Consider the following 66,719-nt stretch of genomic DNA (forward strand, 5'->3'; position numbering starts at 1 on the left):
ACTGTATGCACATGGAAGTTTAGTTTACATTTTGTTTCGATTTGAGATTCAACAAAGCTGGATGTTGTTGTGCCAATTTCGTGTGTACGGATGTAATGATGCCTCTGTATAATTTTATCCGAGAATTGCATTTGGAATAAATAATTGTACGGACTGTGTATATAAAATAATATGTAAATTTTTAATTTCCTAAATACCCATTAGTGTCGGGGCAGCCTCACCGCCACTGTTGGCATATGGGCATCAGTGTCGTGCTTCTGTACCCGCCACTGATGGGTCACCCATCAGTGGCCACTAATCAGTGGCGTGTCAGCCACACGCCACCGATGGCATTTTTTTTGCCCGACACTGATGGCTCTTTTTGTAGCAGTGACTCGTAATATGTAACACTTTATTATGTTCAATTTTTATTTTAATTTTCATTTATGTTCTAAAATATTCATATTGACAACCAAACAAGTCACAGTTCAGTTTCAGGGGCAACATAGTCCTTTCATACATTAGACAACAATCTGCATTTTCAGAAGTTGAAAAAAAAAAGAACATAATAGCTTCTCAGGGCTTTCTGTGGCAACAGCTTCTCTCAAAAATTAAGCTTAACCTAGTTTCTGGAGAAGCTGCAGCCGAAAAGTACATGCGTACACTGCGGCTCTGTGCACGCACGCACAAACCCTTTTTTTGGATAAGTTATGATAGGTTACTCCAGCCTATTGGAGGATAATATCCTAATCAAATCCTTAATGCATCTTGATGCGGCAAAGTGATGACGGCAATTTCGGTGCCGAATTCAATTGATGTACCGCAGTCTCTTCACCGGGCAATTCTGTTTTGTTGGCTTTGCCTAATCAATGATGTAGTACTACCAATTTTCTTTTCGCGATTAAACTAGGAAGAACCGCGCACACGCTATACACATCCACACAAACACCTTTACCATTCGGTGAAGTATTTTAAGCCTATACTGATGAAGTGAAGGGACCCGTACGTAAGTAAGTTTATGATCGGTTCATTTTGTGGCCAAGTGGATGCACAATGTCACATCGTCAAGTTCAGATTATTACTCCGTAGTTGATTGGAGAGTATGAATCCTGTTTTGTTATACAGTATTTCTTCCGTTCCATAATTCTTATCTCAAATTTATTTAAAAATGAATATATCTATTCTTAAAAAATGTCTAGATACGTGTAATATTTGAACAAGAATTATGGAACGAAGGGAGTACTCCGTATCCCCTGTCCCACGTGCAGCGGTGTGATACCTATAAAAGGTCCGATCCCTTATCCTTGGCTCTAAAATATATCCACTGGTGTCTAGCTTGCACGCTTGCGAGTTCGGGTTGGTAGGACGGAGATACGCAGTCCAGGTGCATCTTGTTTGGCAGACGCATGAATCCACCGGTGGTACCACTGGGGATTTACTTTACGTGATGCCCAGCCCGCAAAAGAAGAGGTAATTAGCCAACGGATGGGCCGGCTGCTGCTATCCGTGTGAGCATGCACGTACGGCAGCGGCAATTGCCTGGTACCAGCACAGCACCAGCATTGATTTTGTGGCTGCTAGTGCTGTTCATCGGATTGGGTTGGATTGATTTGAAGTTTTGAACAGCTTGGGCATGCAGGGACAGTGATCCTGTGGCTGCTACTGTGCACCGGAACAGATTAAACAGTCTGATACATGCATGGGTCGCTGGATGGATCATGGAGTACTTTTGTGCAGCACGTGAGCTCGCTGCATGCTTTTGTCAGTTCGGACTTATTCGAAAAAAGAAAAGAAAAGTTGGGGGCATGGGAGCGAGCAGGGATTGTGTTTCAGTTGTGCTTGTGCAGCTTGATGAGCCTGGCCGACGTGTCCGTTAATTACCTATAGTTTGATTAACGTGCTTCCTCCGATTCATATTAATTATCGAAATCAAAATATTACATGTATATAAACATTTTTTTAATATACATACATCCATATTTGAGCAAATTTGAGACAACAATTATGGTTTGGAGAGAATACGGCATTTCCGTCAAAGATGCACGGATTCAACAATTCTATAGCCTACACACCACTGTATATAGGACAAACCGTTTACCATTTGAGGCCACAACGTCCAATGTATCTTCCTGTCATTCATCAATGTCATCAAGAAAAGCTAGCGCTACTAATTAACTCCGGTAGATGCTTCTACTCCTTCGTGAACTCTGATTACGCATGCATGCCTTGCTTCGAAGAGGAAAAGGAGGTGATTTAGTGACTTGGTGAGGAAAAAGAGACCGGCATGAGGATGATTACATGGTAATATTGACGTTTCACCTGTACTCTTAATTCTCACGCCTAAATCTAAAATTATATCCATTTTGATCGAGGATGGAGTACGCTAGAGGATACTACTAGTCTTGTAGCAGATTGGAGTATTTCTTTCTGCAACAAACAATGCTATTAGGGAGTGTCTAATTCTATAGGGATTATAACTATTTGAATAAAAAAAATTCATCTTTTGTACTTGCATGATTCTTGCACGAATCTCAATAGTTAGATCAGATTGTCGTTAAAGTCGACTTAGAAATAACAAACCAATTTCTAAATAGCCACATTGGCCAGTGAGTATAAATCAATAGCGGAAGCTAAAATTAATATTTCCATAAATTGCCATGTGAAAAATGAGAGAATTGAGAATCAAAAACTAGGTGTCTCTAGAATAATCTTTAATTTACTATCCTAGCAAAAGTAGAAAGTTTACCACGGTACGTGCTAAATCTTTACTTGCCAAATTGTGTTTCGTTAACTCCATTCCTGAACAAAAATGGAGTATATCTATCACCCATTAATTTCTTTACAGATGGATTTCCAAACACAATACTCCCCAATAGTAGGTGCTTAGATTTACCGCGTACGAAGAAATCACAGCTCATTAGAGTAGAGCAATGCATAGTACCGATGAAACAGGGGCTGTCCATTCATAATTCGTTCGAGCTATCATTTCCTCCTTCAGCTCTCATGGACGCACCAGCCGCTAAATAATCAATCCATTGCCACGTTCGCAAGACAATTCCAAGACTCTTCTTGTGCATTAAGGAACGCCAATTAGCCTTCCCTCCGGGACCATTAATTTAGAGATTATACGGAGATTACAACACCAGCTGAGGTACTTACGTAGGTGCGTACGTATACACCCGAAAACAGAGTGTCAGCTTCACGTGATGCACATGCGCGGGCACCTCCGCTGACCGTCGGCCTCAAATCAGACCATATATATCCTTCCTAATATAATACTTATACTCCTACCCTGCAACTAATTGCTCTGCTAGCTGCTAGCTAATGGAGAGTACTACTCTCCCTTGAATTAAACTAGGAGTACTGTAGAAGAAGAAGGCATCCCCAAGGCTAGGTTTGATTCATCATTAGCCTTAGCCACGGCAAGCAGAGAACAGAAGAAAGAGAATAATCAAGGAACTCGAACTTGGCTTATGGATCCGGCCATTGACTGGGGCCTGGGGCTAGGTGAAGAGGGTGACGAGGCGGCGGAGGCAGCGGGAGCAGGAGTACTTGCGCTTGTTCTTGAGGCAGAGCGGGAGGCAGAAGAGGATGCGGCGCTCGCTCTCCACGTCCGTGGCCACCACGGGGCCCCCGCAGCACGGGCACGCCCCCGGCGCCTTCCCCGTCCCCACCACCCGCGACTCCTCCGCGCCGCAAATCACCTTCACCGCCATTGCCGCCGCCGGCATCTCCCTCCCTCCTTCCGGACTCCGGGCTCAATCGAACGAAACGAAGCGAAGAGCAGAGGAGGCAGACGGTGGAAATTTGGTTTTGATGGGAACCCCTTTGGGGAGTTGTTAATTTTGGGGCGGCGGCCGGTGGATGGAAAGGGGGATTATATATAGAGAGAGACGGGAGGGAGGGCGCACGGAGATCGTTGTGCGCGAGCCAGCGCGTCTGCGAGTGCGACAGCTGGAGGTAGTCAATTGGGTGTTTAACTTTTTGAGCTGGATTTGGGTAGTATTTAATTAGCGGAGCTGGTTCCTGCGTGCGTACAGATACTTTATATTAAATTGGATTTGACGGTCATTGTCACGGGCGTCATACGTCAATTTCATTAAATTTACATGAGTATGCCACCGCGTCCCCTCCTGTACGTCCCGATGCGAACCCTCCTCTCTTCGTGTAAAAAAACCTCTCTCTTGTCTTCCTAACTAGCGCTCGCCGTTGCTGCTTCTCCTCCCTCCGCCGCAAGCCTCGCGTCTCATTCTGCACGCCGCAGCCGCCTTCCCCCTCTGCGAGCGCCGTCTCTGCCGGCAAAGATCTATGGACGGCCCGTCGCCGCCGCGCTCCTCCCCTGCACACGCCGTCATGGAGACTGGATCCGCCGCCGCCGCCATGGATAATAAACAGTCTGAGAGAAAGTCGATGAGCCGGTCCATCGGGGAAGATGAGGTGGACGAGCCGTGGAGATGAGAGAGAGAGAGGCGACGAGGCGACGTGTCTCTGAAGTCACTCACGCACGCGAAAGTCAACCATGGCCGCCGTGGCAGCAACAGCAGAACAGGCGCCGCATGAAGCGGCGGTGGCCCTCGTGAGCTCGCTGCAGCCGCACATGGCCTTGGCCTTCTTTGCGTTGGCTGCGTGCACTGTGGCGAGATCGGCAGAATCGGAGCGTCGTCCCTCTTCCATGACCTTGCCCCATTCCCTCTTCCCCAACCACGGCGTGCCCCAGTTGTCCCGTCTCTAGAAGCGAAGCACCGCAGCTAACGAGGCGCAGTCCGGCGAGATCCAGGCAGAGACAAGGAGATGTGGGGTCAGTGAGGACAGAACGATTCACTGCCTTGTGGTTCACCTCTCGTGAGCTCCTCATTCAGATTCATTCATTGATTCAACAAATCAATGAACTCGGCCTCTATTAGGACATAGGGCGATGGGGATTTTTTTTCCTTTTTTCTGAGATTCTGTTTTGGTTGTTTGTTCTTTCCAGATATTTGTTCTTGCATTTTTCTATGACAAATCTTGTTACTTTCCGTTCATGGTTCAGATCTTTCTTCCAAATGTTCATGTTTCTGATCTTGTTTCATTTAGTTCTTGCAATTAGTTCATGGTCAGGGAAGACAAAGAGGGGAGATTACAATTAGAATATAATAAAACCATAAGAGGAGGAATAGCAGGAAGAAATTTGGCCAATCTGAGTCAGCCCAACCTGATTCGATTTCCCAATCAATAAGTATCTTTTGCATCTGTTGTATGAGGCCACCTTGTGTATTTATATACATGTACTCATATCCTTCAGATTTTTTAGTGTGTTAGATTTATATGCTTTGGGCCAGGAAGATTAGAATCCTTAGATAGTGTATACAAGTGACGACCATATTGTGTTTGGGCCGTGGCAGCGCACGGGCATTTCCACTAGTCACAATATATTGAAACGTATGCAAAAAAGTTTTTTTTTACAATACGTATGCACCTTTTTTGTCTCGAACACGCCGAGCGGCGAATACGTATGCACCTCACTCGTGAGTTTTAGAAGCCATGGCCGTCTCTTTCCCCCAAAAGCACCTCCAACACCATTGGTCTTCGTTGGCACCGTCATGGGTCCGCTGCTCCGGCGACAGGAGGTGGCAGGGACACCGGACCTGCATAGTTAGGTTTTCTAGAGTTAGAGTTTGGTTCCTCGGCTGCGCTATGGTGTAAATAACGACAGCGTGCGGATTAAGAATAAGGTTTTCCCGACTCAAGACTGACCTCGTATGCGGCCTAGAGGAAGGCGGTGGATCGTCTGGTCGTTGCTAGAGCACATGATTTGGTTTCAGTCTTATGTTCTGCGAGTTTAGGTCTTCTCACATTGTCTGGCCAAATCTATGATGGTTCATTCAGGCTTCTCGGTCGGTTCTTCTCTTGGACAACGATCTGTTTCTCAGATAACCGTCCGTCGGCATCTTCTAAATTTCCACTGTCAACTATCCAATTGCTAAGTCGACAACGTTTTCTTGGCTCCGACACGGTGCGGGTCTAAAGGCAACATTGAGTTTCGCTCATGACGCACCACCGACGAGTGCAAAGTATTTTTTTTTTCACTAAGTATATTGAGAGCGACCCTATTGTGGATAGAACAGACCACTAGAGTTGACCGAAAGCATTAAAGGAAATCACACATATGTATAAATACCACCATGTGATTTAATTTATTTATGGACTAAGGGTAGTTTTTCTTAATCCCAATGCGCTAAATGGTTACAATATTTTTTTCATATATCCACTAGTCCATAAGATGAATTTTTGGACTAGACATTTAATACAACCCGCCCTTCATATTTTATAATCCAAGAATAAACACTATAGTTCTCTCGATGTCATACACAGAGCACGTGCCTGGTATTAGCAGCTCGAAAAATATCCTAAGATTATAGCTTCAAAAACTACACCCACCGGCCGTCTCAGGATCCAGCAGGATCATGTACGCCGTATCTAATTCTCCTTTTAGTTTAGTACACTCCACTTCACTACATATATAAATACGAGTACTAGTTAAGACTTAGATAATACCCGGAGGAAAAAAAAAGCGTTTCGGTATAATCATGATCGCTTCGATAACGTTTGTATCATCATTCAACACGACAAGCTAGTCCGTCTGATGCCCGAAATCACGATCGAGTCCATATGTAGTACTTGCATCTGAAAGAACTTTCTTGGAGCCTGAAATGCACGCTCCCAATTTTGACAAGGCGCGCACATCTCTGTTCTCCATTCTCAGACGAGGATAGGCATCGTGAGATTTCACGGAATTTCGTACTTGCCACTGAAAGTTTGCTCATATGACTAAATGTCCCTGAGAATTTACCTGTTCCAAATATGTCACTCCCGTTAGTTGATCGCTAGTTGACCATTAAGTCAATTTTATATTGATCGAAATACCCCTGGTCCACGGGTCGGAAAAAAACAAAAAGAAACAAGAAAACTAAAAACCCTCTCGGTCTTTCTCTCCCTCTCTCTGTTCACAAATTATGATGAGTTTTAGTCTATTAATTTGCTGAAACTATTATGACTTTTGTGATGTTAATTAAAATCAAGAGAAGTGTTGTTGAAAATTTTCAATTTTTCATGCTAAAATCATTATTGCTGAAACTTACTCAGAAATGGTATTACGGGTATCTTAAGAACCTTGAAAAGCTAAGTTTTCTAAAATGAGTAATTTGTTGTTAACGGAACATCAACATACTACATAGGGACAAAATTGTTTTTTCATCTTCTACTTAACGGTCAACTAGCGGTCAACTAACAGTAGTGTCATATTTGTACCCGTGCAAAATTTAAGTGGCATATTAGAATAAGAAATTTTCAGTGTCATTTGAACAGGCAAATTTTCAATGGCAAAGATGAAATTCTCTCTTAAATCTACTCCTTTGCTCCACATCTCAAAGTGTCGCTCTCCGACTGGATTCGCATCTCCTGCGTCGTTCGTAGAGAGGTCCGCGTCGCGGTTTTGCACGTACGTACGGTCGTTGCAGTTGCAGGGCCCGCGAGAATGGAACCCGTACGACGAGATGGTCCGGGAGAAACCGTCGTCCGGTCGCCGTTGGCGTCAGCCGCGCGGGGACCCGGATTGCGGTGTGTGGGCAGACAGATCTAAGCCCGTTGGGGCACCATGTTGGACGGAGGCTTTATCGTCCTTCGTTCCCCATCCTCGGATCGATACGCGCCTCAGCCTGGTCCCTCTCGATCGGCACCCGCACACGGCACGTACGTGATACGGCCGGGCGTACGTACGTACGTATCGCATATGTACTCCGTACTATACTGCACTATATGGTAATATAGTGCAGTATTCATGATATCTATCTCTACCATTCTCCTTTTCACTTGTACATTAATATGCGGCACTTATACGGAGTATACCTTCAAATTTGACGGTGTATTCGGCATTTTCGTGGGAGAATGGTTGAACTTTGAAGCGAGAGACATTTCTTGCGTGCCACACGCGACTTCCTGCCGTTCCTTTCAGCAGCAAAGCAGCCGGAGAGACAGAAGAAGTTTCATGCTCATAGCTGCCTGTGATGTTGAGGTATGCTCTTACATAATCACAACCGACGACTTATACTCGGAAACGGCGTTTTCCTTGTAATTTTTTCCCATACATAGTTCTTAGCAGACCGGAGACGGCATGCATTTCCTATCATGTATGGGCTGGACAGTTCAATGCTAGCTGCAAGTGACAAAAAGTAGGTTGTAGTCTAAGCGAGTAAGCGTGTGACTTGGTTCTCACCACTCGTGTGGGTATATTCTTCCCCCCGGCACGGTATATTCACTGGGAATATGCAATGTGAGCAGGCACGATTCTTACGGAAGCAGCTGGTAAAAGAGACGACACGCGCGCAGACGAGTGGCTCAAGTCCTATGTACTAGGGCTACCGTGCTTAGTTTCTTCCTTTAGTACGGCACAACACAACGCCTGTGAGATTTGCCCGGGCAATAATTAACGTAGCAGCAGAGTATCCCAAACAAATATCCCAACGATAGCTGCTGTCACCTAGAAACTGTAGCATTCGATGATTCGATCCATACATGAGAACTCTGATAAAACTTCCGGGACCGCAAAGACCCTGCTAGTAGCAATTTTCCATTTTCAGGCGAAAGGAACGCCGAAAAAGACGCGTGTCCCTTTCGTTCGTCACACGGCGCCTGCCAAATCATTCCAGGCTCGGGGCCTCTCTGTTCGTCAGCCGTAGACAGACCTGTACGTAGCTCCAACATACCAGATTGAAATGGCCGGGACAGAAGCTCCTCCCATGCACGAATAAGCCGCGATGCGTGCGGCACTGTTTCGACCTGCGGCCCTGCGCCCAGGTTTAATAATTAATTTCTGACCTGTCCCTGGAAGCAGCTCAGCGAAGGCAGGGTCAGACAAAAAAAAAAGGCATCGGAATCGATGCGAAGGCTCTTGGAATTCTCGTGGTGTTCTTCGCATGAGCCATGGCGTGTACCGTTCGTCTCCTCACTCAGCCGCCTCGGCTCTTTTACCTCTCCATGACGGCTAAAGTTAACACGCTATCACAGCAATATATTTAGTACAGTACTCCATGGTTGGGAACTTGCAATGCTTGTAACTTCGCATAAGTAGGGTTATGGCAAAGCTGGCATTAAGGCACGGATAAGCTCAAGAATGATGGCGCTAAACGCTAAACGGAAAACACAACAAATGTTTTATAGACCATATACTATTCCAAATGGTAACAACTCGGAGGGAAATCATGAGAATACAACAGCTCCAGAGAGCCCCAGGCAAGCAACAAAATATGGACACTAAGTTACATGTATGCTGCAAATCAATAGCGCAGGGAGCGCAAGCAAGTCCAAAAGATGAAAATTTTCATGGGGGACTGCCCCAGATTATCTCATCATCCTCTACCTATATAATGTTGTTTCCTACATAGCCTAATGCCGCGATTTGCAACCCTTGCCGCTCTGGGGATGAATATTTCCCTGTAATGTAAATTTTTCCGTCCCGCAGGTCAAAATCAGACGGCAGATGCAAAAATCCTGCACCCTATAGTTCAGGCCTACCCCTGTTTGCCCTGCTTCCTTCCGAGACTTACCACTGGTGTTTTAGTGTCAGTTGAGTCACCTTTGCTACCATGTACTGGAACAATTCTCAATGGGTGAGCTTCGGTGTTGAAGACCCACTCGTCCAAGGATATGACTGATGGAGGGGAGAACAGCAGGTAGAGGTACTTGAGCGTCTCTGCTAGGAAGAAGCTCTGCATTTTGTCGTCCTTTTCGCCACTGTTCACCTGGAGACGGAAAAGTTGTAGCAAGATTTGTGTAAGACACGTGCTTCCAGTAGAAATTCAAGAATGAATGATTGTTGAAAACTTACATCTTTCAGTCCCACATATCCAGATTCAATGCGGGAGTTCTTCTCAAATGCCTGAAATATGTCCCACCCCCAATCTTGGTATGTTTTGTTCCCCGTGAGGCGCCACAGGTACATTAGTGATTCAACAGTCTCTGGTCTCAGGATATTCCATGATGTGCCCACATTCATATCCTATAAATTTGGAAAGCACCACTTAGAATTGTTGTCATGGTACAGGATTACTAGAACATAGAAAAATGAGGGCTGGCACACTACCTGTCCTTCATGGAAATAGTAATTCTCGCCCGCCAACTTCGTGGGTGTTGTTTGGTAGAAGTTATAACAGGTCCGAGCAAGCTATGGAGAGAATGAAAAAGGAAATCAAATGGAGAAATACAACAAACCATATGTGGTAAGCAAGAAATTAAAAATATTTATTACAAAAATGAAACTCCATAGAGGACTTACCTCTTCTGCAAGATTCATAATCTGTTTAGCCTTTTCAGGCCCATAACCAGAGGCTCCCAGTGCCAGCATACCAGGGGCAAAGCATGCAAGTTCGTCCATCTGTGTCAAGTCACAAGTTGATCCAGTCAGGACTTTATACAGACCATGTAAGATAAACTTCATAAAGCATCCTAATAGCTGCTGACAATCAACAGAATGGGGATTCTTTACCTTGTCAGACAACGAGCCACCGTTCTTCTCACAGATGTAGGAGTAATTAGACGGTGTAGTTCTCCTAGTCAAGCTTATTAAACCTTCCATTGATGTCTCCCACATTTCTCTGAGTTAAGCACCACAAATGGAATCATTAATCCGTTACAACACAGGACATGTGGACTTTTCACTAAACAATGATCGAAGGGATTATGACACATTGTTAAGCCGGGCCCGAACCTGTAATGTTTTACGCTCTCGGTTTTATTCCCCTGAATCCAGACCTTGAGCAAGTACTCGTAAAAGCTGAAACACATATACAATAGTTGGTTCTCTTTTATCGTTTGGTTATGATATCAACTAGGGTATGCGATACAATCTTAGCCATGACCCAATAAGATAGAGCAAACTTGCTTACATAATTTGCAAAAGAATTGCATGGTTGAATGATAAAACAGAGAACCACTATTTCAGGAAGAGAACAACTTGGTTGAAATACAGGAGAACAAAGAGCATTACCTATCTCCCATAGCACCGAATGTAATTGTTGAGTATGAGGCTGTTCCTGACTGAGGATTTATGTAGATAGGAAGTAAGCCATCACTTGGATATATCTTCTGAAGCTGTCGGATGACATTTTCCGCCTAAATCATACAATGACAACTTTGATGAGAGACCATGGTAAGAAAGAGGGAGCTAAAAGAAGACATCACGTAAGGATTTGAATGTGTAAACAAGCTACACACATGGTCATTTTAGAAGCAAAAAATAGCAGTCTGCAGTTAGTTGGGACAAATAGGTTAGAAGCATCCAAAAAGAAAACCTTCCACTCTTGGGAGCTAGGCTGGTAGCTATTTTTTGCCCAAAAGTGGTTACAAAGAATTTACCCAGCTATTTTTTTTCAAAAAAATGTACCCAGCTAATTGCATAACATTGGTATCATGCATGAAATACAAGAAGTCAACCTTCAGCTGATATTTGGGATCACCAGTTCTCTGGGACAATGCTATAAATTCAAGTTGCTCCGTTCCAGAATCCGCAAGGATACTATCACCCTGCAGAAACAAAAATCATTTTATTCATCATTCAACAGAGAAAACAAAACAGTCCCAGGTGAAACTTGTTAAGAAAATACTCAATCCAGTGATCTCAATGGTAAGGGATATTGTAAAGATCAATGCTCAGTAGCATGTTCATGACTTTGGGCGCTTGTATTAAAGCCTTGGTAAACAAATAGCTTAATCAGATGCTGTTAAAAAACATCTGATTGCAAGTTATTACATGTTTTAGAAGGAACTTGAAATGGAAGCAGATACTTGATGGAAAATAGAGCATCAATTACTCACGTTGGTCCATCCAAAATTATGGGCTCGGCCATGAACTAGGTTGATTGAATTATAAGGGATGCCGGATGTTGAATCCCAAGCAGGTAGCAATCGATCAGCAATATCCTTAGCCTTATCGAGAAAAACTTTATCACCAGACATATCATATGCACTGAGGAGACCTCCAACAACCCTGAATTTCAATAGACAAATAGAAGCTTAGACAATTTAGCTATACTATGGTTCTTTATTATCATAACGTGATATTGTTACATGGCATTGACCTATAGCCAAATATCTGGAAGGAAATACTATAATAAAGATAAACCTTGTAATGCAACCTTATGGTCGTTTCAAAAACACTGGCGTCATAATCCTTGTCAAACCTTAATGACTCTGCTACCCAGCTGTTATCACGAAATAGAGAGTAGTCAGATCACGAGTATGAAATAAATCACAACAAGGTATTCAAATGGCTGCGAAGAGTACTATGATGTGAAATAATACAAAAATAAATTTAAATACTAAGGATCTGATACACTACAGAGTGCAGAAGTTCTTCATCACATGAATGGAACAGATGGCCAGTTATAGAAGCACATCATTGTCATCTCTTTCCCTGCCGAATGGTGCGCCTTCCGTCAAAGGCTCAAAGGGCCAACAAGATGCTTGAGACTAGGGTGATCCAATCCTACTACATAACAAGCTTATATTTTCTAAAGGAAGTTCAGGTTTATACATCATCTAGGTGCAGTTTAGCCACAGAATTAAATGTTCATACAAGCAAATTAAGATCAAATTCTGATTTCAGTAAAGGAAAAAATGAAAGCACCAGATAAAGCATCGTGAAAGTTCTACATGGTCTGATGGTCAAAAGAAAGTGAAACTCACTCTCTGGCCTTCCGAAACTCATCTTTTAGGCCCATTATATACAATGTATCGAGCGAGTCCACAAGGGTTGCCCCAAGACCACCAAAGCTATTGACACCATTCTTTGAACGTGGCTGGAAATAGGGGTGAAGAAGGCAAAAGGTAAAAAAACATTTCAGAGTTTGTCGAGACAAATGGAAAAATGCAAAACAAGTTATAGGACATAATTACTAAAGCAGACCTGAAGCTCATCCATTCCCCATGCATACTTTACATAGGAATTCCAAGCATGGAGCATAGCATCCTTAACCTTTTCCCTCCTATCGATATTAATAGGATCAATCTCTACAAGATCTTTTCTGGACATTTCGTCACTTGTTGGATTTTCATCCAGATGAACCCCAGCCTTTCTTAACTACATAGAAGGCACAAAAATTGAAGATCGGAATTTTCAGAAGAACAAGAAAAATGTGGAGTAAAAGAAATAGGCAGACTAGAATGGGGCTTATTGGTTGCAATAGTAGTTACCTGACCATGCAACTGATTTATTTCATTCTCTAACCGGGAAATCTCAGACTGCAATGAAGGAAAAGAAAACTGAATTAATATAGTAAACACGGTAGAAAAACAAGCCTTGAATAATGAAGAAATAAAATGATCATAGCAAGGTCTTTCTTCAACAACAAAAAACAAAGACGCTGCACTGCATGCATATGGAGTACACGTGGTATCAAATGAACACAAGTGATGAGAAGCATTTATCAAGTTCACCCCAACCTCATCTCTGCTCTCATTCAAATTTAGCAGCATGCCAACAAGTAAAATTCAAAGAATAGTTCGTGAAAAGATATTGTGCTGTTCATCTGTAGTAGTTCAGAATGCAAAATTAAATTTTATGGCCTGCTTCTTTTAATAGCATTTATGATAACTTATGCTCTCAGGTTCTTAAGTTCTACATTTTACAAGGAACTCTAGTGATGTAGAATCGTCAATAGTATATACATACATATTTCAAGAAAGATATATTAGCCAACTTAAACCAAATAAATGTCAGTGTTCACGTGCAGGTCCTAACCAAACCCACTGATCACATTAACACTGAACATGGCTAGACAAATCTAAACCCACACTAAAAGCAAAGGTATATGATACATCATCCACAATGACGTCAAAGATATGAGCCTTTACAAAAATTATTGCCTCACCACCATACCCTCGTTCACTCTCGCACAAGAATGGCACTAACAAAATTAGAGAAACAAATAAAATCACGTTTCTCTTAACTAGAAGATGAGCTACCACCTTACTTCCTATTCGTATTTCGCTCACCAATGACTGGGGAATTGAATGGACTTGACACCACACAAAAAATTCAATAGATGGTAAGTCGTGGAACTTACAGTACAACACACGTGTCACAGCTATGAAAGTATTTAATTATTTAAGTACCAATTACATCTGGCAAAGTTGAACAATATGTTACCCTATAAATAACATAATAGACGGTTCACAATGACTACGGTCCTCACTCCTTAAAACACAACAGTTATTCATAAAAAAGTTACAGAAGAATGCGTGTGTTTGCTTTACAGCCAAAACTGACCCTACCAAATAATTGGCCAGCCCATAGCATTTGGTGGTTGTTTAGATACCCACCAAAATTTGGGCTCACGCAGCCCATCACGGGCGCGCTCGTGTATTTCTCGCCAAAGCACGGGCGAGTTGATGACGTGGAAAACCATCGCCAAAAGATTGGCAGCGCTGCTGCTGCTCACCAACTCTTTCTCGGTGGGCCCCAGTCCTTTTCCCTCCGTGGAATAAAATGAGAGCACAAATCTGTATTTTTTCCTCTCTCGAGAGTCGGTGCGCCACAGGACAAAAGTCCAGCAACTTTACCCCTAAATCTACTACCTCAAAAGTGTTGTATTCTTTGCATGGGTGACATCTGATCGAGGTTGGTGCTTTTACATGTCCATTTAGCATTTTGTAATTAATTAAGTCCACTTGTGTCTGCCTCCGTTTTTAATGCGCTCGTTATGAACAGGATGAAAACAAAAGTGGCTGCAAATCAAACGGAGGCCTAACAATTTTGCCAAATTTTTGGTCGTACACTGTCTATAATCCAAACAACAGTGGCTTGCCAAAAGCTTGGCACTGTGTGAGGCTAAAAACCAAACACATCCTATAACATTCAGTCATTTTGCCATAAACTGAAAACCACAAAGATGCATGAGGATAAAAATCTTTACTCCTACAAAAATGTCAATCGATGGCGATGGTCCAACATCTCCACCATTTTCTTATATGTGGAACCATCTCAAAGTTTTGGCAAAACATTCAAACACATGTCACGAAGCACAACAAAAATGGCTAGACATGTTAGGATAATCCTAATTTATTTATCCATAGCATGTGATAGAACTCAGTTCTCCAAATCTACACTGTGTCTCACAACAGGTCAAGGTCCGAATTATTCCCTCAATAAAGAAAAAAACGGTTAAGAACTTCCCACCTGAGACAAGTCTAAGCTGATGAAGTACCTTACTATCCCCATGCGGCCATACTCCTCCCACTGAATAGTGCTGGCCCAGAGACTGGGCAGATGGGGCAACCAGCCTGGACCCCCGAGCGGCAAGGGCCCCAGCCCTTCCAGTGCATGCATGCTGATGCTAGTACTACACGCTAACTGCATGGAGTTTAAGCATTGAATAATTAATCAATCACACTAGCAGCAAAGGAAACTAGCTAAATTGACGGAATGCCAAGTCGAAGCTCTCCGCGTACGTCGTGCGTGCTCCACTCGCTTGCAGAACGGCAGAAGTCAGCAGAAGCGACCCACAGTCCTATTGCTGGCTCACAATCCCTTCGTACCATTTTTTAAAAGAACTTTCAATTTGTTTGTTCAATTCTCCTCTTTACTTAAACAAATTTATCTCATTTGCTTGAAACCGTACCACTACTGAGTTTGCTTTGGTTGTTTCACAGATTGCCTCCGTTAACAGGGAAAGTGCTCATTTTTGTTTATTCCTAAATTTGGCTCACAATCCCTTTGCACTACCCTGCATCGCAAAATTCACTTAATATATGCAATGAAGTTTTTTAACTGACAAGGTGTCACACTTCTTTACAAACACCTTCATTAGGTTTTGAAATATAAATCAAAATCTTTTTGCTTGAATGAAAGCCACTAGTTAACATTTGACCTGGGGCCATCAATTTGCTATGACCGGCGTTGCCACTGATTCTAGAACTGAAAATCCAAAGTTCTTCCCCGAATTGTAGTCAAAGCTGGAGAGAAATCTAAGCTAAAATAATAGTTACACAGGTAGAGTTGTAGTCTTGTGGACCGTGATAAGATCCACTAATCCACAGCTCAAGAGATCCAATCTCGAACAAAACCGTCACGGTTCTCACGGAAATGCGAAATCCCCGACACAATCTCTCAGAGATGAATACCAGACAAGCAGATGCAGCATACGATAGCCTACACGGCTACACCCATTATTCCCGGGGGGCTAATACCATCGCAGTGAGTTGCAGTTCTATCCACAAATTGTCACTATAACCAGATCCAGCGACCAACCAGCGTGGCAACAAATTCGAAGCTACCGAGGCAGCAACCAACCGATCAGATCCCCGCCGCTTGAACCCGGATCAGGGGAGAATTCCCCCCACGCAGGCGAGAAAGGGTGCGCACCTCGTACTCGCTGACGAGCGACTGGCGGTCCCAGAAGGCGAAGGTGGCGGCGACGAAGACGAAGAAGAGGAGGGCGAGGCGCTTGGGGCGCTTGAGGTAATACGCGGGGTTCAGGTACCGCCACGCCCCCGACGAGGAGGACGACGACGACCGACGAGCCATGGGTGGCCCACGCCTACGGCGCTGACCCCTCCGCGAGGAGGTCGCCGGAATCAGGAGGGGGGCTCGTCGCCTGCCGCGTCTCCGGTGACGTCCTCGGCGATTCGCGCGTGCGCTCGCGTGGATGTGTGTTCGTTTCAGAGTTTCAGTGTTGTGTGTGTATGTATGGGGTTTGGGTCTTGGTCATCGTTAAATGGGACCTACGGTACAGGTAAATAACCACTTCGGTACATTTTCCCCCTTCTGAGCCGTAATACGACAATTATTATCATCTCTCATGTCAAAGAAAATAAACTGCTTTCATCTCCCTTTCCATGGAATTTTTTTAGCACCCTTGTATTGAGAGCACAAATTTCTTGGAAATTACTTTTTCTGTAGATAAGATAACCAAGCAGTAGCAGTACGGAGTAAACAATTGACAGTGAAATTGTGACCAAAAGTAAGCATTTAAGGTTTGATAGGGATCAGCCTGCATGCGGCCAATATTTGCCCCAAAAAATAGCCTTAAATCACTTGATTAACCAAAAAAATAGCCTTAAATCACTTGATTAACAACACTAAGGATCCTAAATTGTTGTCGAAATATTACATGTATCTAGACTATACCTGGGCAAACCCCGGGCCGGGCCACCCATGTCCAAGTATAATCTATACGCTTTTTAAGAATATGACAAATTCGAGTAAAGAATTTAGAATAATTTAGGGGGTAGTGCAATGTCATGACTTGTACCCCGGGCAATTGCCCTAGCTGGTCGGGCAGTGGCTCCGTCACTGATAGGGATGCAAGTAGCGTTTGAAGGTTTGCCTAGAAACGGTACACACGAGGGATCCTGTTTGCATTTCTAAAATTTTGATGGGACCGCTGTAGTCGGGGGAATTTCGTTGGAAAATGTCGTTTTACTGTTCTGGGACATCGTTGCTATGCCAAAGCTGAGATCTGAGAACGTGACCGGAAAGTATAGCCTAGTTCAATGGTAAACTATTTTACCGTCCGTCCATGTGGTAGGAGAATCTCGTGAAACGAGTTGGTCGGATGGAGCATATCGGCGTTGGAGTCTGCGTTTGGTCTTTTTCTTGGTGTCGGCCCATCGGACACGCCCACGGTGATGTCATGCGTCTTCTGCTGCACGAGGTAAGGCTCCAAGTCAAGCGGCTGGGGGGGCCTGTACGTGATCAGATCTGAAGTCTGAACCGGTCATCCGGCGTGCTGCTCACGGCAGTCTCCGAGTTGCAGCATTTGAGCCGACCATCGATTTCATCGGGCAAGACTCATATGTATGTGCCGAAACAAGACAGCTAAAGCGATGACACGGACAAGGTTAACTGCTACAAGCATCTGTCATATTTTTTACAAGGCGATGATCACAGGGAGAAGACGTATCGGTAGCTACGGCGTAGAGGTTACCTCCGCCAAGTGGCAAAACACTCTCTTCACCAATCTTTCAGGAGATCGTTGGCCATATCTTTGTAGCTCACTTTTTTCTTCTTTGGAGGAGCAGCAGCGTTTGGATCTGAAGCTGGAACCCCCGCACTGTATGTTGAACTCCCTGTCTGCGATGCCGAGATCCCGGAATTAGACGCAGAGCCTACCGTCTCTGGCACCGGAACCCTGTAACTCGATGTGGAACTTCCTGCCCGTGCTGGAGGATTGTTCTCAAGTTTGGTTGCTGGGGGATCCGTGATTGCGTCTTGTCTCCTTTCCTGGCGCAGGGACGGCATCATGTTGAGAAGCATCGCGTGCACTGGATCAAACATTTGTTCTATCTTTTCTCCCGTTGTGCTGGTTGTTTCAGCAACATTTGTTCTTCCAGAAGTTTCTTTGCTTTTGTACCTAGGACTGCTTGTTGTATCCTCCCCGGTACTCAATTTGACACCGTTGGGCTCTTGCTCCTCCAATGTGATAAACTGGGCACCTGGAGGTGGTCCCTGGTCTTTGTCCAGGTTATCTTCTTCCATCTTGGTGGTGTAATCTGCTTTGCCTGTTTCACCATGGTCGTTTTCTTCAGATTCAAGGTAGTCTATTTTTGCAAGCTGATTTCCTCTTCTAGCACTTGTTCTCCGAGCTGGTCTAGGAGCAGCTTGAGGTGGTCTTTGATCTTTGTCACTGTTATCTTCTTCCATCTTAGAGGTGTAATCTGCTTTCAATTTTTGATCATCTTGACCTGTTTCACCAGGGCCACTTTCTTCAGACTCAACATCACCTATTTTTGCACGCTGGTTTCCTCTTCTAGCCCTTGTTCTTCGGACTGGCCTAGGAGCAGCCCTTACAGTTCGTGAACTACTACTGGATGGCCTGCCCCTTTTCCTTGCATTTGTAACATGAGATATTTCGACCTCCTCATCTTCCTCGTGTTTGTCATTAGAGGGCTGGACATCTACTTCGCTGAAACAAAATAACAGGATCACAAATAGAACAGGTAAGTAGTTTTTTTTTCTGGAAGGAATAAATCTTAAATATGATCAACCTTAAATTGTGAACATTCAATATATACCTCCTTTCAATATGTATTTCTTCTAATGTATCCGGTTTAAGGTTGTAGAGGGCTTCAGGCAGCTTCATTTGTTTATCCACTGAATCTTCTAACCACTTATTACTGACAACATGCAATCTTTTGTCATGTAGATAACGCCTCTCAGCAGGAGAAAAGCTGCATAAACAGCCGGTAGTCTCATTATTGTTCATATTGCTTTCTCACATAATACACACAAAAACATAGCACTAAATCTACCTCTTGTACGATATGTCAAAATTGTAGGCCTGCAGAACTGAAACTATAACCAAATGAGTAGCAGGGGCAAGGCTGCTGCAGACCTGACCACCATGCATGGTAAGGTCATGCTTCACCCTCTTCAGTGCAAGATCAGATATTACATTGTAGTCCTCATTCCTCCAGGAAAAGAAACAGAAACAAATAGATAAGTAGTGACATTACATGAAAGATGATATTTAAAAGTAAAGGAGGCTTACACTAAAGGTGCATGATGTAAGTAAACGCAGCAACCCTGGAAGAAGCAGAATCTTTCATCTGCACAATGCTTCTTTTTGTACCGTTGTACAATGCTCTGATCGACAGTAATTGTGTTCATGTTGCTGAAAATCTGAACAAACCAATGAAAAAAGAAATATCAAAACAAGTCATCGTAAATCAGTCCTTGTGAAAAGGCAAAAGAAAATCAACATTTCAAGTTACAGCCTGCAACACCGTAGCAACTGCTTGTCTACTTGGAGCAATCTTCTTAGAGGGCTAAGAATTTTATGTGATAAGATCATAAGACTTCTTAACCACAAACTTACCAGTGCAAGCAATAAATGATTTATGCGCAAGTACACATGCTAACTTATCTTTGGCTGCTGTGATACAAACTCCAACATTGATTGTTGGATGAGTTTGGGGGATATTACTAGGGAGATTTAAATTGGTAAGATATGTCAAATGATTTCTGTATCTGCGAGCAATGCCACAACATAATTTCTCTGTCTAAGAGATACCCAGTAATGTTTTCTCTATCTTTGAGGAGTTAAGTCACAAAATGTAAATCCATGTGGCCCTCTTCCTAAAGTTAGCCTATTCCAGATTCATCTCATACTACAAAGAATTTCCATATAGTTTAGGGTATACTTCTGTAGTGCGCGTGATATTGCCGTTTCCATCTAATGAGATAAAGAATTTGCTGCATAAAATAAGCTTTGTACCTGCTTGAGGTCAGCAACATCGATATCCCAGTAGTAAAAGTCAGCATACGAGTCGATCTCTTCAAGAAATTTGTGCCTAGCAAAATCTGCAAGAAAGAGAATATACCTGTGCAATGAATTGCATTAGAATAATTTTGGCAAATAGATTGAAGAGAGAAAATATGGGCTATAAGCAAAGGGACGGACTTAGGTTGCAAACGAAGAAGACATTTTTGCTTGCAACATTCCAAGATCCAGGAATAGTGAATGATCCTCCCGTGACGTATGGCTGCCTGATATTTGATACCTGAGAATGCATAAGCAAATAGCCACTAAATTGTATGCACTTAACACTTGGAATAATGAAAAACAGTAGTCCTGGACAAGGGGAATGCATACCCTTTTTCTCGGCTGCAATGCAGTGAGTAACTGAGTCATTGAGATTCATTGAGAAAGAACCCCCATTCTCCACAACTACTTTATGGAAATATTCGAGGTTATATGATGGAGGGGTGTTGACGAAATCTAAGTATGATAAGGAATGAACCATTTCAAATCAATGCTGTGCTTTGAATGCAGATTCCAAGAAAGTATATCCCACAAAAGTGTTGGTGGTGACGAATATCACAAGAAAGGATACAGAACATTGTGTTTGCAAATATCAGGGTCTCTCCCTTTAGGCCTGATATGTCAGTCTTCATAAGATGTGAAGGGATGATCGATACATTCTTCTTCTCACCCCTTTTGTTTGTTCTTGTGTGCTTTACATTATCATTCTTCAGACTCTTATCATCTTCCGCCTTCTGCATTGTGCCATTACTTGAATGCACAATCTCCACAAATGCTGCAATGATCAATATTTCACAGGAACTCTATCTGTGAGAAATTCATGTGCAAGCATCAGAAGTAATGTGCTTTATCGTAAGATATTCAGATAGAAAAGAGGGTATCGATCAAACAGAAATTTTAAAAGCACAAAAAGAATTACACTGCACATCGAGGCACTCATGCCATGGCTTATCATATCTCACTTGCTGAATGCGGGGGAACCTCAAGCAGTACGGGGCGGCAAATACCTTCAATATATTAGAACCACTTGTCAAGAAACTAGCTGGTGAGCAAATCACTGACCAGTCCTATAAATGAATTACCTCAGATTTGATTGTTCGAATATCACTCGTTACAGATATTATGACTGACCTGCAATTAGTGACTTAGCGGATCAGATTGCTTCCTCCACCTGAGAGACTGGCCAGCAAAAAGACAAGAAACCAAAGCATGAAATAAAGCTTACTTATCAGGGCTTTCTATCCAAACATCTGGCCGCTCCTTCGAATTGTTCGTTACTTCATAAAATCTGGGTGGTTTCTTGGGGTACTCATTTTTCCTGATTCAGAAATAGCTGTTCATGAGAAGAGACTAAAGTGCCTTGAGCAGTAACAAATAAGTTCAAAAGCTTAATACAATTAACTAATAACAGTGTAGTAGAAGAAAAAAAAATAGATACCTGAAGTGTGGCTTCAGTTTCGTGACAAGAGCGTCAAGTTCTTCGTCAGAGAGACCAGTACCGACTCGACAAAAAGAAAGAAATCTTGCAAGGAAAATAAAATACATAAAAGCATTCACTGTCTGACCATGTCAAAACCCCATAAGAAATACAAATGACAAAACTTTGCTTCTCCTTTTTCTTACAAGACCTGCCAGACTTAGCTATTCACAGTAATTAATGATCTCTTAACCATACCTCCACCTATAGATTTCCCCCACACTGACAAATATAAGCAAGGCTTATAGACAACGGTATGAGAAAAGGTTTGCTTACCTTTTGGGATAACTATTATCATTTGAAGGCACTGCCAGACCAACTAAAAACTGTGCAACCTATAAATGAGTTTCGAATGATCAGAATTCTTTGACGGGATGTACTTGAAAAGAACATAATGGATTTAAGTATGATCTTAGTAGAACAAGAAAATTGTGATTTTATATCCTAGAGTGGTTTTGTTGGAACGGATACAAAAGAATATAAATTCTAAACAATGCACCATCTGATAACATCCATACTCCACTAGTGCTAATGTTGAAACTAGAACAGTGAGCCAAGTACGCAAAATTCAAAATAAGAACATGTACACACCTCTCCTCCTCGACGTCCTGATCCATAATATCCACCTATAAAAAAGAATCAACATACTCTCAATCAAGGCATTCAACCAACACGTGGCAAAATTTTACTATTTATACTTAAGTAAGGCGTGATGATGCTAACCTACAATAATAACATCCAGATCAGTGCCAGCATGTATATAATCAGGCTTTAATTTAAGCCACTTTCCACTTCGATCACCAGGCTCCCATTTGGAATCAAGGTCCTTCAGTACAATTCCCTCTTCTCTAAGCACAGACGACGGATTGAACGATCATAAGAGAGGAAAATTGAATTACTACTGCTACAAAAAGTTGGAAGTGGAAAGAAACCTGTTATCAACAGTTTCCTTGAAGAATTTCTCCGCGTCTTCAATATTGTGTGCAAAAATGGACCAGCATGGTTCATCTACATTTTGTAAACATAATTAGTATTTGCATATTAGTAAACGGTAAAGGTTTAGTGAAACACAATCAAGCCCATTGTAGACTGCAACAAAGTAAATTTTGTGAAGAATTTCTTTAAACTAAATCTATCAGAGCAACCACACAGTTCTGTCAACACCCCTATGGTGAAAATTCGAAGATGCCACCTAGATCAATTTATTTGAATCATATGTACAGTTAAGAGAGACATAAATTTCGCGATCTACCTGAAGGACGATGGACATTCAGACCACCTGTTGGAACCAAAATCTCAAGATGACCCTTTAAAGGTTTGACAACCTTCCGCAGAATTTCATGCCGCTCTGTCAAACTTTGGTGAATAACACTTGTGTCTCCAGCATAAAGAATGTCAAAAGCAACATCTATACATTCATAGTGTCAAGAAAAACATGACTAGCAAGAAAAGAAAAGGGAATAAGAAAAACTGCAAGGTGTTTCTGTTAAGTATTCAAGAGAAATAAGGTGTTTATCTCAACATAGTATATCTTTATCATGAAGTATTTACAAAAAGAAAAGAAAAGAAACTTCAGATCATATGTTAAATGCACCAACAAAGTGTTTCATTACAAACCTGACAGATAAAGGTGTAATACGGAAAGCAAGATATGGAAGGCACTTAAAAATGAAGGATACAGCACAGCTGCAAGGACAAAAGTAAATCCAGTTAGATAGGAACTACCACACCAGGGCAAATCCGAAAGAAACCAAAAGATTTAGTGAATAAATTCGTGATAAAAACCTGTCGATCAGTTTCCAGTCCATCCCTTGCGGCCTTCGCTGCAAACAGCAAATAGTTGAATTCACTATCAAACATTCGACAGAAAAGGCAAAGTTTTATGATTTATAAGGAAATTTCAGAAACCTATTTCCTGGTTTGAACCAAATTCTGCAAACCGATTAAGCGCCGTGTCCCAAACAAGCATCTCTCCATCCAAAATACACCTGAGGGAGTTGAATTCATATCAGAGTTAAAAATGAATGACCAAGTTGTATTGGGAAATTTTCTACACAGAGGATCAACAGAAGGAGCAAGAAGATCCGATAATAACTCAGTATGTTCATGTTCATCTATAACTAGCTAACCACAGCCGAATAGGACCAACAAACTATTGACTGTGTATCACTATGATCATTTGCAAGATTTCATCTATGTCATTATGATGAACAACTAAGCCCTGAGATGGATGTTTCTTCTTTCTTGCAGAGTCTGGTCCTGGTTCTAATTAATGCTCAAATACCAGAAAAGAAAGAAGATAGGAATCTCTACTACTGGTTAGTAATAATAATAACAAAACATTACCTGTCAACCAGGATATTTTCCTTGATATATCTGGACATCCCAGGTTCATATTCGGAGTGATCAAGAAAGGTCCTGATATTAAAAAAAGAAAAAAGTGGACCAGATGAGGACTGCAGGCAGAAGCATAAAATATGCTGACAATAGAAACCAATAGGTTTCAGAAGAATATGCAAGAAGTAAATGAGGAACCATTTAACTTACCGTGAGAAGAAATGGATCTCTTCCCCATTCTTGTGAATTTGGATACGGTCCCCATCGAATTTGCACTCGGCGACCACTGGTTTGCCATGAAGCTGGAGAGAGGGAGGTAGCACGTTTGGTCGAGCAAGTTCAGGTGATGTGGAAGAGAAATTCAAAGGTGTTCCCTTAGGATGGCTAGTTGGCCACAACTTTCACTATCACTGTAGGAGCTAGAAAAGAGAAGCGAGGAAAGACCTTCTTCCAAGCGGATGAAGCGTTACTGACTCTCATAGCTAGTTGAGGTCTGACAGCCTTTCCAACTTCTATATCCTGGTTATAAAACATAGGAATTTCACACAACAACAACAATCTTGAGCATCCCCCATGTAAAAGAAAGTGTTATCTCAGAATAACAGAACTAATGAGATTTTCTTATATAGAATCATGATGCTTTTGTGTGATTAATTATTGTGTCGGAAAGATATTCAAGTGTCCTAGAGGTCCTTATTCTATTTTAAAGGTGCCAAGTTAGTCCCTAAACTTTGAGAGACTAACTTGGCACCATGCATAGATAAAAGAGCAGAGGAGAAAAACCTGGAAATAGCAATAAAGTTGTAGGACTTACATCATTGCACCAGGAGTACTAAGTATTGAGAAACTAAGTACAAGCAAAGAAGTTCAGTATTATCACCTGTCGTTTATGCCTTTGACTTCGATCATTGAGCTTTTCACAGACTAATTTTAAGTCACAAGTGACATTGAACAAGTCTTCAGCATCAGGATGAAACTCATGGAATATGCTCTTCTCACTGATCCCCAGTTTTAAATCTATGATGGTAGAGGAAACATCAAACAAAATGCAAAAGCCTGTCAAAATGATAAAAGTATTATATGAAAATGTGTGAAAGGCAATGGAAGGACAGCCTCACCCTTAAGAATAATCATTAGAAGCCACTTCATTTCAAGGGCATTGGTTTTCTTGATCAGACTTGAAAGAACCAAAGCCTTCTCAGACCTATCAAGAATGAGGAAGAACTTCTGATTCTGACTTTTCAGTCATATACACGAATGCAAACGAAATATAAGCTACCTGTTCTCAGTTGCAGATAGATGATCGAGTGCATCGTTAACCTCCTTTATCGTCAAGCCGCCAGAAGTCATTCCTTGCCTCCGCTGCAGTACCTGAGTACAAAAACAAATGTCAAGCGCTGCTGAAAAATAACGGGCAAGATAAGCTGCTAGAACAGCAGCATTTTGATTAAGCAATCCTGCTACATACATTTTGAACTGAAACAGCACTTTTTATTGTACATCTGCGTATCCAACCAATAAAACCAAACAATGACAAATAAAGCTTGCAGCCTTGTACAGTTGTACTCTTTGAGCCATGAGAACATTTTGGTCACAAGCTATACACCAAATGTCAAAGAACACACTAACAAGAGCCAATCATAAACTGATACACATATGGAGAAGCATAATGTGAAGCACACAACTGAAAGGTAAAAATCTCTAAGTCTGGCTCTAATGCTCAGCAGCTAAACAATAATGTGCAAGTTCATTTAGCTCGCACAACTGGCCATCGAACTGACAGCAACACTTCGACACCAAGGTGATATACTATTACAATTAGAGAGAGAATGACGAACGAGGCAGTGGTTTCTGACTATACCTCGGCGGCGACGAGGGAGAAGTTGCCGGCGTTGCGGCCGCTGCCGCCGCCGCCGCGGCGCCAGTTGGTGAGGCGGACGGCGTCGGGGGAGTCCTTGGCGATGCCGAGCGCGTCGACGAGTGCCGCGGCCAGGGCCGCCTCCTTGAGCCCGTAGGAGCCGCGCTCGCGGTCGAGCGACGGGAGGACGAGGCGGAGCGCGCTGAAGTAGTCGTCCCGGCCCGGGGCCCCGTAGGCGCGGTCGAGGAACGCGCGGAGGCGGCCCCGCTTCTTCGCCGACGTGCGGTCCCGCGACATGGCCTGGAACATCGCCACCAGGAGCCCGAAGCGCACCGTCGCCGCCATCGCCGGCGTTTCCTTTCCCTCCCCCTGGGTGGTGGCGGTGGGAAGGGCAAAAGGTCAACCCGGTGTAAAATTAGCTCAACGCCAGGGTCCTTTTCGATAAAATCTTCCGTCATTTTTGCTCTTCCGTTCTTGTTTCTTCCCCCGTACAGAGCCTGATGGATGAGAGCTGGAATGAACGGCACGCCGCGAGATCCCCATCGGACGGCCCTCCTTGCTGGGGAAATACAACTCTCTCGATGCTCCTGTGCACAGGGATGCAAACCGATACCGCGAAAGTCCCGTTTTTCAATTCTCACCCTTACCTGTGCTGTCACTGAGGCGACTTTGCTCTTGTCGATTATTGAAGTACTGCTCCTATCAACCTGATCTTACAAGATCATCAGTCCCGTTTCCATGCTTGCTTCTAACTCGTGACATCGATACATACCTGAATTTCGACAAAATTGATCCAAAATACAAAGAAATTTGAAATATGGACTCCTGGCGAAACTATTTCACAAACCTGACCCTTCCGTGTAGCGTCCGCATACTGGACGTTAGCCCTACGCTATAACGCCTTGTGTCCGGGCGTTAAACCGGTACCAGCGTGGCATGCTTGTCCAGCATGGCGATGCCGGGGACCCACAGCAAGCCACTATAGCGCCTCGTCCACGGGGGCTCTACAAGTAGTTTAGCGCCTCCTCACCCGGCGCTATATCCCCGTACCCTAAAGAGGCCGAACCGCTCGGGCCAGAAGCTCACGCACACAAGGTTCGAACCTTTTCCTTTCCCGTTAGAACGCGGCGGCGGCGGCGGCGGTTCCTCCCCTCCAAATCTCTCCCCCGATTCGTCGATTTCTCCGTGGATTCCGGTCGCATTTGCTCCCCCCAGGTATTCTCCTCTGATCCCCTCAGTTTGGTCTGCATTTTGCCCAAGAAATTTCTGTACATTTAGGGTTCGAGGGTTAGGATCCGGCTAGAATCACAATCTTCAACAAAATGACATGTTAGGATCCGGCTAGAAGTGTTAAGCTGTTCAAAGTTATCACTTAAACATAGTCATACATGTGCCACTTGTTCCACTTCTCATTTGTGGCATTCAAATAAAATCCAGCACCTACTCATGAACAGTCAAGGTAAGAGAATTGTAGTTTTGTGGACTGTGGCCGGCTAAGAACAAAGCTAGGTTTTTTTGGAATGCGGTCGGCCGGTAGTTGCTAGTTTTGTATGAAGAAAAAACTTATTGCTCAAATACCTTGATATGTCATACGAAGTTGTATTGTTGAGGATAACAAGACCTCAGAAAGTATGCTCTTTCCATGCATGTGGGATGGCTGTTATAATCAATTCTTTTGTGTTAATTGTTACACCTATTTCTTAGACATGGCTGGTTTGGATTGTTCCTTGGATGGTTGTCTTCAATTCATAAGATGGATTTGTAGGAAAGGCTTGCTTTGTTGATATAGTTCGGAGTACGGCTATCCCATTCGTTTGTTAATATGTATTAATTGGAACATGTAGGATGGCGCTCCTAATGGATCACTACGACATGGCTCACCGTGGGCGTTTGATACGGGATGAACAAATGGTAATGAGTATTTACATGTTGCTTCTTTTTGTCATTGTTTTGTTCCAAATGTGTAAGTGAGACGATCGTAACTTTAATTGCTTTTGTACTTGTTTTGTAGGATCTTGGATCCTTCAAACTTCGGTCTCACGGTGCCTCCTCAGGCGCCATGTCTTACGATGAGCCGTACACACCGTTCATCTTGAGGACAGGGCTCCTTCCGTTCATCCATATGGTGACCCGGTCGACACCTTGGATGAACGCTTGTGCAATCACCGCGCTTGTCGACCGGTGGAGGCCTGAGACCCACACTTTTCACCTCTGGACCGGTGAGATGACTGTGACTCTTCAGGACGTGTCCATAATCCTGGCACTCCCCATCGGCGGGGAACCAGTATGTATCAATACGGCCTTTTCGAGATGGCGCCAGCAGATGGCGAATCTTATTGGTAGGGCACCGGAGGCCCCTGAGGACCCCGCTAACGACAGAGTGCCAGCGGGCGCAACATACACTTGGATAGTTGAGAACTTCTCCGAGTGCCCCGAGGATGCCGCCATCAAGGTGGTTGAGCAGTACGCACGAGTATACGTGTGGTATGTCATCACACGCACTCTGTTTGCTGACGGGGGTGGCAGGACAGCTCAATGGCATTGGCTGAAGGCCTTGACCGTATGGGACTCCAATTGGAGCTGGGGCACAGCTGCACTTGCCTATCTTTACCGGCAGGTAATTAATATTTCATTGTTGTTACTATGTGCAATGACCTGTGATGACATGTCTTAATTTATTTTCTGATTGCCTTTTGTTTTAGTTGGACGATGCTTGTCGTAGGAGCAAACCAGACAGCGGCATAGGTGGTCCACTGCTTCTACTGTCTGTTTGGAGCTGGGAACGCTTCCCCGTTGGATGCCCGGAAACGTTGGCATTCAACGATTGGGACGATCACGAAGACCCGCTGCAGAGACCCACTTGGGCTTACAAGTGGGACCGTACGAGAGATAACTGGAACGACACTAAACTTCTGTACAAGCAGTACACGAACGAGTTCGACACTTTAACCCCTAAGCATACAACATCTTTAATGCGGCTTGCTTCGCCTTCCATGCCTTCCCATACTTCACCCGGTAATGGAACAGAGTATAGACAAGCTCCATGACCGACTTAATGGGCATTATTGGAAGTGACTTGATGGAATTAGAAAGCCTATAAGCGATGAATTCCGAGGTCAGCTGTCTATGATCGTTCTTGACCGTCGGGTAATCTATGTTCTTGCCATCGCACAAGTGAGTTGCACAACAACTCACGATGTACCATTCGGACCCTAGTTTACGTGGCCTTGCACGGACAATCCATGGACAATGATCTTCGGTACACTTAACCGTGTATCGAATCTTGTTGTTAGAGTGGACAACCTTGTACGGTCGATGGTGCTTGACCGAGAACTCCTTTATCCACATCTTAAATTCCAGCAATGCTCGGAACCTCAAACCAGCCTTAATGCCATATCGTCTTTGTGTCACATCCCGATGGGAACTTGGCCTAGGTCCAAGCACGAACCCTTCGCCACCGTCAACCACGGCCTAATCCGCCAGGCTAACATCACGGAACAATGGTATACTTGGATCCCGGCCAGTTACAACCTTGAAAGCGTTAGCTTCTTTGGCTGTCAACCCATCCTCATCAACTTCTTCCTCCAGACCATCTTCATCCGAATCCGATGCAAATACTCGGTTAAATGGGATTTCACGGTCCATGTCCTCTTGCTCACAATATGCCTCCAAATCACCTACATTATTGTCATGCATATCATCATTCTCCTCTAGCCACGGTTCAGGTTATTCGTCTGTCATCAAGCTCGATGGTTGCACCTCTTCATGTTGGGTCTCTTCAGGTTCAGGCCGACTCATTGTAGTCTTGCCAACATCGGCCTCAACATTTGGCTCAGTTCGGACAGAACTTCTTGCGCAAGAAGGGGAAGCCGCACTACGGTTCAGGTCAATGTGAAAATCTGGAACATCCTTTTTTGTAGCAAATATCTCTAGAGCTTTGTCTTGTGATTGGCCCACCGTCTCTTTGTATGCCTCCCAACATTGCTCGGAAGATATGCGCGTTGTCTTCCAACGAAGGTGCACTCCATACCCAACATTGTGTCTTCCCTCCAACTCTACCACGTCGCTTGGGTCCATCCATTTCAACTCAAGCCTCACTTCCTCCAATAGCTCGGCATAGGTTGGACTAAAATCGAACACTAAGTCTCGCTCCTCCGTGTCCGTCTTTACATTGCCTCCCAAAAATGCCTCTTTGTCCACGTGATGAACATGAACAATTCTTGCCATCTAGAATATAATTAGAATGGAAAAAGTCCATCAACGTTCTTGAGATTAACTAATATCCAACAAGAAAAGTGCTACATATCCAAATACTAGCCACCCTAAATACCATTCCATAATTCGGACCAAACATTCTTAGGCCAAGTACATATACTAGGGTTTGCCCCAAATATATCCAACAAGAAAGTGCTACATATCCAAATACTAGAAACCCTAAATACCATTCCATAATTCGGACCAAACATTCTTGGGCAAGTACATAAACTAGGGTTTGCCCCAAATCCACCTCGAACCCTAAATGTACAGAAATTTCTCGGACAAAATGCGGACCAAACTGAGGGGATCAGAGGAGAATACCTGGGGGGAGCAAATGGGACCGGAATCCATGGAGAAATCGACGAATCGTGGGAGAGATTTGGAGAGGAGGAACCGCCGCCGCCGTTGCATTCTTACGGGAGAGGAAAAGGGCCGAACCCTTGTGTGCGTGAGCCTCTGGCCCGAGCGGTTCGGCCGCTTTTGGGGTACGGGGGTATAGTGCCGGGTGAGGAGGCGCTAAACCTCGTATAGCGCCCGTGTACGAGGCGTTATAAGGGCTTGTCGTGGGTCCCCGGTGTCGCCACGCTGGCACCGGTTTAACGCCCGGCCACAAGGCGTTATAGGGTAAGGCTAACGCCCAGTATGCGGGCGCTACACGGAAGGGTCAGGTTTGTGAAATAGTTTCGCCAGGAATTCATATTTCAAATTTTCTTGTGTTTTGGGTCAATTTTGTCGAAATTCAGGGTACATACACCGGTAAATTTCACCAGCTGAAAGTCTGAAGTGTTAACTGTCTTGGCCTCGACTCTGACGTTGTGTCCTGAATAAGACAAACCAGAGGCCCTGTTGTTACCGTTCTTGGATCTTCATCAGGAAACCATGGTGATTGGTAGATTCAGAATCATTCCTGGCCTTTCTCCGTTCCTTATCGTGTCTACACGATCCACACCATGTAAAATGTTGCTGCTGCATCTATGATCTACAGCAACTTGCGACACCGGACAGGGGACCAGGTCCCCGGTGTCTCCTGAACAAGTCGTCTTCGGCTGCTCTTCATTCCATGACATGCAGATCGGTCGTCGCAGAGTGATCAGTGAACTTGGCCAGGATCGGACAGGTCGATGAACCTTGCAGGTTGCTGGGAAATGGGAATGGCCCAGCGGTGAGTTCAGCAATGGAGCGCCGATTTTTTAGCAGCTCCCCAGCTCAGGCTAGCATGCCATTCATGAAGGTCAAAATGTTGGGTACAGTTAAGGATTTGGAAGTCCAGAACGTACATCAGAGGCAAAAACAACTCTTCACACTCTTGCTGAGACACCTCATTAGGAATAGAGATCTCTTAGGAACATATATCATCTATGGGAACATACCGAACGTGGCAACTTCTTCAAAGTTCATAAGCAAGATACTTGGAACTCCCTTGGAAAAGATAGAAATGCAATATAATTCGGCAGACAAACACTCCGGCGAAGCTCGAGCGTTCGTTTTAGATCAACCGCACAAAAATGACAGTCTATAAACCAGTGCTCTAGACCTAATTTAGCCAGGTGTCTTGCCCGTTTGCCAGGTTTTTTCGCCGGATCAATGAATCAGCTGCGCTGTTGCCGTTAGAAAAAGAAAAAGCTACTGCTGGTTTATGCAGGAACTCCATCGGATACCGCACCAACTTCACCAGACGAACAGACATCTACGTGCGGTTGTCTGTCCGTCCACCAGCCAATCAACCAAAGCAATAGTTTGTTACCACCAAGCAGACAAAGAGGGGTTGTTTGAGACATGGAAAATACATCAGAGGAGAAAGTGCGATTACCTGCTTCTGCAAGCAACTACCTGCAGGATTTGTTGACATGTCCCTTTTTTCCGACTCAGCAGCTCACCTCTGACCCGGAGGATAAAGGGGAAAAGAATGATCTTTCTGCCTCAAATCAATCCACAGCCTGTAAGCAGGAAAATTACAGATCATCGCAGCAAGTGTAGTGCTTTAGCAGTTTCTAAAGAAATGGAACTGGAAAGAGCAGTAGTGCAAGAAATCCATCCTAAATAACATATGAACCCAATTCCACTAAATCTTCAAACAGCCCAAAAGCCATCACGTTACATAAGTATCCAGAGCTTGTAACCGAGAAAGAAGAGGAAAGGAGGACAAAACACATTAAAAAAGGACTATACATCCAACCCAGCTTAACCAGCCATCCTCGATCTTTACTAGCCATAATCACACCCAACATTTGTACATTTCTCGATTCTAACATTCCACGAAACAAACCCAACCCGAAGTCAAAAGACTTGATTCAACAAGGCTTGCTATACTGGTATGACATCCATATTTGATGTATCTTCGCATCGCAAGACTAGTCCATCAAGGTTCGATGAGAGGAAGCACTTCGTCCACTGGCAACCAGATGAGATGGGCTCCCGTGGAGGAACTATCATCAACACGCTGTCATTCTTTTGAACAACCCCCATCACACTCACTGTGCTGCCTTCCTTGATGTATCTGCAGGTTCAATTAAAATGCAATGATTCACCATTATATTTTGGCATATCTTTGGAAAGGTAATAATTGCTAGCCTTCCAGGTGCAAACCAACATAAAGAAAATAATACCCTTCTTTTAGACGCATTATCCGATCATCACTCGAGAGGTTCCTTTCACGTAGCCATCTTAGAAATTCAGGAGACATGTCCTTATTCTCAGGGTTGATGTCAATTACTACAGATTCATCGACATATGGTGTCACCGGTGCACCATATCCTGTTTTCACCAATGCTCGAAGCCCGGATTGAAAATCTGAGATGTAGAAATCAACTGCATGCCGCTGCCATTGTTGCAGGTAAAATGTCGAAGGTCAAGTTCAGTTAGGATCAACGTAATATAATTGAAAATGTCAAATTTTCCAAGCACGTCTTTAGACTATATCAAATTACTTTGATTTTTGGAAATCAGTTTTTTCTAGATATTTACAATGTACCACTCATGGAAAAAACTCACCTCCATTGTCCGTAATCCCCAGGTGAACTGGCGATGCTTGGTGTTTGCAGTTTTCGAGCCCCAGCCCCTGTACTCATACAAGCCGGTCGAGGTGTACACACATCTTGGAACCCTTTGAAATGAGGACTCCAGGGGAAAATTTCCACATGTAACAACCTGTGAAGTTTGGCATACTGATCGTTACTGAATGCTAACTGATAATGGAACAAGCAAATGATTGTTGCAGTATGTTCTCAGAACAGCTGTCAATCTATGGATCAACATATGCAGATCTCCAGAACTGGAAAAATGGTTACGCTTTATGTGGAATTAAAGTGATTATAAGAATACAAACTAGTAGGAAAATTTTACCATGAGAATATTGAACTGTAAAACGAAATACAGTAATTTGGTGATACATGGCTACATTACATGCTGATATAGAGGCCCAAAGCACATGTGACAGAAAGAAACATGAAAGATAAGTAACATAGCATCTGATGATACAGATATTGCATAAACCGAAACAAGAAAAACATTGTACTCAAATATGCTAAAGTCGGTGTCATTAGCCAACATTGCAATAGAGCTATCATATGCTTAGCAGAATAGGATATACTGATATTAAATGGGAAACAACTAGCATGCAATCCATTCAATCTAGTCAGACGGACTCCGATTATTTTGACAGCAAAGACACAATATTCATCTATTATCTAATAAATACCCCAATTTGATCTGTGCATCTAGAAACAAAAACGGGAAATTAGCTGTGAATAGTAAGAAATTCAATTCATACTATTTCACATCTGAATCTCTCTTATTATGTGATGTGCATAGCAAATTTGGAATTTTGAAATTTTGTGATATAATAGGTAAAAACAATAATTTTGGTGACTTATAGACATATCAGTTGACTAGATTGAACATAGACCTAACGGTTGGATTTTATACTAGTTGCTCCCTATTAAACGGCAATTGATCAAAGGGAAGATAACAGCAACAGATCAAAGAAGATCAGAAGCATTGCACATACCCCTGTAACCTTTACATACTGTCCATCTTTCGCAGTTCTGAGATCGGTATCAGGGTACCGATTGACAAAACCAATCACGCCTCTCCTTCCCTGCCACACATTCCAAGTAACAAGTGCAGCAATAGAACCACACATCACGACAACAACTATCAGCACAATTGCATTGTGAACAGCAACAAGAATGAAGACACCAACTATCAGTGCCGTCCCGATGAGTCCAGCCAGACAATACAACAGGCACTTCGAAATGCTGTCCTTAATTGAGAAATCATTATCTCTTGTGAGATTAGTAACAGCCTGGTTGTGAGCGAATGATGTTGCCCTCGTCTTCATGGATGCAGCAGCATCGAGAGATCCAGATACTTTTTTTCTTGGAGCACCAGACGAATTCATTGGTCCGGAAGAAATAGGCCCAGATGTGATAAGTCCAGTTGTAGGAAGCATTGGGGGGAGAGGGCCAGAGTTCTGGCGAGCCATTGGGGTCACACCTCCAGACTGGGGACCAGATGAACGCTTTGCTGGTTCTCCATGCTTATTGAGTGGCCCAGAGTTTGATTTGGCTCTTGCTGATCCGCCCGCACCAGGAACTGAAGATGAAAGGGAACCAGAGTAGTTGGACCGACCACCAGCATTAGAGACGGGTCCAGAGTTTGAAGCAGCACCCCCAAACGAAGTATTTCTTGAAGGCGCATTACCCAGAGGACCGGATTTTCTAGACTTTTCAGCATGGAGGTCAAACATCTTCCCAAGCTCTCCAGATTTCTTGATGTCACCACCAGTGTACGGCATCACAGTGGAGCCCATGGTTGGGCCCTTCTCCTTAGGTTGCTCAGGCCGGCCAGATACATACAGGCCATTGCCCAGCTGATGTGATGGAAACCTTGAACCCATGTTTGAACCAGCAGAATCAAGTGTATATTACTGTTTAACCAGCTGTGGAATAATCAAGCAAGGCTATATTTGAGTATCGACGATGTGCACAGATACCCTCCTCAGCGTACAACCTGCAGCTTGCATCAGCTCCTGAAAAGGGGCATAAAAAAACTAACACATATCAGATACTAGGAGTAGTAGCTTAAGTATAGTAAAATATGAGCTAATTGGCAATTTGATGCATGGGACAACGCAACAAAAGCATACTAGAAACAGAACAAACTATTTCAAAGAAAATTTAGTCTACCACACGTTTGTTTTACCACTTCAAGTTTACCAGCTTCATCTAAGCAGAAAATTCAAAGCAGCACAGAATGAAAAAGTTTTGAGTACCAAAGCCTTATTACTACAGCAGTGGCAGCTAGAGAAAGCAAATACATTAAGTGGAAGATTTAGCGCTAGTAAGGCATCCCTCCACAATGTGGCCAAACAGCGATGCCAGATCCATATTTCGGCATATGGTACTACCGGTGCCCAGCACTACTGCCAACCCCGTTGCCAAATCGCAAGAGATGGGAACACGAACGAACACCTAGTACTTGCTTGCGCCGGTGCCAAACTTGTGAAAACAGTTTGTAAAAGAAAAGAAAAAAACACGAACGCCTCACCTCCCAACCTCTGAATCTCTCGCGCAATGGCCCGGACTTGCTCGCGCCTGACGGTGTGACGACTTTCGTGTTGCCGCGACTTCCCCCTGCGCGCTGCCAACGACCGCCGACAACGGCCTCCGGGAGGCGCTGTGCTTCGATCTGGGGGTATTCGAGGTCGATCTGGTGGTGCCTTTCACGGCTCCAGAGCTACCACCAAGCCACGACGGCGGGGCTCGATCTGTGATCTGCGAGCTCCGCCCGGGAAGTAGAAGAGGGATCTGGTGGTGGAGGATTTGGTGGAGAAGCAATTCGCCGTACTACGAGAGAGAGAGAGAGGTGGCGGTGGGTGAGATTTCTGCTGTTGGGAAATGGAGACGAAGGGGAGAGAGAGTTTCTTATGCTCTCTCAGTAGTGGCGAGGCGGGGCCCACTTTTCAGGCGATTTGGAAGAAGAAGGAGAAAGAGATCATAACAAATCGCCCTTTATTATTACAACCAGGGCCACCATTGCTTGCAAGTAAATGCTAGTGCTAAAATCCGATTACGTTAATTTAAGCAAAGGCATTGCCTGGTTTGGTTGGGTCCCAAAGAGAAAGAAGAAGAGGACATGCCACATGCATGGGCACTATACGGGATGAGCCTTGGCCGTGTCGTGGACGTGTGTGTCCTTTTGGCCCAATAATGCGTGCCGTGCACTGTAGCGGTAATAAGCTTCCTGAAATGAGAGGAAATCCCAACAACACACATCGAGCGTGTTAATTTTGCTCTCTGGATTTTTACACTCGCTGGCTGGCTGGCTAGCTAATTCCCAGCTGCTAATTAAAGACTGCACAAAAACGTACTAGAGCTAGCCATTTGAAATGTAAAATTCGAATGAAACGCGGGAAGAGCTTCCATCAACAGTGACATGAAGTGTCTCTCTGGCTAGCTAGTTCAGAAATTCAAACGAGAAAGAAAAAGGCTGCTTGCTTTCACATCGACTGATTTTCGTCATCTCCACCCTAGTATTGATCGCTCGAATGGAAACTGCCGGGCCGACGTCTGGTTACTTGACCGATATTTAATACTCCCTCCATCACTCGTACAATTACAAGTCAATTATTTTGGACAGAGGGAGCAGAATGATGTGAGCCTTCACCGTTCCCTTTGCGACCGAACAAGTTTATTATTCCTTCGTCTAACAAAGGATGTCTCAACTTTGACTAAATTTGAATGCATCTATACATTAAGTTATATCTATATACATCTAAATTTTGACAAACTTGAGACATCTTTTGTTGGACGGAGAGAATAATTTGTTTTGAAGAAACAAACATATCTGTTTATTCAGACGGAGTATGTTTTAATCCTCACTGAGTGGCAAGACACTAAGTCATTTCTTTAATTACCCCATAACCTATAGTTTAAATTTTGTTTATAGTGTAGCTTTGGTAATTAAAAAATTAAACAAACTGCAAATCAAAAGGCTGGATAAAGAAGCTGGGAGTAAACACAGTGATAATGACCCCTTCGCTGCAGGAGAGAGATCGAGGGTTCGGGGAACACGAGAGATTAAGTCTTAATTCGAAAGAAATATACAAGGACAGATAAGACCTTTCATTAACTCAAGGATTCAAATAGTACTAACACTGAACGGCTGAAAATTATCCATCAGAACCTTTTAATATTCAGTACTGGGTGGCATGACAGGACTCGACAGTTGTGCAAAGGGAATCACACGTTTTCCATCAGTCCAGCAATATTGAACCTTGCACCGACAACGTATATGACCTACATAATATCTATATATTCAGCCTACGACTAAATCAGTAGCCAGGTTTCCTTCACCAGCAACTAGGCCAAAGCCAGCCGATTTATTATGACACGCCCGAGAAAAAGCTTGGAAAGAAGCAACAAGTACTGCATATGAGCTCCATGCAGCTGCTGCATGAGATAAGTTCAGTGCAGTTAAACTATCAAGCCTATGTTACAGGATTCAGCTTAGGACAGGGAGCCTCACATGCAGTGATTCCCTGGCGTCAAATATTTTGATTGCCGCCTCAAAAAACGACAGAAGAGATCATGGGAGGGGCTAGCATTGGCATTTGGCAGACGATTCTCAGCTGCTCGAGACCTTGGATGAGATCAGGCACATGTTGGTCAGACTCTAGACTTACCCTTTCTTCTTAGCTCGCTAGCTTGGCCATGCTAACCGTATAATTTCCTTCCAGAGAATTTGCCAATAAGCACTGAGAAAAACATGGATTGGGCACCTTTGTGTCATTCCGAACACTATTTGGGAAAAGAGAAGAGAAGAATAGAATAGATTTTTAACTAATCTGTCGGAGGTTTGGTAGGGAGAAAATGATAGCCCATGCCTGTAACGAGACAGCTGCAGGTGCAGTATTGAATTGGATGGCTATCCCTACAAAACAAACAAAACAGAGGCTACTCCTCCGGGCGGCACACCGCACATGCGAACGCGACCCAAGGAAAAGAGGTTGGAGAAGGACAGATAGGACACTGGTCTAATTATATGAAACCCATTATCTAATTAAAAGTAGTAATTATACATGAAGTCTAAGCATCGGAAAAGGGACCCCTCACCAAATATATACTCTTATACACACTTCTGAAAGAAAAATAGTGGGTGCACATGCATCTCCTGATCTTCCAAATTTTGTGGGTTGTATATATGGACTTTTGAGCTCATTGGACTTGCCAACTTTGTGTAGTCCATAGGCTGGGATAGATTAAAGTGTAGATGTAGACCTGTGCCAAATGTGCATGCATGTATTGGGTGATGTGAAGTTGTGAACAATACTGCTACTACTAACAGAGACTAGCTAGTGTCTACTCCAGTGTGGCATCAGTTCACTGCTTAGGTTGCTCAGCTTAATTATATTACCTGCCGTGATTATTGGTGTCTAAAATTTCTTCAGAAAGGAATCCAAGGTTGGACGATCGACCATATATAATCACAAGGGGAAATGGGTGAGCAGACGAGCCAAATTAGAGTGCAAGGCAACCATCGTTCGTTACCTTGCTTCAAAATCTCGTGCCATTTCACATTCAGAACGGTTCAAAAATCATGATTGGAGATCGATCATCAATCGGCAACAGCTAAAGATCAGATAAAAAGGAAGAGAAAAAAGGGCATGCGAACACTGTGCAGGAACATGGCGCCAGCCTCTTCCTATAGCTATAGCTTAGCTTGGCTCCAATAGCAAAAAGAAAAAAACTCGATGCATGCATGTAGCAGCTGGCTAGCTAGCTGTTGTTTACACGAGGAGAGAAACGCTGAGTCGGGAGGCGAAAACACGGCTTGTTTGCTGTTTGTTTCCGAGCCAAGTCAGGTAAATTTTTCTTGGCTTGGATGATGTGTTGCATGATGGTGTGTTGGAGCCGGTTGATGATAGATCGAGGGCGTACCGCGTACGTGAATTGATTTGCCGCAGGCACCTGATGTCTCCCGGTTTGCTGCGCGTGATTCGTTTCATGATGCTGCTCTGGGCTGGGTCGGCGCTTCCCGAGCTGAAGGCTGAATCAGCTGAATCCTATGTGAATGTACAGACTACAGCGCGACCCACTGATATGCTGCTGCTGCTGCTATATGCCTATGCCGACTGTTGGTCTGAAAGTGTTTGAACTTTGAAGGTTTGGCGGGCAGCCGAGCACTACTGAGCGACCGTGATCATGGCAGGCACCCCCTTTCAACGGACGTCAGTTCACGAGTCACACTCAGGCTGAGGCGCGTTCGTCTTCCATCTTCCACCATCTTTTCGCTCGCACTGTCGCACAAGATCGGATCCCCGGCCTGTTCGGAGCATGTGAGAATGTGAGATCGATTAATCAGGTCAAGCTTTACGTTCCGCGGCGCAGTACGTTCAATGACGACGTTTCTTCAAGGAAAACACGTCCGTGGAGCCGTTTCTTACGCCCAACGCATTTCCAAACGATGATTACACGCCTAAGGATGATGATTACGTGATTACGTCTGAGCTACGGAAACGTGTAGTACTACTACTAGCCGTTTGGTGCTCCCGAAATACCAACAGCAATGACAACGATCCTGTCAAAATCAACCGAGACTCTTAGGTGGGTGACGTCGATGCGCCACCCGCCGAATGTAGAAAATTGTATTACTGTACCAGATTGTGTAGACTATGAGCAGGATCCCAGCCCACCAACCCTAAGCTGATTTAGAAAGCAAACCATCGGGATTATAGAATTATATCACGTCAACGTCACCCTAACGGTCGTAATGCGAGGAATTAAGATTCTTTCGTGGAAACTAATGGCAGACCTGATGTGCAAATCCGTATCATCATTCATTCCCCTAGAATTACACTGCACTTTAAGTCTATTTCAATTCTGAACTACCGTGCTTTTGAACATTCGTTAAGGGAAAAAAAACGATTGGGATCATCAAAAGGTTTGAAGTGGCACCTATGCAAAAATGGCAGAAAGTCAGACGGGAACTACTGATCCACCCAACATAATAATTATGCAGAATATTAACGGTAAAACTTTTTTTTATATGGTAAGAGGCGATATACAAAGGATGAACAAGAGACAAGTTTTCGTATTTATTTCTTGCAAGCTATTTCTCTCTAGTACTGTAGTATGCATGGTTCCTCCGGTCCTTGTCTTTATTTCCGCATCTTGCAACCTAGTTTGGCCTTAATAGAAATTAAAAATTTCCTATTCCTACTCACCTACCTCTCTAATCAACCCACTCGGTCTTTTAGAATATAAAAAGTAACTCGATAAAGTTTCTAGGGAAGAAGACTATCAAGTTTAGGTATTACCAAAAGCAAAATTCTAGAGCGTACGAGACACCATGTAGTCCTCGAATCCAATCTCCGTTCTTGGGTGATACAATTCAAGCTTCAGTCGGTTGCAAATGTGTTCTTTTGAGTGTAACCTGTCCAACTTCCAACACCCGCTCGAAACCAACACATCCACCAAGTCTCCAAACCAATCAGGATACGAGTACTCATGGGTTAATTTCGAAAATTATATATCACGTAAGAAATTGTGGATGTACAACTTTACTACTTCCTCCATTTCATAATTCTTGTCGAAATATTACATGTATCTACACACATTTTAGGAATAGATACATTCACTTTTGGTCAAATTTGAGACAAGAATTATGGAACGGAGAGAGTACATTGCTCCTCTTTTAGGCGAACTCTACTACATTGCTTCGATATATCACTGCAGTACTATGTTATGGCCCTGGCCTATGGCTGGCCCTGCAAATCGCCTGCATGTACAGTCATCCGTCTTGTTTTCCTTCTCCAAGGTGAGTCTTCCAGTGTGGACCTGCACCATATAACATCTTAGACTCAGATTTCCCTCAGGTTGAAAACAGATAAGAACTCATAACGGTTGTTTAGTGGACTAATTCCTTATCAAACTATCTGTAGGTGCAATTCAATTATGGTTCAGAATGTTAGCTCAGAAGTCATGTTCTCTCACCACGAAAGGTTTATACTCGGACAAGATTACCAAACTAGTATTCTCGGACAGAATGATGTAAAAACTAAACAAGTATCTGCTTTCAAACAGCATGGGTCCCTCAACGCACTATCCATGACAACACTTAACAAAAATGGCAATAGTCACATTCCAGGTCATGAATCGGAGCCAGCAAGTTATCTACTTTTCTATTGCAAATGCACTGTCAGTTAACTACTGTACTATTTCATTCGTTCTAGCATCAACGTCATCATCAACATGCGTGAATACAACAATATTGGGCGCAGATTGTGACATCATTTGACAAAGATGGGGCTGAAGTTCTATGATGGCACGATATTAACCGTTTTCTTGAGCAATGTGAATAAACTTACCCCAGGTAAACTTGCATGGACAAATTAGCTTTCCTCCTCGTCAGTTTGATCTTTCCTTGACTCCTTCACTGGATGTGGAAATTTCCCTTTAACAAAATTAATTATAATGTGAGAGTAGAGCAAAACAGGAAATCGCAGTCTAACAATCAAGTATTGGATACTCATGTATTAGGGAAAGTGAAACGGGAACATATACAATATAATGTAGATGCACATGAACAACACACACACGCACGCACGAGGGCACGCAAGTGCAATCTGCCACACCCTAGCAAAAGCCTATAAGTTATAACTATCAAGGTGATCTGCAGAACAAAGAACTTAATGATCTAAAGAACCAGCTATCCGTTGTTTTGACGGAGCAAACCAATCAAGATGAGCATATAGGTTTTAACACCACAAGATTACAATCTTCTCGGTGAAACATCAAGTGCATCTATCTAAACTCACCAACACTGGATATCCAATGCAACCAGACAACCATCAGTCCAGAATCTCATTAAAAGTTAAAATCGTGGTCAGTATTCAACACACCCCAAGCCTGATACACCAAATCATATATGACACAATAGAACTGCAACCATTTTGGGACACAGGCGAGCAACAGCACACGATACAAGACCAGCTATATACCTTACGTAACAGTATTTTTTAGTGAGAGCATCAAACAATCCCACACACCCATATTTACCAAAAGAGTGAACGACAAATCTTAAGTTAGTGAACATCTGACATAGACCAACCAGTTTTTTTTATGCCACTATACGTGTGATGTTTCACGTAGGATGGTCGTACAACATATCACATGACAAACCCACATCAGAAAGCTCTCGCCTAAGCGGAGAAGAAGTCAGCTCCCACAAAGTCCAAAAGTCCAAAAGCCCAAGCCGGCTAGGATATCCTTCTGTCCGACTGTCCCTCCAGTCAACCTCCTGGCCACTACTGCATGACATCTCATGCTCTCAAACATAATGCGACATATGCTAATTGTCTACTGATCACTATTTATGCTAATGCAATCTGTAATGCGAATTATAGAAGTAAACGACAGCTTCACAAAAGTTTCAGTTTTCCCCCTAATATTTATGTGCAGGAATCCAGAACATCAGCACAGATTACAGTGTCATGATAGATCCAACCTTTTTACACTGCTCGAGTTTGAATTTAAATGGATTATTTTTCTTTAACCATAAATCGAAATTGTTCCAGTATTTAATTTTGGACTAGGGATATGTTGATCCGCCTGTTAGAAACTAGCAAATGCATATGGTAAATAACCTAAAACTGCATAAAAGTACAGTCAGCTACAAAAAACGTCATGCCCTGCAAATAAAACAAACGAGTACTGATCATAAACAAAACAATTGCAGAAAAACAATAACTATCACTATGCAATCGTACTTTCTTTTGTTAACGTGTTTACAATCACACTATAACCATGCAACTGAAATTTATGAACCAACAAAAGAAGAACAAGAGGACAGGATGGGCAGAAAGAATGAATGGAACCACACAAATGATATGTCAGTTGTTTTCTGTATCCACAAACTATGCCATCCACTACGGAATGATCCTGATAATTTTCTACACCTATCAAAACAACTTATCATCACTGAGTTGCATCAGGTAGCATATCTACCATACTTTTACACGATAGAACATGGAAAATCAACACAGTATGACATAATTTTATTTAGCCTCAACTAAAGCATCCAGTATGTATCAAATGAATTCAACAGGGTTTGCATCACATATACCAAGGCTAACGATATGTATTATACTATTATGTAACATAGTTAACTGGGAGCTTGGGATTGATTTCACATGTGAAAGAATCAAAATTCTAATAGCATGTAATGAAGCACAAGATCATGATGATCATCCCTGATTGATGATTGCAATAGATCAAGTTTCCAGCAAGAGGATAGATCGTGTTAAGACATTGTTCTATGTGTTTCAATGTTTGGGCCATAAGCCTTGCAAATTCGGCCATTTCTTTTGGATATTAGAGGTAGATGCGCCATTACCTCGGGACTTGAGTGAATTCCCAAATCGCGAAGACAAATAAACCGTCTCAGCTCCAAACGTACGCGCCCAATCATTTCATAACCGCGACAAAATGCCAACTTAATCTAGCAACAAAACTTTCAGCTCGGGACAGGTCTTAATCGACCTCACCTTCCACGAAATAGGCCGCCGACGGCCACCCCTGCAAGGTGGTGAAGCACATGGCCTCCTCTTCCGTGAAGGCGGCCGCGCCCACTGCGCCCTTGGCGGTGTATACGACCTGGCCGACAAGATCGGACACCCCAAGCGGCCGCCGCATCTGCGGCACCCAGTACGACCCCCCCGGCGCGAAGGGCAGCCAGTCAGGAGCCGCCCGCCGGACGATCACCCCGTGGATGGCGGCATTCAGGCGCCCCATCCCCATCGGCTCCTCGGTGGAGTCGCCCGCGACGCCGGAGGAGGAAGAGGGGGACTCCTCGGACAGGTCGATCTCGATGAACTCCACCTTCGCAGAGAACGCGCGGACAGGGCGCAGGGATGAGCGCGGAGCTGCCGGGCGCGCTAGGGTTAGGGTTCGCGCGATGAGGCGAGCCATGGTCAAGATGGATTTGGGTAGCTCGGCTAATGGAATTATGGAACGCGTCGATACGGGGAATCGCGAGATGGAGAGGAGACCTCAGAGACGCACCCTTCCACGTGTCTTTGGAACGAAGGTAAAACAGTTTTGTCTTATGAGAAAAAAAAATCGTCCTCCGTATGAAAGTTAATTATGAATTGACTTTTAGAACCACTCAAATCCTTTTTTTGATGGACTTGCATTAAATAAAGGAATGAAAAAAGAGTGAGATTGCAAAAAAAGAAAAAGAGAGAGCGCCCGCTACACGGCCATTGTCGCATAATTTTAAGATTTGCATCGTCAATAAAAAAACTCCAACTAAGCTTTTTTGGACGAAAGTATAGCACTAAGATGAGTTTTAGGAGGCAAACACATATTTTGTGAGTCTGTAGACTTAAGTACTCATTTGCTTCGATTTTATAGACCAATTATATATTTCCTCCGTCCAAAAAAAGATGTCTCAAATTTGTTTAAATTTGGATGTACATCCATATTTTGAAAATTTTGCGACATCCTTTTTAGGAACGGGGGGAGTATTTCATTTCACTCTTTAGTTCTTTGCCTCTCATGTCTGCTTTGTACTCCCTCTGATTCTAAATTCTTGACTCAAATTTGTCTAAATATGGATGTATCTATTCTTAAAAAACGTCTAGATACATGTAATATTTCGACAACAATTTAAAATCAAAGGGAGTAATAAGTACAATCACATGAAGAAAATTTGTTACGAGACCTCAGTTTTGTCCATGATTTCTCGACGGGGGATTATGAAAGTGCTAGGATCAAATACTTCTGAGCCAATGAGAAGTCAACCTATAACTTGTCCGGCCTGCTACGGCGCACCTCCTGGGCCGCAGCTGCATTGCACGTCAAAATAATCCGGACAAGCTTCATTGCACATCATGTCTTGTCTTTTTTTTTTGAGACATCAGCATCAACACGATTTACGAACTGTAGACAAGACATGAAGCCGCTCCCTCAAAAAAACAACAAGACATGAAGCCGCCAGCCGCCCATCGACCCATGGATATATCAACATTGAAGTGGATATTCCCTAAAAAAAAACATTGAAGTGGATATGGTATGGATATGGATTATAGTGGTTATAGATTATACTCCTGGGCCTAACTTACACACATGACACTTTGCTAAAAGGTACAGGCCGGAATTTAAGTCAGAAATCCAGCAAAAGTATTAAGAGAACGTGCATAAGCATTGCTGGAACTTAAATAAAAGATCCACCCGGCAAAAAATCCTTGGATGAAATGTCGAACAGATGCTTCTCTTTCCTTCCTGGGGTAACTTCTAGTAAGCGAGATTCTTGCTCCCTACACAAAAGAATTAAATTAAATTGATGAAGGATAGCTGGTCAGGTAATATCAAGTTTCGTTTTGCAGTGTCAGGTCACATCCTTTGAGTGGAGAAAATAGTCACCTGAGAACGGACAAACGGGCTCAGGTGTTGCAGTCCTGTCCATCTTCACAAAGTGGGTCGTTACTCCACAGCAGTATAAGAACAATCGCTTGTAGCCTTCACGACAAGGCGCTTCCTCCTGTTCATGTTCACAAAGACAAAGAGGCTAACTTGAGAATCGTAACACTGATGTACATTTTTCTAGAACAATGCATTCATGGCTTGACAATACAAAATGCAAGATGTCTATCTCCCCTTTCGTTAATAGGAAAAAAATCATGTGTGTCCCAGCTGACTAACTAGTAGAAGAACATTTTATCACAGCTGACTAATTCCTTACCCAATATAAAGAACATTTTTATGTTAGTATTCCAAGATTCCTTACCCAAAAAAAGCGGCAGTTTTTAGTCGCCTCGTGCAAGATTTGCAACAGAAGAGGAGGAGGGTCTCTAATTCGATGAAGTAAAATTAGGAAACACCACTCGTAACCCTGGGGCCTCCATGTATGAACCACACAAACCAATCATGAAACAACCAATCGCTGGATGTTCACCGACCTGAACGCGCTTGAGGTCTTCGCCGTACATGAGGTGGAGAAATCTGTCCTTCCCGCGGCTCCCGGCGGCGCGGAGCGCGTCGCTCATCCGAGCCCTGATCGAGGCACCCAGAGCAGCCATCGCAGCCCTACACCCATCAATCCCAATCAGCGTACGGTTCGGTTCGACAAACTGCGGAAACAGGGGGAGTGCGGATGTATACCGCTGGGACGAAAGCCTTGGAGCTAGATACGGCGGCGGCGGTGGTCGGAGAGAGCAGGGCGGAAGACAGCGCGATGTCAATGCCAGTCTTATTAATTTTAGGGGATGGCAGTCTTTCCCTCTGATTTCAGCTGGTCCAAGCCCATCAGAAATAGTACGAGCCGGTTCGGGAGTCGAGTCGGAGTCAGGGGCGAACCAGCCGGGAGAAACCCCGACACCTGATAAGAGGAACCGACAAGAGAACGAACGCACAATCCCTGTCAAAAGAAAAAAGAAAGAGAGAACGCACAAGCGAACACCGAGTCCTTTTTTCTGTTTGTTTGGCTCGAAACTCGACAGTTGATGATGGCCACGGCGGCAGTTCGATTCGCAGCGAGGAGGCTTGCTGACCAGCAACCGCCGGCGATTTAGCTCTTTTATCTCTTTTGACCCACATGTAGGTGTTCGCAACCAAGACCATGTTGTTACAGTATCTGCTTCTCCTTAACAACGGCATATTTAGCTGGGCGTTACCTGGGCTCTTGCGTGCCAATCCCAAGTAGCGGAGAATTGAAGACTCAAGAACAATTGTTTCCCGGCATCACTTATACAATTAGTCTTTCTATGAATGACATTTATTCTAATTCGACCATCTTTGTCAAATCCCATGGATGCGGTTTTTCTTCGCGGAACAGGGCCTGCGGAGTCGGAGAAGGACGTTCAATCGCTCTTCGTGCCATGCATGTGTATGAACGCTTGATTGGACCTCCTCCTTCGGAGATGTGTATCACACCGTATTTCTGTACCTAGTAAGAGAATCAGGGCTTTCTGAAGCAGATGCAAAGCAGACATGCCTGCATTTTGGCTTTTCAAACTGTTATTATATCTTCTCAGGAAATGCAGACACAGGAGCCCCAAGGCAATTCATATGCTCCTTGCTAATCTTGATCAATGTCTTGTTTGTCAAAACTCCAAGAAGCAGGCACCGATCGGGGAACCTTCACCAGGAAATGCATCGCGTGTGCATGGTATGGATACAGAGCTGATGATCAGCAACCGAAGAACATGTTAGCCATTTTGGATGATGTGGTTTAATGGTCAGTGAAAATGAAATACAAACACGCATGACAACTTGAGTTTCCCGAGCACTTTACCTGCATTTGTGACCTTCAGTCGGTTCAATGAGCGCCAGATGGTGCTATTGTAACTCAAATCTAGTGATGATACTTCTGTCCTTTGATTATTGTCCATGCCCTGTAAAATGATATGACACCTAATGAATAATTGATATCGTAGTAAGCAACAAGCATTTAGTGATACAGATTGATACGCATGACTCTCCACCAAGAAATGCCGTGTTACATGATCTTACCTGTCTTACTCCATCTGGTGTGCAGGTTATACATGTTATATCACTGGAATAGAGTCGCTCCACTTGATATTACTAAAGCATGTTTAAATTGAGAAATGGCATTACCGGTGCCGCATTACAGAACCTCGATCATCGCTCACCTGTATAGTTGCTCCATTAGAACTATTAAAGCGACTTGGTGATTCAAAACCAGTGATGATAGCCTAATTGTTGCATCCGCCCGTTCTCTTACTTGTACCCCAAGACCATATGGCCCACCAATACAAAATGTGAGCCTTGACGATCCCTAAAGCATTTGTAGGGAAAAAAAAGAACACATTAACAATAGGTATGTCCTCACAAGAAATTTCCTGCAATTTGAACTTCAAAACCAAGTGGTTATAGAGGAGGTGAACGAAAGTGCAGAGCATACTGTGTTGCCAGCATCTCCAATCAGATCAGCTATCTGCTCAGATATGACATCCTTCCCGTTTTCATCCAGCACAACAACCTAATCATGCACACTAACATCACATAAAAAAGAATGCTATTTATAGATCTAAACCAAGAGAGTGAGCTATTAATCAGGTAAGATATGAAGGTGCTGTAACATACAAAATCTTCAGCCTTGAGTTGCTGCATCATAGCCGTGTCTTCTGCCTCGATTTGCACCTTGACATCACTGAAAGAAAAACATGAGAGGCCAGAACCAACAATCAACTTTATATAGAACAAATGATATTTTATTATACATGTCACAACAGCAGGATAACAACTTCAAATTTTCCGATGATGCGTCGTAGACTTACCAGTTCAAAGCCAGTCTACCCACAACATAACCACAACATAAATATTCTCAAACAGATGTGATAGCGTTCATATAGGAGGTATCACACATCAATGCCATACCTTGTAAGTTTTGGGTTGGACTTGATAAGGGTGTCCTCAACTCCGCAGTAGTAACTGAGCTTCTCCTTATATTCTTCGACAAGAAGTTGTGTCCCTTGAGACCTTTTCTTGCCAACTGTTAGCACACGGATAGGCATTGTTCTCTGCAAACATGGACCAACAGAATCAAAATCTATAAACCTGATCAAACACATTAACTTAGCAAATATCTCGGCTAGACGATATGACCCAGATGGAAGACAAAGTTCACAACTATACATTGTGGGTTTAAGATTAGATGAACTACAGATTTCAGAATACTTATATCTCTGATTTCTGCAAGCATTTCCATTTATGCTTGCCTTGTTCGCTTAAATTCTACTCCGAAGGTAAGCCTACTACGAAACAGTCAGAAGTGTTTCCATGAGTCCAGGTAACAACGGAGAAAAAAAGAATCTGTACCATTCCTTGAGGAAAAATGAGACAATAACAGTAACGAGAGGTTATCTGAGCTCCTTACCACAGATTGCCCCGAGTATTTGGATCTCCTGCCTCGAGCAGCTGAAGAACAATTTGAGAACATCAGAAAATAAATACCACATCAGAGGGGGGCAAATACCAAAAAATGGTAAGAATCAAGGACAGGTAGACTCGAGAAGCAACAAGATGAGAAATGGAAAGGTGCACTGACACAAGAGTGGAGGAGGGATTTGAGTTTGTACCGAGAGGAGGAGGAGCAGAAGGACGCGCGGGCGCACCACTGTTCTTGCTTGGGGAACGGTAGAGCGCACAGCGGCAGCTCCATGGCAGGACTTCCATTGGGAAGGAGAGACGGACGGGTGGAAGCGGGCGACTGCCAACTGGTGGGCAGCAGCTGCACGCCGGCGTTCTGTTGGGAACAAGAACTGAAGAAGGAGAAGACCCAATCCACGAAGACGTGTTTCTGTTTTGAAAACGTATTTGCGGTGTCTCGAGCCTCCACTACACATCTACGCTCCTGCACGATGAAAGCTTACAGATACGTGCAGCTGTTACTGCAAACGACTTACTAGTAGAAAATTCAGATATAAATACGTGCAGCCGTTGCTGCAAGCCAACTTCTACCTTCTCTATTTTTATTTTTAGGTAAAGGCATAAGAGGTATCCTCCAGGCTGGAGTAGCAAAAGATTCAACAGGGGAGGACAAATTGGTTCAATCAGATGGATGTATTCATGCATAGAGAAAATTTCAAACAGAACACTATCCAAATACATCCAAGTACGACGACATCAGTGTGAATACTACAAGAGCTTACTGCAGAAAACCCCATCTTCACAAAACCAAAACTTACTCTTGTACTAGTAGAAAATATATGCAATTTACTCGTACTACAAACAAGTTTGATCACTACGACGAGGATATCTGCTTCAGGTTGAAATATCCGGAGAACTGCTGGTGGATTTGACCTCTGAATTTATAGCTGAATGCAGTTATTGTACAGATGACCATTTCATTGATATCCCTTGCAGTCAAAAGCATATGCAGATATAGTGATGGTATCTGGTATGGTAAGATACGTGTCTCCAGGCTGCGGGGTCCTTCTATCCTTGTCTCAAGAAGACGAAGAGCGAGCCTCTAGATCCTTTTCCTAGCCTGATCTTCTCGTCCACATAGGTGATTTCCAGCTTGACTTCGCTCTCTCCACCATACTGAAACCCCAAGGAGCCTACCTTCAGTTCTGGAGGCTCAAATATGACCTGAATCCACTTACTGTCCAATACATTCAGCTTGCCTGAACGACAAAACACGGAATAAAATTCATGACATCAAGTTACAAAATCACTGGCATCAGCCCAACCAAAAACAGACATAAGCACAATCTTATATCTTTTCCGTTGAAACTATGTCGGGCTCACGACCTCAGAGTCTCAATGTAACGAGTGAATGGCCAATATGAATTTACCTTTCAAAGATACCGAGCCGTCGAGACCAAAGATGGAAAATGTCACTTTGTTCCTGACGATGTCCGGGGCTTCCACCACCTGAACCATGTCATCGGTTTTGAAGACTAGCCTACCGAGAGGAGTCCGGTAAATCCCCCCAGGGGATGTCGGCACCGAGCAATAAACAACCTCCCACTCTGGTCAGGCGCATCACAACACAAGGAACTGAATCAGGATGGCATGAAGCATGAACTGAGATACACATAACACCACATCCCGAATGCGCTATACGAATTGATGCAAGTTTCACATGTCGGCATGTTTTGTTCATAAACGGTATCCGAGACCACATTCTAAACCGGATGCTGTTCCGCTATTCTATTTATTTTTTAATTAACAACCAGCCACATCGATTGGACTTTTTTTTTTTGAGCCTAGGACTTTTTTTAAACTTAGAACAACCGGTTTCGACGGGTATTATGAAAAGAACACTCCTACATGCTGGATGTTTTCCTTTTACAGTATGAAACGCCGCAAGCCCGCAATACCAGATGAGAGATAGGAGTAGGACTATGGTTTGGTAGTTAGTTTGGTTGGCGAACCAGGGAGGGTTTCAGTGGTTCACCTCCGAATATAAGGGGGGACTTGACGGGCTCATCGATGCAGTACTTCCCCAGCTGCAGCGCGGCGTCGGCGACCTCCTGATGGCCCTCTTCCGGCAGCAGCACTCCCCGGTCAGTTCCCTTCACCTATTGGCATCCACATTAACAAGCTAGTACAAGTCTAGAAATCGAAGCTTCTTGTGAGAAATAAAAACTAATGGCGGCTAAATTTAGTGCAGAACACCAACGCTGCGAAGCTGGGAGTGGGACAAGGAGCTAATTCAGGGGATTGATGATGTCTGAGGCATCACCTTGGAGAGGATGGAGTCGACGAGCTCCGGCGGCGCCCGGAGACCGGGCGCTGCCGCGAGGGAGCATCGAACGGAGGAGGGTATGCGCCGGCGGTGTGGACGGTGGAGAGCGGCCAGTGAAGGAGGTGCGGAGGAGAGGATGCGGATGCAAGAGGGCGCTGCAGAAGCCGCCATTTCCCTCTGCCGTATTGTGTGGCGAGGCGCTAGCCGGGCATTTCTCCTACTTTAACCTTCTTCTTTTTTTCTCTGAAAACAGTTTCCCTGGGTGTTGTTTGAGACGCTGCTATCTCTCTCGTTTTCTGGAAGGTATTGAATTTCGAGAAAGTTTACGTGGCAACCAAATTAACCAATACCAGCTCAGTGATATTCATTTGTATGCTTAGAATAGATCTTCTGTGACGTGCTAAATTTTACTGTCAAAATGAGGAAATAATATTAAACGACCGACATGGCATTTTCCAAAAGAAGACAACCTGAGCACAGAGCACTACCCTAAAGAGGCAACGGCGGGTGGAAGGAAATGCGAAAAACTGGAACAGGTAAAACATGAAACAGAGCTTTTCCCGCAATGGACCTCATGTAATGGCTTTTCCTAGTTACAATAAGGTTGGTATACATCGCAGAATCTGCGGCTAAAAAATCTGAGAAACTAGGAAAAAAAAGTATCAGGTGGACCTATAAAATGTTATGTTCAGGAGTGACGAGACCAGAACCACCCTATGATGTAACCATCTCCCTATTTCTATACCCTGAAGTTGTCAATAAATCTGATGTTCTTCGCCAATGTACAGAGGGGTTTCTATAGCAGAATATTTCCTATCTATTCCTATAACGTGTGTGATTCGAGAATAAGTTCATGAGGTTGTTTATTGATTCAGGATAGAACTTCCTCGCAAACAGGTAGCATGGTCTCTTCATTCCATTCCATAAGCAAGGGTTTTCCGTAACCACTTTCTGTAAGAACGCACAAAAAGAAGAAGTATTAGTTCCTTTTCTCCATCATCGTGAATAAGTCAGGTAAATGCACATGGGAAACCATTAAGCCCGCTATCATTTTTTGTCATGCAAGGAGTAAAGTACAGTGTTTGTGGTGATCTATCTGTCTAAAAGAGAGAGACATCACATAAGTTTACTGTGTAAGAAAAAACAGGGGTACATCCTTTCTTGAAATTTTATTTAGCATTGTCCACTTAAAAGAATAAAGCGTACGACTATGGATTATTCACTGAAAAATACCAACAGACATGTATGGTAAATACTCATACACAAACAGGGAGGAGGGGAGGAAGTGAGAGGAGATGGAGGGAGGGGGAAGGAAGCAAGGTACCTTGCTATCACTGGTGACATGGTAGCTCATGTCAACGGACTGCAACAAGATCAAAGTATTGTAGTTAGAAGCTTGCTATACATGAATTACAAGAATAAACATGAAGCAATTCAAATACATCACGCAAGACACAAACATACTGTTATATTCTTCAGGAGCTCATAACTGACATCCTTTGCCCGATAAGCTTTTGGATGCCACTTCCCTTCAGACCAGTCAACATGAGTCACAGACCAATTGGCAATTCCATTTGGATCCATCATCTGGTTTATACAAATAATACGAGTTCACCTCATCATAAGTTCTGCCATGGTAAATGTCAAACATATAGAAGTTTGTTGTGTACTGACATGGAATAGGGTTGGTATATAGTGTTCATCAGCATAACAGTTGCGACCATCTTCCATCCCTGGCTGCAAAGGGACCAAACATGTGTCATAAATACATCCATGTTCGTTACTGTAAACTAAAGGAAATAAGGTGCACTAAATGTCTAAACCCTTTTATGGTAATTTAGTAAATTACTCCCTCCGATCCTAAACAATTTGAACTAAAATCACGACAATAGTTTAGGATCGGAGGGAGTAGCTCTTAAATACCCCAAAACAATAAATACAGCACAAAACAATGAAAAGCAACTGTAGGACCTATACAACCACAATAGTTTTATAATACAAAATTTGCCATCTCTGAGTGAATGAGACGCACAAGACACAACATGTTTCCTGAGACCACATCATGGAAAATGGACAGTTCAACAGTACATTATCTTTACTCTTATAAAAGAGCCAATTGGTGGCGGCGGTCCGTCACCTCCTTTTATTGTGAAGAATATCTTTACTCTTATAAAAGAGCCAATTGGTAACGGCGGTCCGTCACCTCCTTTTGTTGTGAAGAAATAACCTCACCATTTTTTATTGTAAAAAAAACAACTGCCCCTCTCTTTCTAATGCAAACAATTAAACCTATTTGTTCCGTTATCAGTGTTTGCGGACCCGATCATATTTTGGTCGAATGGGGAAGAAAAGAAAAAACTAAACCTCTTGCAAAAGATTGACATGTGGATAATGTTTGTCACCAAAATTGGAATAAGATGGGCAGTGCCACTAACATGTAATAGTGATTTTAATCTAATTTAGCGAGTAGTCTAATTTTTTCATCCATAGCAACGCATGGGTATTTAGCTAGTTCTTATAAAAGAGTCAATTGGTGGCGGTGGTCCGTCACCTCCTTTTATTGTGAAGAAATAACCTCATCATAGTTTTCTATTATCAAAAAAACAATTGCCCCTCTCATTCTAATGCAAACAATTAAACCTATTTGTTCCGTTATTAGTGATTGCGGAACCGATCATATTTTGGTCGAATGGGAAAAAAAGAAAAAACTAAACCCCTTGCAAAAGATTGACATGTGGATAATGTTTGTCACCAAAATTGGAATAAGATGGGCAGTGCCGCTAACATGTAATAGTGATTTTAATCTAATTTAGCGAGTAGTCTATTTTTTTCATCCATAGCAACGCATGGGTATTTAGCTAGTATCATCCAATGGCAAATATCAAACAAGCAAGGAATGTGATATTGTGGCACATGATCTTGCTAAATTTAAGAAAAACGTGACGAGATAGGTCTAGCATCATATTCCAGGTCCTATATGCTGAGTTTATGTGACAATAGGGAAGAGGTATATCTAATAACTGAACTCTCTAATGAAAAGACTAAAAGAAGGTGGCAACTTACCTTACAGTAAAGCTTGAACTTGGTATAGTAAAGACTGTCCGCAATTGTCAGCAATGCATGTTGCCGCTTGACAGAGAACCACTGAAATATGTAGAAGTTTTGTTGAAATGCATTCTTCCGTATGAAAACAAATATCAATAAAATGGGAGTAAAAGAAGACAATGATCCAACATAATCACTTATTCAAAGTTCTAACACCTAAAGACTTGACTATTTAGTGCAAAATTCAAAAGGTATGGGTAGTATCGTTATATGTTGGCAGTGATTATAGATCAAAGGCTTAAAGTTCAGACATAGACCATGTCATCTGGATGCATTTACTGCATAAAATAGTTCGCGGAAGTAAGCGCAGCATTGGGAAGATTTTAGACTCTGTTAGTAAAAGAAAGGATACTAGACATCAGAAGGAATTTCTTTTGGCCTGTAAACTTAATAATAGATAGGTGTGGTAAGCTTACCTGTGAACCCTTCCTGAAGTCAGCCTCTGTAACCTCAGGTAACATATTTTTTGAATATCTAAAATTTCCATGAGGCCCAGGATCATAGAAGCTGACCAACAAAATAAAAAAGAATGTAAGCAGGAAATAGAAACTCAAAAGATTACTAGTCACTGACAACATATGTAATGGTAAAATAAGAAATCGGCTGAAAGCTCAACTATAAGATCCAACATTAAAGTCAGTTAAAGAACTAGGTAGTGAAAGTATTAACTAGAGTGCTGAGACAAGTCGCCAAAAGGAGTTTTAAGAGAAAGAAGTTCGACTTACGAGTCAATAAAACTGAGATTTGATCCCATCAGGTAGTTATAAATGTAATCAAAATTGTGCAAAGGCACACAACTGTAATGGGTAACAACACACAAGAGCTGAGAACAGATAGAATTTGTCATGAAACAAATGGAAAGGAAGAAAAGAAGGATATGTGGACCTGTCAGAAAGCAACACAAAATGCTGGTTGTCAATGTCTCCTAGTGCATTTGCCAACAATCGCCTCTCAGCGTCGACCATAGAAATGGTACCCCATACTACCTGCAATGAAAATAAAGCCAGCTATCATCCAAGGCGGTCTTTATCTTCTGATCACTGTTCTAAGATCTGTTTTTTTATGGCAAATACTAAAGTTTGATTAATGAAACATAGAAGAGAGCATAAATGCAATGCTGAAATTAATATGCATTTCTGTATTGCCAACCACTAAATGATATGAATAGCACGTGTCTCAATATAACAGCACTGAAGCTGTGCATTATTTAGAATGTCATTACCTTTTCACTGTGTACATCTCGACCAATAAATAAAGGACTGACATGTTCTGGCTTCTCCCTCGAGGCATGAACATATATGGTGTATTTCCCCTCATGACCCTGCAGAAACAGCAGAAGAAGAGATGGGAAAACAACTTCGGAAAAGAAATTGTATTGACACGGAAATTATGAGATCACTTCACGACTGACAGGCCTGCATGATGCCCTATCTCAACAAATGGTCAGAAATTAACTCGTAACAAAAATGCAGCCGTGCCAAAGTTCCAATAGAGAATATAAAATGTACTCAGTTATGGTAAGGAGTAATAGCAATCAATTCACGTTATATTAGCTGTGGAGAAAAGGTATAATGGAGCAACAGATCTGCAACAAGACCAAGCAGTCCACTTCTAGATCTTGCTTATAAGCTAGCTGCAAATACACTCAAATTATTTACATCCCTGTTCCTTGCTGTAGAAATTATAAGTTTCTATATCTTGGATTAGTTTAACTATCGCTAGCTTGGATGTGATGTACCTGGTGCAGCAGCCAATAACAAATCCAATCATATGCCAACAAAATTTCACATTAAAAAATAGTACCTCGAAGAATTTCTCCCATAGTTTTTCAAACGGCAATGTGCCGGGAGTCAAGAACATGAAAGCGATTTTCGGCTTGGACCTCCTGGACATGAGAGGAGGTGCCGTCAGGATCTGCCTGAACACAACACGCGAGGCCCTCTCCTCGTCGGTCAGTTCCCTGTCAGGTTCCGCAGGCAGCCAAACTCTCATCGGAGATGTGTAATGCTGCGGCGGGTGGAGATAAGCATAGCCCAGTGCGATGAAGATGAAACCTGCAACAGCTAGTACCCACACGCGCGGTATTGGAGGAGAAGTTCTCGGGCGAGTCGGCGGAACAGCCTTCATCGGCGGCGGCGGCCCAGTAGGGCAAGGCGGCCGCCCTACCTTGATTTTTGCCTCAGTTACAAATTGGGAAATCCGTTCGTGGGGTGATGCGAGGAGAAACGGTCGGGAACGAGAGAATCGAAGGGGAGATCAAACTGCGGTGGAGGAGCTCGCGCGAGGAGGAAGACGAGCTAGGGGCTGGGGTGCTCGGCAACGGGATGGGGAGGGAGGGGTGGCGGCGCTGGCGGGAGGAGGAAGACGAGCCACGGAGCGACGGGGCAGAGAATCCTACAAGACCTTTTTACCAGGTCTGGTCTGGTGACAATACTAATCCCAAAGCATCATAATTACTCCCTTGGTTCCTTAGAGCATCTCGAAGGAAACCCATTATCTTCGCCATTTGTCCGGCACTGTCCATACGAGAGGGTCCAAGAAAAAGTAACAACCTAATGAAAGCCCTCAATTGTTCAAATTCTGGCCACCTTCCCCGTTTCTTTCTCAAATTTGAGAAAAGAATAGAAACTCCTCATTTCTTGTCGGCCCCACCTGTCATCCAGATTTTTTCTTTTCTTTTTTCTTTCCTCTCTCTCTGGCTCAACCCGTGCCGTCGCCTCCTCTCCTGCTTCTCCGCGCCCCCGCCTCCTCTCCTCTTGTCACCGGATCTGCCGCCGCCGCCTCCTCATCTCCCCCCGTCGCTGGATCAGCCACCCCCTCCTCATCCCCTCCCATCACTGCTGACCCTCCTCCTCCACCTTCCTTTCCCCTGTGCCCCGCCGCCACGCTCGCTGGTCGAGCTCCCCGTCGTCCGCTTCCCTTCCTCAGTGGCCCGCCACCGCGCTCGCCGGCTGCCTCAACCCTCTGCCACAGGGGATGTGGGAACGCATGGGAGGGAGCGGATGCAGTCCCTGATTTGCTGCTAGTGTGGAAGGGGCCGAGCTCCGCCAACCATGGTTCCAGATCAGAGCCGGATGCCCTCAGTCGCTTGCTATTCTTCAAGAGGCAATCCTCCCGGTGCGATGTTGTATCATGTGAGTCCGTTGTGTTTTGCACACACACATTGCCTTGGCTTGATCCATTATACAAGGCAGCTCTTATACAGTGATGAACATGAACTGATGTTTGAACTACTGCTCAGAATTTTTCTGTGAATGTTGTAGTGCTGCTTTGCTCACTTCTTTGGTTTGTTGCCATGCGATGTATGTTCATGTATTTATCTCAATCCTTTTAATCGGAAATACATGTTGGCATGCATTCCAGAACAATGCCAAGCTGTACTCTTGTGGCTTTCGAAATGAATTCCAAGCAAGAAAAACTGTATAGTGGCTTAAAATCTTGACAATTTCAGATTGAAAGCGGTTGCTGGAGATGCAGATATATGGTGCATATATAGGCTACGGAATCATATGCCATTATGGTGTTCAAATCATGTTCGTAGTTGCAAACTAGAATCAAAATGCAAAAAGAGTAAAAATAGACAATTGGGGAGGACAAATGGGGGTTCCCTTTGGACAACTTGGTATTTTACTCCTCCTCATTTGTCCAAAGACCCCTCAAATGGACAAATGGAGAAGACAAATGGGAGTTATTCCTTGGAGATGCCCTTAAATTAAGGCATGTTCCGTATATTGTTTCCTTTGACAAGTGACTTATAAATCAGGTCATTCGGCAAAATTGATATCATTGTATTTGTATTCACAAGTACTCCTACTTGTTTATAGTTATGATTTGGATATCACATAAGTCATACGTCGATGAGTAATCCTTGGTCAAAAGCTCGGTAAAAGAAAACATATCTATACATATCTAAAAAATACGGATTGTTCCCTTCACCGTCGTCTGTCAAACTTGCCCAAAAAAAATGTGGGCCCCCCAAGATTGCATATATATTAAGCATACTAAGCCGGCTGGCCCGTTACCTGCACCGAATTGGACTGGAACTCTGCGAGGGAATCCATCGCCAGCGGGATCGTTACGAGAGTCGGGCAACAACTCCGAATCTGACGAGAAAAAGATTGCTCCACCGGAACACTAGGGGAGTCGGAAGATGAGACCTGATCGGGCACCCATCGGGCAAGGAATCGAAGCCACAGCCGTCCCCTTTGTGTCATAGGCGCGGCCACACGGCCGGTCCCCTCTTCCGTTTCCTAGCCACGACCGTCTCCTCGTAGGGCTAAATTACACGAGGAGATGGCGAATTGTTCGAAGAAGCCGATGAGACAGACTGCGAGAGATAATGGTGGCGGCGCCTAGGGCATAGTAGAGAGAACGAGAGATGATGGCCGAGTGTAGAATGGGAGATGGGAGAAGGCGCCTCGATGCCTTTCTTCTGTGAGCTAGACTGAGCGAGAGATGGCCAAACATGCCAAGTTTTGCACTTGGTCTTTATTTATTTTTTTACAGCAGGTTTCATCCATTAATTCTTATTGCATCAAGAAGTCCACATATTATATAATAAAAATAATATTTATTTTATTAAAATATTAACCGGGCGACCCATCAGGTATCCATGGGTATAAACCTATACCCATACCCAACCCTACCCATGACTAATCGCGCGAGCCATCGGATATACCCATGGGCGTAAACGTCGACCCATATCCTACCCGCTTGGGTCGGATATCCGCGGGCAAGTTGCCACATTTAATACTTGCCGGCCATATAAGACGGACTCCAGCCGCCACACCGAGACGGGACTACAAGCAGTCACATAGCCGAGAGGCCAACGACGTCAAGTCGTCTGAACTGACCACAAGCCAGATCCTCCGAACAACTCAAACAAATAATTGGAAAAAAATTACGTGCACTGCCAGTTTATTAATTAGGCTTGATTTAATCTACTATTGATAAGCTCTTTCAGAAAACAAGGAAAATCAGAAGAGGCATACTCGACACAATAATCAAATGTCTATACTCATAAACGAACATCGAGCTACCAAAACATAAATTTGTTGCCGCTTCTAACTCTTTCTTTTAACGGCTGAAGTGAGATAGTGGAGAGAACTAAAAAAAAATTAAGTGATTCCGTCTCAAAACTTCTTTGACCAGGTGATGTTATATAATTTTCTTGAAGGAAGTGTATTGTTCTATTTTGAGAGACTAGAGTATAGAGACACAATTTTCGGAAGAAACCTTTTTTAAAGGGATATTTGGAGATCGTTAAAGAAGAGAAAAGAGAGGTTTTGATGCATGTTTTGAATGTATCATTTTATTTTGTTGCGTCGTTGCAACGCACGGGCATTTCAGCTAGTACACTGACCTCGATGTCGCCTAGAGGGGGGGGGTGAATAGGCATTTTAAAACTTCTACGGATTTGGTTCTATATATCCTAAATGCGGAATTAAACTAGTCGGGTATTTTCAAGAACAAATCATAAATATGCTGGGCTCAACTATAGTGCACCAACAAGTTAAGCAATAACAAGATGAGCGATTAATAAATAAGCTAGCACAAGATATATAAGATAGCACAAAGCACATATAAGATAATATATGACTTCAAGCACGATGGCTATCACAAATTAAAGCACAAGTAAATGAACTCAGTTTAGGAATACCCAAGGCACGCGGAGACGGTGATTTATCCCGATGTTAATCACCTTTGGAGAGGTGCGGGCACCATTCTTGATCATATTTGATTCACACATTGAACTCCATCTATATTCCTTCAAATCCAAAGGGCTTCATATATTTCCTCTGGGACAATCCTTCAACAAATAACTCAATGCAAACACTTTGTCCATATATATTGCCATTGGTTACCAAAACCAGATGTCCAATTGTCAAATCCCAATGTATATCTTTCTAACTGTAGGACATTTATAATTGAATTCACCAAGTGGTCTTCAATCATTTCCTATGGAACATACCTTCAAATATATCTTAAATAAAAACATTAGTCCATAGGGATTGTCATTAATTACCAAAACCACATATGGGACAACATGCACTTTCATACACCCTAAGAGCATCTTCAGCGGTAGCTCCTAAAACAAGGCTCCTAAACAACAAATAAGGGCTCTCCTAAAATTTTAGGTGCTCAAAAAATGCAATCATCTTCAGCAATGGCCGCTATTTCACAGTCCCTTTTTCTTCATGACATGTGGGTCCTATTTGTCATTTACTTGCCCTTTTACTTTTCCCTTTCATTTTTCTTTCTTCTTCTCCCCAAAATCCCCACTACAGCGATATGCACGGGTCGGAAGTGAGGCAGGGTGCCGTAGCTCGCAGCGAGGCTGACCGCGGAAGGCGCGGCGGAGCTTGTGGCCAGGCCAAGGCCGCGAAGGGGAGGGGCGCAGGCAGCCAGGGGGTGCTGGGAGAGGCACGGCGGTAGGGAGGTGAGCAGATTGAAGCGGCGGCGAAACTGGAATCCACAATCCAGTGGTGCACGAGGGGGAAGACAAGCAGAGGAGGCTGGGGCGCTGGCGTAGCCAGATGGGCAGAAGGAGAATGGAATCAGGGTAAGCTTTAGAAAGAATCCCTGGAAATCAGGTTTTCTTCCTAAACATGCAAAACGGGGTGATTATCTGGTATGTGGCCGAAATATGGCACATGGACACAGGACCATGCCACGAGCTTGTTAATGACATGTCCAGCTTTCGATCCCGGTGATTGGATGGACGGATGGACGTGTGCTTTCAGTCTTTCACTGAAGCGCTGACCCTGTACTCCATTGCAACATTCGGCCGCTTATCGTGTCGTCATCGAACGCAACACCCGATTCGGAAATCATGGATGTATTTATCACTTAAGTAGTTCAAGAGGTTAAGTCAAATACCACGAGCATGATCATAAGTTTACTATTTGGACAGTTACAACCGGTTGTCATTTCACGGCAAAAAAAAATCGGATGTCATTGGCGGCTAACTCGAGGCTACCGAGAGATTACAGAGCAAACAAGTTAATGATGTCAGATCTTATTAAGAACTCAAGGTAAAGGTCACGCTTAAACTTTCTTTTATTCAAAAAAAAAATACTCCCTCGGTCCCAAATAAGTGACGTGGATTTGTATAAGAATCTATACATATCCACATTACTTATTTCAGGACGGAAGGGGTACAAAATTATAAGAGTATATTTCAAAGAACGGCAGTTTTTAGGGCAGTCGTATCGCTGTACCACACTTATCGCAAAACCATTCGCAGAACCACACATTTTGATGTAGTTTGTTTCAAGTAGCCCAAAATCAGATGGTTTGGCGGTTTCACGTGATTCCTTACAGCTAGGGCTCACTTGTCGGATGCCACGTAATTTCTTACAAGTGGGAAAAACCGCGACAACGGGAAGGAGAAGGGGGGCCAGGAGGGTTTAATCGCGGCTTAACGGGTCTGGTCGGGTCGATGCTGACATGCATCTGACATGTGGGACCCATCTATAAGGAAACATGGGAAACCGCCAAACTACCCGGTTTCGGGCTAATTGAGACAAACTGACTCAAAATGTGTGGTTTTGCGAACGGTTTTGCGATAAGTGTGGTTTAGTGATACAACTGCCCCAAAACTATGGTTCTGTGAAATTTACTCAAATTATAAACAAGCTTAAATTATGGGACTATGCACCAAAACTTAACCGAGTTCAAAACATGGGCTGGGCTAACCCACCTACAATTCGTGATGCTAGTCAGTAAGCCCTTGGTGAGTCAACCAAAGATTTTCTCAACGTGGTCAAAAAAAGTTTGATATGCATGAATATCTCACATGTTTTTTTTTCTAAGAACTGCGGTCGATTGCCATTCGATTAGGAAGAAGAGTTGATAATTACAAGGCCGCGAAAACCAGAAACAAAATCCAAGGGGCAACAAGTGTTGACCCGCGCATGATATCTCACATGTCGAAGTTGATATGCATGTTTTTCGTTTTGGACAAAATTTTGGTACCACCGAAATTTCGAAAACCATTTCAAATTTTGGTGTTTGAAATTCCACCAAACTCTTACAAACTTTTTTTTATCGAAATTATAGCGTGTCATAAATTTGTCTAGCACGAGTTAATTACTCTATTTTTCTAATAACATACTCCTGCTTGATTTTAGGATACAACGAGTATATATAAGCAATTCTACGCTGTGCTCAAACCACATAGCCAAACCGAAATTTTTGACTGAGATGCTATTACGTCGAAGATTTAAATCTCTGGTCTGATCTTTATTGCTTGGATTAATCGTCACTCATAGGTAGTTTCATATGTGTCTGGTGTTTTTTTCTCTTTTTCAAAGGTCACTTGCCAGGAATTGATGATGTACCACTGTTTACGGTTAACAAAGATTTACACATACGGTGCATATCACGTAATAAATCGTCGTTTTGTCCTTTTCCAGTCCCATCGCGGAACGTACAAGGCCTCCGTTCCAAATAGGCAACCTAGAATTACGCGGTTTACAGGTCGCCCCGTGTGGAAACTAGCCATAGATACCGGAGGATCGGGCAGCCGTCGCCATCGACTTGATCACCCCCCGGCCATTCCCAGCCCGACAACTTCGCCCACCACAGCACACGATGACCATCAACGCACGCACGCACGCCCGACGACTCGCGGTGTCAACGGAAGAAAGAAAAGGAAAAGTCCAGGCGCACCACACCGGCCGGCCGGTTATTACCTCGCGGAGAAAACACGCGCGCGTGCCGTGAGCTGGCGACGTGCATGCACGCGCGCGACGGACGTCCGGTGAAAAAAGAAATTAAGAAGGCCTGCGTCGCACGGCAAAGCCGGCGCCAAGAGATCGAGTAGGCCATTAGTTAGGCAAACGTGACATAACGTATACAAAACGTCGCACTCGTAGCTAGACAATAATACCGTACGCGTATTATACGTGTATGCACAGCCTGACGGTGTTTACACTGTTGCCGCCGTACGTAAGTAGCGTCGACGAGGTTCGTCCCTGATCGTGGTCAAGGATTCTACACGGAAGAAAGCTTTCCACCGTTCAGCCTCATCTCGGGAAATCCAGCTCGTGGGTCGCGACTCGTCTCCGGTTCTCCCTCCCCTACTTGCCCACTCTGCGGGCGGGCTTGCGTCTAGAAAACCTGCCTCCTCTGCCTCTGTTACCCCTCGCCTGAATCTTCTTCCTGCAGACAAATTCACAAGATGCACATGTTTAACGGTACGTTTAAGCGGGGAAACACCATTGCGTGGAATGCCGAATGCGCCATGCCAATGGAATGGATTACTGACCAGATCGTGGCCGAGAAGATCTTGTACACGAAGTAGACCGGTAGCGCGAACAAGGCAGCTGAAGCCTGCGGAAGAACACGCAGCGAACCCGTGAGTTCATCAGTAAGCGTGGTCAATTGAGTTGTGGTGCCAAAGATTTTGCTCTCAGTTTTTTACCGTCCACCACGCGAGCCGATGAGCTGAAAGTGGGTTCAGCTTCAGCAGCTCGTTGTCCAGCAGGAAGCGCCTGATTCCTTCCTGAACCTGCATGGCATCACTCATTTTTTCCACGAGCCCAGAGAGAAGTACACCCATCAGTTCATCCCTCAGAGGTGTCCGAGAACAGAAAAGTTGGCCTCTCAGTGAAAATGCTGAGATGATTGATTCTCGTCTTTAGTTTGAGCATAAAACGTATAGCAGTGCAGAAACATACATTCTGTGTTGCCTGCAAATGTGGCTCCACTAATCTTTGAGCATGTGTCAATGTCCTAACTACCTGCCCATTTGACATAGGTATAAGCTGACAGTTGCACTTTTAAATACTAGTACTAGTAGTAGCAGGTAGGGAGAGCACAAAATCCGTACGAAACAAACCTTCTGCATCAAAGCATCGACCGCAGGTTTCCCATGGAGGCGCCATTTGACAGATGCTAATTCCTGCAATTGATAAATTATACCGAAGTTTAAGTCGAACATGCTGAGAAATTTGCCAAATACGGCAGTGAGTCCATGCATACATACCTGACAATGTTCAGAACGCGAAGCGAACCAGTATGGAAGCCACATGCCACGATCCTGAAAAAGAAAAAAACATATTGATTAGCATCTCGCAGATCATTAGAAGCCGAGGCTTGCGCCTGCAACCAAAAGCACACAACACAAACCGGAGTTGTGGTGAAAACTGCTTGGTTTCCGTACCATCGCTAACTCTTCAGCCTTCAATTTTGCTTCTGTTTGCCCTTCCGAAAGCTGTCCCTGGGCAAATCACACGAATCACAGAATTGCCACATTGTATTGGGAGGGTTCTTTCCAGTTATCTTTCTTCTGCGGTACTATGTACACACCTCTGCATTCTGAAGATGATGTTCCAGCTCCTCGATTTTCTTCCTCTGCTCGATATTGATCTTCTCAACCTGAAGAACATGTGAATTACGTGACAGATCCTGCGACCAACCCAATGCCACAACATATCCCAGAGCAGGCACTGGGAATTCAGAACGTGGACGTGCGTACTTACATGCTCCAACTTCTGACCAAGTTCAAGCAGGCTTTTCTCTGCTTCGCTAGCCCGGGCTTCCAACGACTCCCCCTTCTTAACTTGGTCTTCCAAATCATTGCCCAGCCTCTCTATCTGTTCCATCGTTATGTTTTCGTATCCTTTGTCAGTATGTTTTGTTGCCATCTTTGGAGTTTGGACAATTACAGTTGCAGCATAACTATGCTCCTACAGTTACCTGTTCCTCGAGCATCGCGCTGTTCGTGCTCGCCTTCATCACCGACTCATCGTCGGCCACATTCGTCACCTGATCCGATCAACAGCGTAGACAGAAAATGTTACAGCACTGAGTGGTAAAAACGATCGACCTGAACGTCTCAAGACGAGAAGAAGAAGAGAAACTCGTCTGTTTCTCACCTGCAAGACCTCTAGCCCGCCGACCAGCGCCGCGATCTGGGCCGTCTTCTCCCTGACGAGGCTCTCCAGCTGCGACGTCTCCTCCTTCCTGCCGCTCACCTCATCCTCCAGCGACGCGACCTTGGACCTGAGCCTCCGGATTTCCTGCTCTTGCTCTTGCTCGTGCGAGGACAACGACGAGACAGAGGCCGCGACGACTGTGCACTGGGTGAGAAGAAAGCTCGAGCAGAGGAGGACCGCGAAGGCGATCGGAAGAGCCCCGTGGGAGGCCATGGTGCGCTCAGACCAGCCGATCCTCTCCTGGCTTCTCGTCTAATACCTAGCTGGGCGTCGGCGTTGCTCCTCGATCTCGATCTCACGGTTCTGTACTAATTCTATCAGGCTCGTTCAATCACCGGTGGAAGTGTGGAAATGTTCTTTCAAGCCACGCGGCGTCGGAGTGTTCCGGCTTTTGCGTGCGGGTGCTCCCGTTGCCGCCTATTTGGAGCTCACGTGGAAAAGTTCATTCAGAATTCAGATTCAGATACTGTTCGTCTGGGACCGGGATTCATTTTTGCGGGCAGGGAAGGAGGAGGGAGCGGTCGGAGCCCGGAAGGGCAGAAGCCTGAATTGGTAAACTTCCGAGGGGCAAGAGTTGGATATAGGTGCCGTCTTTTGCGTACACGCGGCGAAGCAGCCGAGCACACGTGGTCTTCGCAGCGCGGAGATCCGGCGACACGTCGGGGCTGGGCTGCCGACCGAAGAGCTTCTTCATCATGTACGAGGTTCGGCGGCGCCTATCTGCGCTGGCCAATGCTCGCTGCGCTTGTCAGAGGGCAGGAGGAGAGTTCTAGAATGCCACGTCTTTTTTCCCCCTTATTTTAGCGCAAATCCAGAAAAAAGCTTACTCCACGTACGCGCACATCACGTTCAGCTAGGCTGGACATTTTACCAGATACTCGAAGGATAGATCGACTCGTTTGTTACTCGGCTCTTTCGACTAAAGAACCGAGTAGAGCTTTTTTGAAACTCGTTAACACTAAAGAGCTTAACGAGCCGAGCTAACGAGACTCGCGAGCATGCTCGTTAGCTCGCTATCTGTCGTCTAGCGGTCGAACCAAACACAGTAAACTCACGACTTGTTAGACCCAGCACACCCTCCTGAACAGCCCAACTGTCTGAATGCGGCCCAAGCCCAAGACTCGTTAGGTCAGTCAGGTCTCCAGTCTCCTTGTCTCGTACTCTCATCAAACTAATATTAGTCCTATTAGTGCTTCTGTATTGTACTGTATGAGGACACCGAAGCTGTGTAATGGATGCTAGTCTTATGA

The 66,719-nt window shown here is 43.8% G+C and overlaps 10 protein-coding genes and 1 long non-coding RNA gene across 18 annotated transcripts; 2 read left to right on the top strand and 9 right to left on the bottom strand.

The window, feature by feature from the left end:
* Positions 1-2,994: 2,994 nt before the first annotated feature.
* Positions 2,995-3,986, bottom strand: LOC100823946. Its single transcript, XM_010242073.3, has one exon. The coding sequence runs from the start codon at positions 3,708-3,710 to the stop codon at positions 3,483-3,485; it is 228 nt and encodes a 75-aa protein (XP_010240375.1). The 5' UTR covers positions 3,711-3,986; the 3' UTR covers positions 2,995-3,482.
* A 5,158-nt stretch (positions 3,987-9,144) lies between these two features.
* On the bottom strand, positions 9,145-16,690 carry LOC100824763 (mannosyl-oligosaccharide 1,2-alpha-mannosidase MNS1). Of its 3 annotated transcripts, XM_014896093.2 has the most exons (15): positions 16,373-16,690; positions 15,188-15,361; positions 13,204-13,251; positions 12,917-13,090; positions 12,697-12,809; positions 12,147-12,212; positions 11,827-11,998; positions 11,446-11,535; positions 11,000-11,124; positions 10,721-10,786; positions 10,499-10,607; positions 10,289-10,387; positions 10,097-10,177; positions 9,842-10,012; positions 9,145-9,755 (listed from the first exon to the last, which is right to left on the bottom strand). In XM_014896093.2, the coding sequence occupies exons 1-15, from the start codon at positions 16,532-16,534 to the stop codon at positions 9,525-9,527; spliced, it is 1,881 nt and encodes a 626-aa protein (XP_014751579.1). In that variant the 5' UTR covers positions 16,535-16,690; the 3' UTR covers positions 9,145-9,524. The 3 variants fall into 3 exon arrangements, with proteins under 3 accessions (XP_014751579.1, XP_003580419.1, XP_014751580.1); XM_003580371.4 differs by lacking the exon at positions 15,188-15,361 and having other exon boundaries at positions 16,373-16,534; XM_014896094.2 differs by lacking the exon at positions 16,373-16,690 and having other exon boundaries at positions 15,216-15,237.
* Positions 16,691-17,809: 1,119 nt separating this feature from the next.
* LOC100844955 (putative DNA ligase 4) lies at positions 17,810-26,353 on the bottom strand. Of its 2 annotated transcripts, XM_010242075.3 has the most exons (27): positions 25,949-26,345; positions 25,367-25,458; positions 25,206-25,291; positions 24,968-25,104; positions 24,532-24,606; positions 24,298-24,389; positions 24,097-24,168; positions 23,659-23,738; positions 23,536-23,573; positions 23,430-23,436; positions 23,003-23,158; positions 22,683-22,758; positions 22,474-22,598; positions 22,342-22,376; positions 22,027-22,085; positions 21,712-21,795; positions 21,499-21,591; positions 21,356-21,404; positions 21,193-21,280; positions 20,845-21,048; positions 20,604-20,729; positions 20,412-20,511; positions 20,226-20,331; positions 19,500-19,630; positions 19,261-19,419; positions 19,024-19,179; positions 17,810-18,914 (listed from the first exon to the last, which is right to left on the bottom strand). In XM_010242075.3, exons 1-27 carry the CDS (start codon positions 26,288-26,290, stop codon positions 17,963-17,965), a joined length of 3,720 nt encoding a protein of 1,239 aa, XP_010240377.1. In that variant the 5' UTR covers positions 26,291-26,345; the 3' UTR covers positions 17,810-17,962. The 2 variants fall into 2 exon arrangements, with proteins under 2 accessions (XP_010240377.1, XP_024311445.1); XM_024455677.1 differs by lacking the exon at positions 17,810-18,914 and having other exon boundaries at positions 19,030-19,179; positions 19,344-19,419; positions 25,949-26,353.
* On the top strand, positions 18,808-19,629 carry LOC104585423. The gene is made up of 3 exons (XR_733238.3): positions 18,808-18,948; positions 19,155-19,194; positions 19,288-19,629. It is a non-coding gene; the product is annotated as an uncharacterized LOC104585423 (long non-coding RNA).
* On the top strand, positions 23,622-29,021 carry LOC112269273 (protein MAIN-LIKE 1-like). 2 transcript variants are annotated; one of them, XM_024455678.1, is made up of 4 exons: positions 23,622-24,068; positions 27,790-27,856; positions 27,957-28,562; positions 28,648-29,021. In XM_024455678.1, exons 1-4 carry the CDS (start codon positions 23,977-23,979, stop codon positions 28,990-28,992), a joined length of 1,110 nt encoding a protein of 369 aa, XP_024311446.1. In that variant the 5' UTR covers positions 23,622-23,976; the 3' UTR covers positions 28,993-29,021. The 2 variants fall into 2 exon arrangements, 1 of the variants encoding a protein (XP_024311446.1); XR_002960880.1 differs by lacking the exons at positions 27,790-27,856; positions 27,957-28,562; positions 28,648-29,021 and adding an exon at positions 24,140-24,758 and having other exon boundaries at positions 23,690-24,068.
* Positions 29,022-32,223: 3,202 nt separating this feature from the next.
* LOC100825996 (uncharacterized membrane protein At1g16860) lies at positions 32,224-36,144 on the bottom strand. 2 transcript variants are annotated; one of them, XM_010242076.3, is made up of 5 exons: positions 35,758-36,144; positions 34,209-35,231; positions 33,194-33,349; positions 32,809-33,020; positions 32,224-32,699 (listed from the first exon to the last, which is right to left on the bottom strand). In XM_010242076.3, exons 2-5 carry the CDS (start codon positions 35,097-35,099, stop codon positions 32,507-32,509), a joined length of 1,452 nt encoding a protein of 483 aa, XP_010240378.1. In that variant the 5' UTR covers positions 35,100-35,231; positions 35,758-36,144; the 3' UTR covers positions 32,224-32,506. The 2 variants fall into 2 exon arrangements, with proteins under 2 accessions (XP_010240378.1, XP_003580501.1); XM_003580453.4 differs by having other exon boundaries at positions 35,750-36,143.
* Positions 36,145-40,708: 4,564 nt separating this feature from the next.
* Positions 40,709-44,271, bottom strand: LOC100826622. Its single transcript, XM_003580455.4, has 3 exons — positions 43,749-44,271; positions 41,571-41,656; positions 40,709-41,040 (listed from the first exon to the last, which is right to left on the bottom strand). Exons 1-2 carry the CDS (start codon positions 44,170-44,172, stop codon positions 41,595-41,597), a joined length of 486 nt encoding a protein of 161 aa, XP_003580503.1. The 5' UTR covers positions 44,173-44,271; the 3' UTR covers positions 40,709-41,040; positions 41,571-41,594.
* Positions 44,272-45,255: 984 nt separating this feature from the next.
* On the bottom strand, positions 45,256-49,623 carry LOC100826310 (putative RNA methyltransferase At5g10620). Of its 2 annotated transcripts, none has more exons than XM_003580454.3 (11): positions 49,305-49,623; positions 49,103-49,143; positions 48,604-48,746; positions 48,310-48,376; positions 48,128-48,205; positions 47,856-48,001; positions 47,498-47,597; positions 46,366-47,385; positions 46,164-46,290; positions 45,628-45,745; positions 45,256-45,521 (listed from the first exon to the last, which is right to left on the bottom strand). In XM_003580454.3, the coding sequence occupies exons 1-7, from the start codon at positions 49,399-49,401 to the stop codon at positions 47,558-47,560; spliced, it is 612 nt and encodes a 203-aa protein (XP_003580502.1). In that variant the 5' UTR covers positions 49,402-49,623; the 3' UTR covers positions 45,256-45,521; positions 45,628-45,745; positions 46,164-46,290; positions 46,366-47,385; positions 47,498-47,557. The 2 variants fall into 2 exon arrangements, with proteins under 2 accessions (XP_003580502.1, XP_024311448.1); XM_024455680.1 differs by having other exon boundaries at positions 47,716-48,001.
* Positions 49,624-49,769: 146 nt separating this feature from the next.
* On the bottom strand, positions 49,770-51,638 carry LOC100826936 (probable plastid-lipid-associated protein 8, chloroplastic). The gene is made up of 4 exons (XM_003580456.4): positions 51,419-51,638; positions 51,131-51,254; positions 50,526-50,702; positions 49,770-50,354 (listed from the first exon to the last, which is right to left on the bottom strand). The coding sequence occupies exons 1-4, from the start codon at positions 51,590-51,592 to the stop codon at positions 50,164-50,166; spliced, it is 666 nt and encodes a 221-aa protein (XP_003580504.1). The 5' UTR covers positions 51,593-51,638; the 3' UTR covers positions 49,770-50,163.
* Positions 51,639-51,956: 318 nt separating this feature from the next.
* Positions 51,957-56,966, bottom strand: LOC100845873. The gene is made up of 10 exons (XM_003581575.4): positions 56,330-56,966; positions 55,749-55,847; positions 55,412-55,512; positions 55,252-55,323; positions 54,943-55,033; positions 54,485-54,565; positions 53,096-53,158; positions 52,886-53,008; positions 52,746-52,784; positions 51,957-52,372 (listed from the first exon to the last, which is right to left on the bottom strand). The coding sequence occupies exons 1-10, from the start codon at positions 56,651-56,653 to the stop codon at positions 52,235-52,237; spliced, it is 1,131 nt and encodes a 376-aa protein (XP_003581623.2). The 5' UTR covers positions 56,654-56,966; the 3' UTR covers positions 51,957-52,234.
* A 6,337-nt stretch (positions 56,967-63,303) lies between these two features.
* LOC100846177 lies at positions 63,304-65,993 on the bottom strand. Of its 2 annotated transcripts, none has more exons than XM_010242078.3 (11): positions 65,410-65,993; positions 65,231-65,299; positions 65,014-65,127; positions 64,841-64,909; positions 64,695-64,745; positions 64,518-64,571; positions 64,371-64,433; positions 64,210-64,272; positions 63,954-64,040; positions 63,798-63,862; positions 63,304-63,691 (listed from the first exon to the last, which is right to left on the bottom strand). In XM_010242078.3, the coding sequence occupies exons 1-11, from the start codon at positions 65,680-65,682 to the stop codon at positions 63,610-63,612; spliced, it is 990 nt and encodes a 329-aa protein (XP_010240380.1). In that variant the 5' UTR covers positions 65,683-65,993; the 3' UTR covers positions 63,304-63,609. The 2 variants fall into 2 exon arrangements, with proteins under 2 accessions (XP_010240380.1, XP_003581624.1); XM_003581576.4 differs by having other exon boundaries at positions 64,695-64,751; positions 65,410-65,991.
* Between the last annotated feature and the right edge of the window lie 726 nt (positions 65,994-66,719).

This window comes from Brachypodium distachyon, chromosome 5 (assembly GCF_000005505.3).
Source record: "Brachypodium distachyon strain Bd21 chromosome 5, Brachypodium_distachyon_v3.0, whole genome shotgun sequence".
Classification (NCBI taxonomy): Eukaryota; Viridiplantae; Streptophyta; class Magnoliopsida; order Poales; family Poaceae; genus Brachypodium; species Brachypodium distachyon.

Excerpts from the sequence above, each read along its gene's own strand:
- LOC100846177 (XM_003581576.4), bottom strand. The coding sequence starts at position 65,682 with ATGGCCTCCCACGGGGCTCTTCCGATCGCCTTCGCGGTCCTCCTCTGC. Across the intron at positions 64,434-64,517 it reads CGCGTTCTGAACATTGTCAG|GAATTAGCATCTGTCAAATG; the intron begins GTATGTATGCAT and ends TATCAATTGCAG. Across the intron at positions 63,863-63,953 it reads ATCGGCTCGCGTGGTGGACG|GCTTCAGCTGCCTTGTTCGC; the intron begins GTAAAAAACTGA and ends GTTCTTCCGCAG.
- LOC100826310 (XM_003580454.3), bottom strand. The coding sequence starts at position 49,401 with ATGGAAGTCCTGCCATGGAGCTGCCGCTGTGCGCTCTACCGTTCCCCA. Across the intron at positions 48,002-48,127 it reads TTGGAGATGCTGGCAACACA|GGATCGTCAAGGCTCACATT; the intron begins GTATGCTCTGCA and ends CAAATGCTTTAG. Across the intron at positions 47,598-47,855 it reads CTAATGGAGCAACTATACAG|GGCATGGACAATAATCAAAG; the intron begins GTGAGCGATGAT and ends ATCATTTTACAG.
- LOC100826622 (XM_003580455.4), bottom strand. The coding sequence starts at position 44,172 with ATGGCTCGCCTCATCGCGCGAACCCTAACCCTAGCGCGCCCGGCAGCT. Across the intron at positions 41,657-43,748 it reads GGCGGCCTATTTCGTGGAAG|GGAAATTTCCACATCCAGTG; the intron begins GTGAGGTCGATT and ends ATTTTGTTAAAG.
- LOC100824763 (XM_014896093.2), bottom strand. The coding sequence starts at position 16,534 with ATGGCTCGTCGGTCGTCGTCGTCCTCCTCGTCGGGGGCGTGGCGGTAC. Across the intron at positions 13,252-15,187 it reads TCAGCTTAGACTTGTCTCAG|TCTGAGATTTCCCGGTTAGA; the intron begins GTGGGAAGTTCT and ends CCTTCATTGCAG. Across the intron at positions 10,388-10,498 it reads GTGGCTCGTTGTCTGACAAG|ATGGACGAACTTGCATGCTT; the intron begins GTAAAGAATCCC and ends GACTTGACACAG.
- LOC100825996 (XM_010242076.3), bottom strand. The coding sequence starts at position 35,099 with ATGGGTTCAAGGTTTCCATCACATCAGCTGGGCAATGGCCTGTATGTA. Across the intron at positions 33,021-33,193 it reads GGGGATTACGGACAATGGAG|CGGCATGCAGTTGATTTCTA; the intron begins GTGAGTTTTTTC and ends CAACAATGGCAG. Across the intron at positions 32,700-32,808 it reads ATAATGCGTCTAAAAGAAGG|ATACATCAAGGAAGGCAGCA; the intron begins GTATTATTTTCT and ends TTGAACCTGCAG.
- LOC112269273 (XM_024455678.1), top strand. The coding sequence starts at position 23,977 with ATGGATGTTTCTTCTTTCTTGCAGAGTCTGGTCCTGGTTCTAATTAAT. Across the intron at positions 24,069-27,789 it reads GATAGGAATCTCTACTACTG|GATGGCGCTCCTAATGGATC; the intron begins GTTAGTAATAAT and ends TGGAACATGTAG. Across the intron at positions 28,563-28,647 it reads TTGCCTATCTTTACCGGCAG|TTGGACGATGCTTGTCGTAG; the intron begins GTAATTAATATT and ends CTTTTGTTTTAG.
- LOC100845873 (XM_003581575.4), bottom strand. The coding sequence starts at position 56,653 with ATGAAGGCTGTTCCGCCGACTCGCCCGAGAACTTCTCCTCCAATACCG. Across the intron at positions 55,034-55,251 it reads AATCTCAGTTTTATTGACTC|CTTCTATGATCCTGGGCCTC; the intron begins GTAAGTCGAACT and ends TTTGTTGGTCAG. Across the intron at positions 52,373-52,745 it reads ATGTCACCAGTGATAGCAAG|AAAGTGGTTACGGAAAACCC; the intron begins GTACCTTGCTTC and ends GCGTTCTTACAG.
- LOC100844955 (XM_010242075.3), bottom strand. The coding sequence starts at position 26,290 with ATGGCGGCGACGGTGCGCTTCGGGCTCCTGGTGGCGATGTTCCAGGCC. Across the intron at positions 23,574-23,658 it reads TGGTTCAAACCAGGAAATAG|CGAAGGCCGCAAGGGATGGA; the intron begins GTTTCTGAAATT and ends TGCTGTTTGCAG. Across the intron at positions 21,405-21,498 it reads TGGATAGAAAGCCCTGATAA|GTCAGTCATAATATCTGTAA; the intron begins GTAAGCTTTATT and ends CACTAATTGCAG.
- LOC100826936 (XM_003580456.4), bottom strand. The coding sequence starts at position 51,592 with ATGGCGGCTTCTGCAGCGCCCTCTTGCATCCGCATCCTCTCCTCCGCA. Across the intron at positions 50,703-51,130 it reads GTCCCCCCTTATATTCGGAG|AGTGGGAGGTTGTTTATTGC; the intron begins GTGAACCACTGA and ends GCGCCTGACCAG. Across the intron at positions 50,355-50,525 it reads CGGCTCGGTATCTTTGAAAG|GCAAGCTGAATGTATTGGAC; the intron begins GTAAATTCATAT and ends TTTGTCGTTCAG.
- LOC100823946 (XM_010242073.3), bottom strand. The coding sequence starts at position 3,710 with ATGCCGGCGGCGGCAATGGCGGTGAAGGTGATTTGCGGCGCGGAGGAG.